Below are 71,376 nucleotides of genomic sequence, written 5' to 3' on the forward strand. Positions count from 1 at the left end.
TAAGGCTGCCTCTGAAATCTGTTCCACCTTCGTCCTTTTGCATAGTACAACAGAGCCCTTCTCTTACTCAGGTCTACGATCAATAGCTCAATATCCCACGCTGAGGATGCTGCTCGAAGGGAATTACCAACCGCATGCAGAAACCTTCTCCTCTCCCAGAAACAGAGGTGATTTTGCTGATAGCTGTGCTGTGCGCTGCACGCTGTGGCTTCTCCTCGCTTAGCACCTTTATTAGAGCGAGTTGTTTGTGCCACCCCCTGCTGCTCCTTTGATTTGCCAGGGAGATGGGAGCCCCAGATTGCAAACCGAGGGGAATATTGAGTTAATTCCCTACTCCTTGAAAGAAAGGACGTGTCTGTTATTCTGCATTCTCTTGTAAACAGCATCAGATGAAGGATGGGACCCCAGCAGCTCTGGATCCATTCTCTTATACCAACATTCCCAAACCTGGCACCCTCCAGAGATATTGGGCTACAACTTCCATCATCCCCATGCTGGCTGGGAATGATGGAAGTTGTAGCCCAATGCCTCAGGAGAGTGTTAGGTGGGGGATGGCTGGGCGGACTAGCGGTGGTGTGGGACACCTGCCCAAGCCCTGCCTGTCTGTTCGTTAGGAAGTTTTAAAATGTGTCTATCCCACCTTTCTTTCCCAAGAACCTCGACAAGGCTAATCATTGAATTGCACACAATTAAAACAATCCAAAATCATGATGAATACCCAAACAGCAGCAGTGAACCTCTGCCCCCCACAACCACCACCAAAGCCACAAATCTAGATGAAATTTGGTCCTACTGGATTTCTGGAAATCTGCAGACTGGAGGAGAGGGAACAGAATTTCACAAGCTCCCCCCCCTCTCTGGGAGTCCTGCACTGGCTTGACAACAGAAGGGAGCATCCAGAGGCTTTTCCCCTTCCAGACTTTAATGATTTTTAAAATACTTCTGAAAAACCTGTAATGGCAACTATGCAGAATGAATTCTGCCATCATTCCAAATCTGGATTTCCAGCTAACATGACAGTGACTGCTTGTGCATTGCCAAAAAAGAAGAGAAAAAGAGGATGAAGTTCTGCATGATTTTTTCATATGCTAACTCACATGGGTGGGTGCAACCTGAGAGGTGACTACTGTCATTGAAATAGTAATACAGCCCATCTCACCATCCTGGGGAAGAGTGTGACCAGGCGACCTGTGTGGCTGCCTGCTCAGTTGGCTGCTCAGGTGCTCACTGAGGAGGGCATCCTCAAGGCCCCTGGGCTCTCCCTCCTGGTGGTTCTTTCTCTTTTTAACAGGACTTGGACAGTCCTTCACATAGAGGATCCATTTCAAACGGGGGATATAGGGCCACCCTAATTGTCATTCAGCTTGGCGCAGAACCAAAGGGACGTCAGAACCTTGTGACTATTATGGAGGAGGGAATCTACTAATCCCTGAAAAAAGCCCACCTCCAGCAGCAGCATATGTGATCAAACACGGCTAGGATCATTCAGGGGTGGCTCAATATTTGGGGCAAACGGGGCAGTGACCCCACTTGTGGCAGAGAGATCCCCCAACAAACAGGTTCATTTGCTCCAGTGTGCAGCTGATGAGTGCCACGCATGATCATCTACTGTATGGCCTTGTAGGCCCCTTCCAACCCTACTATTCTATGATTCTATGTTCTCCACCGGCCCCACTGGCCCAAATGGGCACCAGCTGCTGCTGCAGTCATTGGTCTTTACTCAGCCCCCTGAAATAGCTATATTCTATCCCGAGGTGAAGAAAAACTAACCATGTTAACCCCGTCCCTGGGGTACAACACAGAAGAGCTGTGAAACTGGATCAGACCCAGGCCCACCTAGTCTAGCATTCTGTTTGCACAGTGGCCAACCAGCTGCCCGTGGGAAGCCCACATGAAGGACATGAGTGCAACAGCACCCATGTTCCCTACTAGGGTTGTTGGGAAAATCTGCAATGGAACCAAATGAGTTTGGATTTTATGAATCTGACCTGTGGGTTCTGCAGCGGACTGGCTTTTCCCCTGTCAGGCAGATTCTGCTAAATTGTGGACCATTTTTCTAACTTTCCCGAATTTTGCACAAATTTTGTCATAGAAAAATATGCAAAACAATAACAAAAACCTGGCCAAAAATGCACATTTCCCCCATAGGCTAAGGTGTGAAAATGCGCATTTTGGACAAATTTGTGCACTTTGGGGGAATTTGTGTATTTTTGTGCAAGCGAATTTGTGCAGATTTGGAAACTAACAAAATCCAGTTCTGTTGAAGAGCAGACATTGAAAGAAAGGCTCAGTGCCTCTGATACTGGAGGTAGCACATAACCATCAGGATACCCTCCTCCTCCAGGAATTTGTCTAATCCCCTTTTAAAGCCATCCAAATTGGTGGCCATCACTACATCTCGTGGACGTGAATTCCATTGTTTAACTATGCGCTGAGTGAAGGACTTCCTTTTATCTGTCCTGAATCTCCCACCACTCAGCTTCATGGGAGGACCCCACCGGGTTCTAGCATTATGAGAGAGGGAGAAAAATGTCTCTCTCTCCACGTCACATCATGCATAATTCTGTACTTTATTGTGTCTCTCCTCACTCGCCTTTTCTCTAAGCTAAACAGTCATTGTCAGGAACAGGATTTGGTGCAGGACAGATCACGGATCCCACTCACTCTCTCTGAGATTCTTAAAATCTCACTTTCCCCTTCTTGATCCACTTTGCTCCTTTCATCCTGTCACTGATCACTCAGTCAATTTCCTTTTATACACTCTTCTTTCCATGCTCAAAAGGTTGGTTGGTAGTAACAAAATTAGCTCCGAATCCCCCTTCGTTCTTTCTCTGTGACCACCAACAGGCAGGCACGCCCGTCTTTGCGTTAACTTTCCCAAACTGTCCTTTCCCTTCAGATCTTCAGCTTGACTTGCTTCAAATCCCGGAACTTGGAACGGAGGGTGCATATCTGCTTCGGCTTTTAACTTCCTTTGGTCCAAAATGCTGGTGCATCCCTGGTGTAGTTGACGGGGCTGGCAGAACGGGCTATAAACGGGTAGTATTCTGTGGTGGTGCAGCACTTGAGCAAATTCCCCTTGCTAATGCAAAGGGTAAAAGTGGCGATTTGCTGCTGGAATTCGGTGGCAAATCGCCGTTTTTTCCCTTTGCACCAGCAAGTGCTAATGACATTGCACTTGCACTGGCTGCACCACCATTGGATGCCACCCTGTAACCCCAGGATTGTCTGATCTTCATTGATGGCTTCTTTGTTTCTGAGCTCAGTTCAATGTGCTGATTCGTGCTTTTAAAGCCCCCAACAGCTGTGGATCACCCGGGTGCTTTGAAGGCCACCTTCTCCCATAGAGCCAGCATGGTGTAGCAGTGAGAGTGTTGGACTGGGAGCCGGGAGATCCGGGTTCTAGCCCCCACTCGGCCATGGAAGCTCACTGGGTGACTTTGGGCCAGTCACAGACTCTCAGCCCAGCCTGCCTTACAGGGTTGTTGTTGTGAGGATGAAATGCAGAGAAGGAGGGTTATGTATGCCACCTTGGGTTCCTTGGAGGAAAAAGGAGGGATAGAAATGCAATAAATAAATAAATACCCCCCATATGCTCCATTCAACATTTGAGGCCTTGCTGCATGTTTCCCCGATTGATTGATTGATTGATTGCATTTATATCCCACCTTTTTTCCTCGAAGAAACTCAAAGCAGTGTACATAATCCTCTTCCCCCATTTTATCCTCACAACAACAACCCTGTGAGGTAGGTCAGGCTGAGAGTCTGTGACTGGCCCAAATTCACCCAGTGAGCTTCCATGTCCAAATGGGGACTACAACCCATATCTCCCAAATCCCAGTCCAGCACCCTTGCCACTACACCACACTGGATCTCCAATGGTTGACACTCGGTGAAAGTCAGGGTGGTGCCACTGTTTGGAATGCCCTGCCCGGAGAGGCTTGCTGCACCCCAGGGAGGGGTCATCATGGGTAGGTTTTCTTCACCTGCAGAGAGAAAGTGGTTATTTCGGGAGGCTGACTAAAGACCAATGATCGCAGTGGTGCCCATTCGGGATGGTGGGGCCGGCGGAGAATAGTAGAAGGTCGTGCGTGGCACTCATCAGCTGCACGTCTCACAACATGAGAACTTGGTGTCACCCAGTGAAAGGAAAAGACAAAAGACAGAATGTCTTCACACAGCAGAGAATTCACGTATGGAACTCCCTGCCCCATGATGCGGTGATGGTCACTCATTTAGATGGTTGTAAAAGGGGATTAGACACATTCTTGGAGCAGGAGGAGAAGAAGAGGGGCCCAACTATGGCTATTAGTCATGATGGTTAAATGGAACCTCCATGTCTAGGGCTACTCTGCTGCTGCTGTGTAACAGTTTCGGGGTGGGGTGGGGTTTGCATTGCCCTCATCTCCTGTCAGTGGGCTTCTTGGAATTTATTTATTTATTTATGTATTTATTTATTATTAAATGTATTAATCGCCCATCTGGCTGGTCACCCAGGCACTCTGGGCGATGTACAATACACCATAAAACAATTTAAAACAATAAAATTCTACCATAATTTTTTTTAAAAAATACCCTAACCCACCCCAAATGCCTGCCTGAACAACCACGTTTTTAATGCACGACGGAAGCTCATTAAAGAGGGGGCATGACGGAGTTCCCTAGGGAGGAAGTTCCACAGAGTGGGGGCCACCACAGAAAAGGCCCTCTCCCTCGTCCCCACCAGTCTAGCTGTCCTGGCTGATGGGACAGAGAGAAGGCCATCCGAGGCTGATCTTGTTAAGCGGCCTGTCTGGTGCTGCTGGAGGCGCTCCTTAAGATAGGCTGGGCCGGAACCATATAGGGTTTTAAAGGTCAAAACCAACACCTTGAATTTGGCCCGGAAAACAACTGGTGACCAGTGCAACTCCTTCAGCACTGGAGTGATGTGATCTCGCCGGCGGCTGCCTTTAATCAGGCGAGCCACCGCGTTCTGTACCAGCTGCAGCTTCTGAACCGTCTTCAAGGGTAACCCCACGTAGAGCGCATTACAGTAGTCTAAACGAGAGGAGACCAGGGCATGTACTACCGATGGGAGCAGATGGTCAGGAAGGAAGGGGCGCAGCCGCCGTATCAGATGGAGTTGATACAGCGCTGTCCGGCTCACAGCTGACACCTGAGCCTCCATGGACACTTAGCATCCAGGTGGCCATTCTAAGAAACCTACTGGCCACCTAAATGGACTTTCATTGGATCCAGCGTTTATTTATTAATACAGCCTTTTTATCTTCTGTTTCATGCGAGTTCTGGACAGAGAAAGCACTGCTGCTGGCAACCTGCCCAAACTCTCAGGAAACACATGAGTTCCTCAAGGCCAGCACCAGCACTTCGCATCCCTGGGCAGTTGCTATGGCCCCAGTGCCCCGGGAGGAGTCCATCATGGATGCTGCTTAATTTGGCGGCGGCGGGCAGGCAGTGCTCTGAGCAGCACCAAAGAGATGGGTGAAGCTGCCATCTTAATTTCCCACAATGCCCGCAACCTAGTGTCATTCTGGGGAATTGTGGGAAATTAATAATGGAGCCCTCCTCGGTCACTCGGTGCTGCCAGGGGTGCCGTGGCTGCACAGACTGCCAGATAAGCCCACCAAAGCCTACTACCAGCAAAGGGGGTTCTACCAGCGGGCACTTGCCCAGCGCCCCTCCGAAATCTGGCTGAGGGATGCTGGCAGCTGGAGTCCAACACATCTGGGGAAGGCAGCCTCCTATGATCCAAGCGCGCTTACTCCTGACCCGTCCATGAAGTTCTTCCAGCTGGCAAAGCCACATGCTGGCCATCCATGTTTTAGAGGCAGGAAGCCAGTAAGCGGGAGGAACAACGTGCAAGCATAATCAAGGGGAGGGGAAGATCTGCCCTCCACTCAGCCCTCCGCTGTAGCTGCAGCTTTGCATCCTCCTCAGACAAAATCTGGCCTGTACAGCTGGCCGGTCCTGGCCAGCTGCAACCAGGGAAGGATGCCTGTGACGGAGCGCTGACACGGTGCACTTTGCATCTCAATGGTGCCTTCTGCAGCGGCACAAAAGAACCCCAAATCGGCATTTTATTAGCTCCGGGTTCATTATCTCCCTCCCTATCACATCCGAACACACGCGCGCGCACAGACACCCTGCCTCCTAGGGGTGACCCCTGGTGGCTGGAGGCGACATTGCAACAAAACGTGTTTGAAAATGGCCAGGATTAGAGAGGAGAATGGGAGGGGGATTCCAGTTTCCACCAAATGTAGGGGTGCTTCCAGACAGAGGGGCTTTGTGTGTGTGTGTGTGTGTGAATGATCAGGGACAGTGAAAATCTCTGACTGCAAAATTGGTTTCTCTGTGCCCTAGAATTTGGCCTATGATGGCACACAGTTTTGATTCCATTTGAGCAAAGAATATCCCCTCCCCTTCAGAATTCCAGTGCACTGTTTATATTTCAGGAGCCCTATTCAGCAAAATCTAAAAGCATAGAGTATGTACACACACACACACACACACACACAGAATTGCGCAGAACTCTGCTTCAGGCGGAAGGAGGACCATTTCATTTCAATGGAAGAAAGGCCCTGCTGGATCATAGAAAAGTTCCCCCTAGTCCAGCAGCGCCCCTCTTTCTGACAGCGGTGGTCCGCCAGACCCTTCTGGGAAGGGCATTAAAAACAACAGCTCTCTATTGTTGCTTGCCCTCAACATCCAGGATTCAGAGGTAGGCTGCCCCTGAACATGGAGGCTCTATCATCACAGCTAATAGCCACTCAGGGTCGGAATGTGGAAACAGTGACTCTATACAGATGATACTTAAAAATAAAATAAAATCAGAGCTCAAGAAGTCATCATCCTGACCCTGGGGTTGGACTGAGAAGGTGATGGGCCAGCCAGTTCCTGGCTTCCAGCTTGCCCTGTGCCTGAACTCAGCTGTAAAGATTTAATGGGACCACTTGGGGGTGGGGATGGTGCTCTCTCCACCTGGCAGGTGAAGGGGTTGCGCTTGCCTTCCTGGGGTATTGAGAATGCCGGCAGCTCACTAGGCTGACAAGCTGCCCGGATGGGAAGTGGGTCTCCCGGTCGCTGTTTTTGCCACCCCTGCTGGCTCTTCCTTCCTGATTGATGATCTGGACAGTGGGGGCTGATACCCACTGCCTAATTGTGATTAAATGCAGGAGAGCCCTGCCTCCCCCGGCATCACTGCATGCGTGTGTGTGTGTGTACATATGCGTCTCTGTGTTGTTGTAAGCCTCCTTAGGAGGTTAAAGAACAGCTTTAGTGGAGGGAAAAATTGCTAGCAGCTGCAAAATAGGCATGGGGAGAGGATACAAGCCCCCCGCCCTGCCGAGGCCTCATTCTCCAAGAGGGAACAGGAAGATGCTACTAGTGAACAACAAAAAAGGGAAGGGGATATTAGGACCACTCTCAGATCTGTGAAGATGGAAAAACTATGGTGGCAATTCAAGGGAGGGAAGAAAGAAAGAAAGAAAGAAAGAAAGATGCTAAAATGTGACTGTTCTGGAGATCTTGGTGCTTTATTTTCCAGAGGGACACTACAAACTTCTTTTAGTCTGGAATGCCTCCCTCATGAATGTTATTTCATACAGGGCAGAAAGCAGAAGGGAATCTTTTAAAAATCTCATGCCCACTCCAGCCAAAGTGGGTTTTGAACAGCAGAAGCAGCAAAGCAAAAGTCTTGCTTCTCCGTTCAGTGCTCAAGGTCCCTCACATCAGGCCTGTGCTGTACTAGCCAAGTAGAAGTTCAATTTCCCAGACAGAAAACGGAGGCTGTCTGGTATAGAAACAAGCTAGTATGATCCGGTGCTTCACTCTTTCATCCTTACAACAGCTTGTTTAGGGACTATGCCCATTTTACAGATGGGGAAGTGAAGCCCCTGGGAGCCTGGAGAGAAAGCAGCTTTTCCCATATGTTCATAATATACTTACGTCTGTGAATGTGAACTGAAATGAATGCATTGTGAGCCTTGTTTTTGACATTGCTTTAATCATTTACTGAAGGCTTGTTGTAATGCGTGTGTGCCTTCCTCATTCTGGTGCCCTCTAGATGTGTTGGCCTGCATCTCCCCTTATCCCCAGCCAGCAGGGCCAGGTTGGGGAAGGCTGGAGAATATAGTTCTGGGGACAGAAATGGAGAACTGAAACCTAATGTACATTATCCTTTGGAGCTGAATCACAGTAAACCATGTGTAACCCACTGGTATATTTTCCTCTAAGAATTCTGCGTGGAAATATTCCTGCCACATGCTCAGTAAAGGAGTGAGATAGGGAGTGGCCACCATTTTAGGCAGTTACCAAAATGCAGTGTGGAAGAAGCTTGCTTTCTCCTCCCTGTAAGACCTTGAACCCTTGAGACAGGTTAGTAGGGAGAGCCAGTGTGGCATAGAGGCTAGAGTGCTGGACTGGGAATTGGGAGATCCGGGTTCTAGCCCCCACTCGACCATGGAAGCTCACTGGGTGACTTTGGGCCAGTCACAGACTCTCAGCCCAACCCACCTCACAGGGTTGTTGTGAGGATGCAATGGAGAGCAGGAGTTTTATGTACTCTGCCTTCGGTTCCTTGGAGGAAAAAAGGTGGGATATAAATGTAATTAATAATGATAATAATAATAGGGAGGTTTCCTTTAGGGTTTTTTTTTTTTAGTAATGATTTCTTTTTTTACAAACACTATGAGTTCCTTGTTTGTTTATGTTCTTTTATATTGTATAAAGGGCTGTTTAACAAGTTGTTCCTGTGTTGCGGGATCCTGGTCCCTCTTGAGAAGATTGCTGCAGAGCTGGAGTGAACTGAGTAGAGACTGTTTTCCTTCTTCGGCCAGCAGAAAAATCAAGCTTCAGAGAAGTTTTATTTATATTTTTGTTGTGGACTCAAGCTGAAAAACAGAACTTTGGGAGGGCTGTGCTCTGTTTTATTGTTTTGGTGATAAGTGAATTGTTATGCATGTAGAATTATTATATGTGCATTATTATTGTTTTTAATTAAGAAATTAAAATGATATATGTTAATTGTCCCTGTACAAGGCCTTTGCTGTGAGTCCCTTTAGAGACCCTGAAGAAAACTGTTACACGTCCACAGCGCTAAGTTAAATGTGTTTGCTGTTCCACGCTTCACTCTCCATTTTATATGATCACATAAAGTAGGGGTGCAAAGGTTCAGCCCTGAGGGCACCATCCAGTTCTCCTGGGGTCCCAGTCTGCCTTCTAGCATTCCACAGATGGCTGCAACCCCTTCCTCTGGCTCCAGCCCCATTTCTCCGACAGCTGGTGGCTTACTGGCTTTTGCATTGGTTTCCCCCCATTTTAAAAAGTTGAACTGCATTTTCCCCTAAGAGCTTTAAGCTCAAATCTGTTGGGATTTTTTGTATTTTGGCCCTGCCTACTTTGCCTTTGGCCCCACCCCCTTTGCCTTTGGCCTCACCCACCACTGGAATGCAGCTACTGAGAACTTCTCCAAAATGGAATTGGGGCCTCAGGGACTGGCCAAAGAGATCACATTATGCCAGTACTTTTCCAGCTGCACTGGCTGCCAGTCCATTTCCATTCAAAGTGCTGGTATTAATATTCAAAGCCCTTAACGGCTTGGGGCCAAATTATCTGAAGGATCACCCCCTCGCATATGTGCCTGCCCTGACCCTAAGTTCATCCTCAGCAGCCTTTCTCCATGAGCCCCCACCAAAGGAAGTGAGGTGGGTGGCTACCAGGAAGAGGGCCTTTTCTCCTGTGGCATCCCAGCTGTGGAATGAGCTCCCTAGAGAGGTTTGCCTGGCACCTATGTTGTACTCTTTCTGGCTCCAGATGAAGACCATTTTATTCTCCCAGTATTTGAACATTTTAGCTTCCTAGTCTTTTAGCTTTGGTGTTTTAAATCTGTATTTTAAATGTCTACATTCCTGCTAGGTTTTATTCTGGTTGTACTATTATATTGTGGTTCTATGCTTTCATATTTTATATTGCTTTATGCTGCACATTGTGTTTTTAATTTTTGTGAGCCCAGAGAGCTTTGGCTATTGGGTGGTACAGAAATGAAATCAATCAATCAATCAATCAATATTGAATGAAGTAGCTGGTCAAAATCAGCATTCACAGTTTTGCACAAGATCACCAATAGGGAAGTAGAATAGTGGTGTTCAAAGTGTCAGCTGGGAAAACCCAGTGAGAGAATCAGTAATGGTGGATGAGCTTTCCCTAAAGAACTGGACAACTCGGCTGCATTGCATTTGCTACTGATTGTCCAGTACCAGTTCAGTGACAGACACCCCCTGAAGCTACACAGCTGGAAAAGTCGAGCTGTTAAACTAGAGAAGGAACATGGTTCCCTAAAGCTACACCGCCCTCTGGTGGATCTCAGCTGCATTATATATAAGGAAGTCTTGGATTATTCTCTGATATCTGAAAATCATGTAAAGCAGGGGTGCACAGACCTCAGACTTGTGAGATCTATTTTGTTTTTGTTGTCTTTACTAGAAATCCGGGACCCACCAGCCAAACCTGGTTCAAAAGACCAGGAATTAAAGAATGTGTACCAGTGAATTCTTTAATTCACTGGGAATTAAAGAATTCTGAGCTTAGGAATTTGAGTACCAGAATTAAATGGAGTTTGCAGTCCCTCCATTAAAAAATCCACCATTTCCCCACGCCGCTGCCCCATTTCTGCATTATAATTCAGGGCAGGAGGGGGGGGAGTCATTTTATTGCTGCTATTGTTAAACAATTGGGATTCAGAAATCCTTGCTGGCTGTGGAAGCTGGTGGCTCTGATGTCAGCTGGGTGGTGAGTCCCCTCTGAGTTTCAGTCAGAACCAGTCAGACTCTAAAGGAGCTCTCAAAGGTGCTCTGCACCCTCCTTATATATAATGATCTCCACCTTGGAGAGCTCCTTTACAGTTCTGACTGAAATGCGGAGCGGATTCACCACCCCACTGACATCGGAGCCACCAGCCTCCACTGTTCACTCGTCTACTGCGAATCAACCAGATTCTGGGTTTTGTTTTGTTTATAACAACTGAGCCACATTCACAAATTTCTTCATAAAAAGGACAAAAATAACTTTTGTTTTAAAACATTGAATGTGGGAGAAACTGAAACTGATGGACTCATCCATCCAGGAAGAGGGTTGTGAGTACTTAGGTCTTTAAAGTCTGGCTTTGAATCTCTGTGTACTCAGCTATGTTTGTGGTGCTGAATCGGGTTGCCACCTCTTTTTTCTGACAGTCTTCTCATCTTTAGCAGCTACCCAGCAGGCAGGCACATCGCGGTCCTCTCCATGCCGGGAATACTCACACCTACTGAATTTGGTCAGTGTGAATGGGGGAGAATTTCATTTTGGTTCAGTTTTTATAAGACTTTACCAAAAGCCACATATTTCTTCATCTGCAGAATGGAAAGAACTTGAGATTTAAAAAGCTGAATGCAGGAGAAAGTGAAACTGGCGAATACGTCAATTTCTTATCAATGGGTAAAGTGCCTTTCTTGTAGCTACACAATCTAGATATATGTGTATAAATAGAGAGATACCCAAAGTAACATACATAATGTCCACTCCGTGCTTTATATGTGAGAGTTTTTGTAATTCTTATCTTCTCAGCAAGGCTGAACTATTTTAATCTAGTCAATGTAGTTTCCAAATCTCATTGACATATTCTCTCTTTCTCCATTTCTGTGTCCTATTCTGTGAATAGCAGCCACATTAATAAAATCTGCCTGGTCTTGCCCCAAGAACCTACATCTGAAGCAGAGGCCACTTTTTTAAAAAAGGCCTGAACTAACAAAGGCCCTTATTCTATAGAGACTGGTCAGCAAGACTCGCTCTAGTAAAAAGTTTTCCTTCCTCCTCTGATCCTTTGATCTTGCTGTATTTAAACAAAGGGATAGTTTAAAAAAAGAAAAAGGAAAACTATTGACCTAAGTAACTTCTACTCCACCTTTTCCTTCTTCCATTCCCAGCCCAAAATGTAATGTTACCATGGCTGCTTTCCAGTGCACAGGTTACCTGGGAGGGGGGCAGAGGCAACCAGCTCCTTCCCTTTTGTGGCATCCTCCTTAAGGTACTATTTTGGAATGTTAGTGTGTGTGTGTGTGTGTGTGTGTGTGCAAGCGCATGTGATTTAGCTCACATTGTAAGTAGTCAGGGGATGGAGCTTGGGGATTTCATTAACCCCCCTCAATGGTGGGGGCCCTTAATCCCTCTCAGTTCCAATGGTGGGGGCACTTAAGTGCTCCTCCTTCCTTACGCCATTAAAAACCACAGAAAGCCCCGGTGGTGTTCATGCCCCCAGCCACCGAATTCTCCCCAAACAGGTATGCCTATATGTCATAATTGCACAGCCAGCAGCGTGGACTGAACAAGTTGTGCCATATCAGGAAATAATGAAAAGCAAATTCCCTTTAGAGCTGTGTCAATATACCCCTGCATGCTTCAGTGCATCAAGGCAACTCTCTTCGATCTTGTAATGCTTAATCGTGCCTCGACGTGTCTCCTGTGATTTCCTTATACAGTTTAGGCAGTTCAATCTGTGCAGTGGAGGCTGGTGGTTCTGATGTCAGTGGGATGATAAATCCGCTCCAGGTTTCAGTCAGAACCATTCAGAACTCTAAAGGAGCTATCTAAGGTGCACCTTGGATAGTTCTGACTGGTTCTGACTGAAACCTGGAGCGGATTCACTGTCCCAATGGCATCGGAGCTACCAGCCTCCACTGAGTCTATGCCTCTGGCTTCCCATACTGAAAGACATCAGAAGAGCTGTGCCAGATTGGACCATGGGTACCCTGAGCCCAGCATCCTGTTTCCAACAGTGGACAGCTGGATACCTCCCAGAAGTCCACCACCAGGGTATGAAGGCAACAGCTAAGCCATAGGCCCATCTCAGGTAGCAAAAAGGCAGCACATTCTCAACTGAATACTTTAGTATTAAATAATATTTTTACCCCAAATGCTGGAGCAGGGCGCCATTTGGATTTTCTGCACTAGGCAATGAAATGTTTCTGGGTGGTCTCTCAGCCCAGCAGAAAAGGTCTCATGCTCTTTTCCCTGGGACAGCCTTCCCAAGCTGGTGCCCTCCAGATGTTTTGGGCTACAAGTCCCATCATCCATGATGGGAGTTGTAGTCCAACACAACTGGAGGGCACTAGGTTGGGGAAGGCTGCCCTGGGACAACTCCCATTACTCTATGCTAAGGGCTGCAGCACCCCCACCCCACCCCAGCCCACAGTTAGTCCTTGCTTAAAATGGCTGCGTCATCTGAACTGCACTTCTCATCAGCAGAACCTGCCATTTTGCTTGCCACAGGAAACCTCCTCTGTGTGGGTTAAGAAGCACTGTGTGGACTGCACTATCCATTTTGGGTCTCTGCAATTCCTCCCGCTGCTTCTCCAGTCTGCCATTCATGCTGATGCAGACTCCATGGCTGGTGGGGATTGGAGAATCTGTGTTGTCTGTTGAACCCTTGACTACAGAATGTAGGCTCCACACAGGTGTGTTGGCAACTTAACGGATTTATTTACATGGTTATATACAGCTTCCTCACAAGGTTCTTAACACAGGCCTGCAGCCGGGTTCCCCCTTGTCCAAGGGAAAAGAGCGAGGGGCAGGTGTGTGGAGGCTGCTTTGTTCTTAGGGGGAACAGTGCAAAATGAATTCGCTGTCTCCGAATATGACACACAGTCAAGAGAGCGAACATACCTGTTCCCCTGTGTTCGTTTGCCTTTGAGGCCTTTATCCTGCAGAAACATGCTGTTGGCTTGCAAAATTCACCAACATCTTGTCTTCCTTCTCTTTGGGAGGAGGGAGACATCTTGGCTCCTGCATCTATTAGAGAGAGGGGAGCTTTCGCACAACACCCATGCTCAGCAAGGCCCTGGTGATAGCTCCTGTTTCCTTCTGAAGTCACGCTGGGCACTGGAAGCTGCAGAAGTCAGCTGACTTGAAGAGGCTGTAGATGTTCACCAAGGGAAACATGATCAAGGCTCCCAGCAGCGAGCCCAGCTGCTCCATCGCTCCATACCACACGAGGGCGCTCTGGCTGTGGCTTCGAAGGATCACCCCTGTCATCACCTTGACATAGCTGAGCATCCCAGTGAAGAACACCCAGGAGATCACCTGTGGACACAGAAAGGATGTTGGGTCTGTGTGTGTACATCAGCCTCCACGTTTCTATTCATTTCCCAGCCAAAGGCCGAGAAATGGCAGCTCTTCCCTTTAACAGTTTCATATAAGCAAGCACAGAAAAACTGTGCTTAGCTTAGAAAAGAGGCGACTGAGGGGAGACGTGATAAAGGGGTAGAAAATGATGCCTGGCGTGGAGAATGTGGAGAGGGAGACTTTTTCCTCCCTCTCTCACAATACTAGAACCCAATGGGTCCTCCCATGAAACTGATGGGTGGGAGATTCAGACAGATAAAGGGAAATCCTTCTTCACACAGCGCAGAGTGAAACTGTGGAGTTCACTTCCTCAAGATGTAGTGATGGCCATGGACATGGATGGCTTTTAAAGGAGATTGGACACATTCCTGGAGGAGGAGGCTATCAATGGCTACTAGTCCTGATGGCTCTGTGCTACCTCTGGTATCAGAAGCAGTATGCCTGTATACACCAGTTGCTGGGGAACATGGGTGGGAGGGTGCTGTTGCGCTCATGTCCTGCTTCTGGGCTTCCCATTTGGGGCATCTCATTGGCCACTATGGGAACAAAACGCTGGACTAGGCCCTTGGTCTCACCCAGCATGTTCTTATGTTCTTATCTCTGTAGGGTCAGACCAAAAACCCACCAGGTTCAGTATTTCCCTCAGTGGCCAACAAGATTCTTCCAGGAAGTCCACAAGTAGGATGTGGAGGCTTTGCTCAACTGGCATTCAGCGGTAGAGTGCCCATAAACCTTCAGTTTCCAGTTAGTCCTCATCATGGTTTATATTGTAGCCACTGATAGTGGTCACGTTTCCCTTGGGCCCCCTCGTTCCCGATGCACTCTCACACACAAATAGAGAGGCTTCACTCTCAGGCCTTTAATTCATTATCAACAGGTTCATTACAGATGCAAATCCTCAAAGACTCTCAGGCAACAAAGGAATGCCTCCAGGGGATTCAATTGAAGTGAGGCTGGCTGGCTAGACTAACTTAGGGAGGGATGTCCCACCCTTCCAGTGATGCTTCCCTACGTCACCTCTCACGTTTCCCTCTTAGCTCTGCGCCATAGTCTAGCATCTCTTAGGTCACAGCCCCCACTCTCCTCCTCCTCCTCCTCCTGGCTTCTCACAGAGGGGGGCAGGGGGTGGCTTCAGGCCCTGCCATCTGGGAATTAGTAACCTGAGAAGCATGCCTACCCATATCAGAACTGGCTTGGGAAAATGCCTCCCTTGGTTCTGGCTGTTCCTCTTCTGAATCTGAGCTGCTAACCCTCTTCCTGTGCTCAGAATCAGTCCTGACAATAGCCCGACCCTCCATGCATTTGTCTCCTCTTCTTTTCAAGTCATCTAACACAACTGGCCATCACCCTGCCTTGTGGCAGTAAATCCCATCAGTGAATTAGGTGTTGTGTGGATTGTGCAAAGGCACTCTGCAGCTCATCTTAAAATTCCTCCTAGACAGATTTTTGGTGGAAAAATGCGCGGGAACATCACAAGCTGAAGACGCTGTCTGGAACCCACAGAAAATCTATCAATCAGGCAGGGCGATTGCATGATAAAAGGGGTTCACTGGAAGCACCCTGGGTCTGACTTTGAAGCTACTGTTCCTCAGTTCAATTAGAGGAATCTAGGGATGGGGCAGAAATTTGATTGAATTGCATTTTAATGCAAATTTACCTAATTTTGCACTTCTGAACCTACACATGGGCTGAAATTCAAGTAATCCTTCAAAATTTGCATTTTGCCAGATTTTGTGATGGATTTCTCCAATCAAAAATGCATACAGAAATGCATATATTATATAAACGTCTCTCACCTCCCCCACCTCATCCTGCTGGAAGTTTCCCTAAATCCCCAAACGCTCTGGCCGTTTCTGATAGGAAACTTGCTCCAACGCTGTGATTGTTTTGCTTGCCCTTTTCTGCACCTTTTCCAGCTCTACAGTTTGTAGGGGGTATTTTTCGCATCCAGGGGGAGTCACACAGGGCTTCCTCCTAGGAAACCCTGACAACAAGTGGTGTGGGTGAGTGAGCCAGCTGAGACTTGTCCTCAGTCAATGAGACTCCAGCAGCAAGGCCGGCCTTCTCAGCACAGCTCCTCCAAATGATCCGTCTCATTGGTGCATTAAAATAACTGATTTGCTAATCAGTTCAGTGATTGGACAAAGAAAATGTGTAAAAACACACATGAATCTGAGAAATGGTGGAAGGTAATCCCCGGTCCAAATCACCCATGAATTACTTAGCTGGTTCAGCTGAGAAATAGTGGCCACTTGGCCTGCAGCTCCCCTTGTTGGACACTGTGCCAGACTTGCAAATAACCACTTGGCTGTTTGCCCTATGACAAGGTTGTGGAACACCCCACCTCCAGGTCTAATCTGGCCCACAAAGGTTCTGCATCTGGCCCTTGGAGCCTCTTTGGTGTTCCTCCAGAGGTCTGGGTCTTGGGAAACCACCTGGAGGAATCCCCAGATTGGAGATAACTGCAGGGATTTCCCTGCATGCTGCTCCCCCTCCCAATTGGGTAATCCCCACCGGTATCTCCAGTCCATGGTCAGAGATAACGGTGCGGATGTAGCCCGCAGGGGACCTAGCCTGCACTAGGATGAGCGGCTGAGTCCTTTCCCCATAGGGCTTGTGGCAAGGAAGGATTGCTTCTAGGCAATGAAGGAACACTGGGATTCTGTCAAAATACATTGTGGGCTTGCAACCTTCCTAGACCCATTTGCAAGGCTGCTGCATGACAACACCGCAGTTGTCCAAGTCGGTAGAGCAGAGGATCCCTGAATGTGTTGTTGAGCCATTGAGCTGCTTACGATGAGTGCATCGCCCCAGTCCGAGTGCTGCAGCAGGGGGCACGGGCTCATCACTGCCATGCCCATGTTGTAGATGCCGAATGCTGTTCCCGTGGCTGCCAGCACGCCCAGGAGAGAGAGGGACCTGGGCGAGAGAACAAAGCAAAGTGTCAAGATGTGCAGGGGGTAGTTCCTTGCTGAACTGGGGCTGGGGATTCCAGTGGGAGTAATTAGGCCCCCAAATGGTTCCCAGTTGGAGACTCCCAGTCGGAGAGCGGGGGAGACTTAGAGAGGCTAAGCAGAACTTCAGGGACTGGACGCCCCTGGCCTGATGGAAGGGGCCAGGGGCATGAGCCAAGGCTGACTGCGGAAAACAGAAAGTGCCAGAGCTCTGTATTTCAGGAGGTGGCTGACAGTTCTGCTGTAAGCGGGTAAGGTGTGTACAGACATAAATCAGTCAAGCCATCAAGCACCTGTGGAACTGCACCCCCTCCCGTTTTGGTCAGGCATCACTCTTTCCTATGGGCCCAACTCAGGAGAAAATGCTTTTTGCAAAAGCAGCACTGACTGGCTGGGCTGTAGGATAATTCTATCTATTTATACCACACAGATTAACAAGTTCCCACTACACAAGCTGGGGGTCTGCCTCATTGGGAAGTTGTTATTCCACCTGATCCTGCAGTGCTGCAAACCCCACCCACCATTGGCTCTGCTATGCACACCATTAACTGTGCTCCCTGATTGGCTTTTCCTCAGGGGTAATCACACAGCCCTTTATAAAAAGAAGGTCACCCATCCCTGCCCTAAAGAGTCAAGTTGGCACCTTGGGGGTGTTGATAGTTCCAGAGACCCCAGTGGCATCTGTGGCACTCTGCACTTTCCACTAGCTACGGCTGGTATGTCAGCTGTGACTAGAGCTGTGCGCAAATGGCCACTTGAAATTCTCCACCTTGCTTGTGGGCAGAGAAATTTGGGAGACAATTTCACCGAATTTCTCCAGGGGGGAGGAGAAATTCTCAACAGTTTCTCACAGGCTCCCCATTGGCAAGCCTTGCAGCACAGCTTCTTTCTTTTTTGGTAGGGGCTTGGGGGGGTCTTCGTGCTGCAACAGCATCAACTGCCTTGGCAGGCCGGCCCCCAGTTTGCATCCATCACAATGCAGGCAGGGGCAGTGTTGTGTCCAGCTCCAGGGATGAGGTGGAGTTAGTGTTCTGCCAAAATCTGTCCTCCAATTTCCTGAAGGTTTTCTCCCCCCATGAAAGAGGCTTCCAATGTTCTGCCTCATTCAGGATGTTTCATAATTTATTTCTGTGGTGTTTCTGAGCTCACCTAATCACAGCTAGCCTCCGAGGCTGCCTGAACATCCTGATCTGAAAAAGGCCCATACGAGGAATTCCCTCATGGTGCCTTAAACTGGGCTTTAGTTGAAGTGCAGAAAGCCGAGGATGCTACTGGCAGCCGGAGAGATGATTGTACAATGAAAAACCGGACACTTGCGCTCGCTCCTTGGCCTCCTCCTAAGTAAGGGAAGCCCAAGAAACCCAAACCCAACCCATGAGAATTTCTCCAAAATCTCTTCACCATTGAATTTCTTTCCGACAGCACTTTCTCTCCTATCAAATTGAATGAGAAAGGTACAAAGAACTGTGGGAGGAATTTTTGGCACAGCACTAGCTGTGACCCCCTCCTGGACAGAGATAGCCTGGCCGCAGTCATGCATGCCCTGGCAGCTTCCAGATTGGATGGTTGCATTATGCATGCAACTGTCTTAAAAGGTGGTCCTACTGGTGAAGACGGACACCAAAGATTGAACCTGGGTCCATCTGCGTGCAAAGCATTATAGTCCTTCACCAAAAACACATCAAGCCACTGAACGCTGGTAGTGGTGTTGGAGCATCCTGCAGCAGGATTCGTAAAGGTCCACAACCATTCTGACTTTGCCCTGGCGTGGTCCTTGGTGGCTCAGAATGGCCACCCCTCCCTGGGCATATACATGACCAACTATTGAACTGGGGAAAGCCATGGCAGATCAACCGGTATAAAACCAACACACATTTGTAGAGTAATCATGGTGGTGGAACAGCTCATACATGCGAACTGTTTAGCTTAGAAAAAAGGCGAGTAGTGGGAGACATGACAGAGGTGTACAAAATGATGCCTGGTGTGGAGACATGGGACAGGGAGACATTTCTCTCCCTCACCTATAATACTTGAACCCAAAGGGATCATCCCACGAAGCTGACTGGTGGCAGATTCAGGACAGATAAAAGGAAGGACTTCTCCACACAGTGCATAGCTAAACTATGGAATTCGCTTCCACAGAATTTAGTGATGTCCACCAATTTGGATGGCTTTAAAAGGGGGTTGGACAAATTCCTGGAGGAGAAGGCTCTCAATGGCTACTAGTCCTGATGGCTATGTGCTACCTCCAGTACTAGAGGCAGCATGCCTCTATATACCAGTTGCTGGGGAAGGTATTATTGCAATTACGTGCTACTTGTGGGTTTCCTGCGGGCAGCTGTTTGGCCACTGTATGAACAGAATGCTGGACTAGATGGACCCTTGGTCTGATCCAGCAGGGCTCTACTTATGCTCTTATGTCCTTAGTAGATACAGCCAAAGAACTTTGAAAAGTGACTTTCAGAAACTGTTGATGGGGAGCACATACCTGCCGGGAAGAAATGTGGCAATGGTGCATGCAAGAGGGTTGGCCACAGAGCTCAGAGTGGCGGCAAGATGGTAGGCTGTATTGCTGTAAGGCAAGCAGGAGTAGCTTTGCACCGACGGCAGGACACCATTGGTCAGGGAATTCACCCAAGCGACAAGAAAGTAGATGAAGACAAACTTGGTCCGAGAGCAAGTGGCCTTTCCTGGATCTGCATCGTCACCTCCTTTAGTGGAGCTCGCTACCTTTTCATCCAGAGGGGAGTTTGTGAAGCTCCCTACATCTGTTGGGCCCTGTCCATCCGCAGGAAGCTTCTGGATGGAGCTGAGGGTGATGTCACTGGAGCAGAGGTCCTGCTTTGAAAGCTCCCACACCGTGGGTAGCCGGTTGAGGAAGAAGAAGGCCACAAGACAGGAGAACATCATGGTGGATAGAATGATGAAGAAGACCAGACTGGAGAAGTTGGCAGGGGAGTAATGAGTTTTCCAGATCTCTTCAGTGGTCATGTTGCCAAAGGTTGTGTTGCCGGCAGCAGTTACGTTGCTGCTTGGTGTCCTTACACAACTTGCAATTCCTACACCCTGGGCCAGTGCAAAGAGAGCCGGGATTAACCCACTGAGGCCTTCACCAATGAAAAATGTGGTGATGTACCGAGGGTGGAGGCGTGCCATGAAAGGTAGGAAGGTGACGGAAGAGGTACAGTCTACCAGCGATAGGAAGAAGGCCAAGACAAAGAAAGCAGTGCTGTGCTGCTGTCCAGCCATGGGGGTGGTGTAGTCCCAGACGAAAGCCAAGAGAAAGCAAGCGATGGCTCCCGTGGAGACCATGAGGCAGATGACTGGCACCTCGCGCAGCAGGCCGGGCTTCAGCTTGTGCATGAGAGTGACGAAGAGAGGCCCAATGTTGGCCAGCTGGATGATGATGATGAGGTAGGAAGGAAGGTACCAGCCCTCTGGGAGCTGGTTCACCAGCAGGGGGAGTTCGACCCACACACCATTGATGGCCATCCAAGAACCTGTCCCAAAGAGGCAGGCCAGCAGGTGGGTGAGCCACGCCATGACTCTTCCCAGCAGCCCAGGCGGAGGAGCTGAATTCCTGCGAGAGAAGAGGGACAGATTAGTACGGGGGGGCAGGGGGCACAGTTCTTCTCAGCCTCCCATCTGGAAAGGCTTGAAGCCAAAACCAGGCATGCGCTTGCATGGTGGCAGCAGTGGTGGGGGGATTCTTCCAGCAAAATCAGGGCGGCCACTTATGAATTGCCCAAAACTAGGACAGAAGATGACAGTGATTTGCATACATTTTGCATATGCTAATTCATATGCATGGATGCTGCCTCCCTCCCCCCCCCCTCGCCTCTTCAGAGAGGTGCCCAGGCTTTCCTCAAAGTGCAGGATCATGAGGTGGCCCTGGAAACTGCCTGTACATAGCACGCTTGATCTCTTGTTCAGGGGACTCTTCCAGAGTGGGCGGCCAGGTGTCTGGCTGCTGCAGAAATGCCACCTGCCAGCCCGATCTCCCATTGTGGGGAGTCTCCCTTTGGGAGAGTCCCCCGAATGAGAGGTCGGGCAGGCAGCCTTTCTGGAAAGGCCACTCACCCACCTGATCTCTTGTTTGGGGGATGCTCTGAGAGATTGGTTGGGCAGGTAGGTGGCTAGATGGCCTCTCCAGGGAGCCCACCAGTCTGATGGCTCACTCCAAGTCCCCTCCCAAAGCAAGAGGCCAGACAGGCCGCCTCTCTGGAGACACCCACACACCCGATCACTTGCTTTGTGAGAGGGCTCAGAGGATGCGATGGTGTGTGTGGTGAGGGGAGGCAGCTGCTCGTCCAGGAGTATGGAGGAGGGTCAACATGGATAGAAGTGTCTTGGCTTCCTTTTCTGCCTCAAGGCATCCTCTACTCAGAGCATGCATAAGAGCTGCCAAGCTCAAAGTAGTGCCAAAGAAGCTGAGGAGGTGCTTCTGGGCTTGCTGGACCTGGTCAGAAGACAACTAGGAATGTCACGAGCATCTGTGCATGGGGTGGAGTCTGATGGACTCCCCCCTACTCGAGCCCTGGATGTGGCTTGCCAAGCCCCACCCACCGAGCTGTGCAAGCCGCTGGGACTTACCAGTCCCGCCCGTGAGCGCCCGCAGCCATCTGTCCTCTGTGCGAATAGCCATTACATGTAAAAATTCCATTTTGCTATTTTCCAGAAATGAAATCTTGCACACAATGGCCAGCACGTTCCGGCCAGCCATCGTGCGCAAGATTTAATTCACAAAAAATAGCAAGTCGCCATTTCTATGTATGATGGCAACTTGCACAGAGGATGGATGACTGCGGGTGCTCACAGGCGGCTTGCAAGCATGGAGGCTCAATCAGTGGGTCCAGGCCACGCAAGTGGGGGCAGTGGCTCGTCGAGCCCCCAGCAACCCAGAGCAAGGGGAGTTCGGGCATCCCTAATGACAGCATGTTTCTGTCCTTGTGTCAACCTGCCTTACGCTTGAATAGGGATGTCGGAGGAACCCGTCAGCAGGGGGGGAGTCAAGTCCACTGAGCTTTTGGGGGCTCGCCCCCCCCAGACTCCGACTGGCTTCTCCATGAGCTGGCCCGACTTGACCTGTTTCAAGTCGGGCCAGCTCGCGTATTTCGGTTGCCACCATCACCGTTGCTGGCCACTCTCCACAACTCTCTCACTCGAGAGAGTTGTGCAGAGCCGCTGCAAGCAATGGCAGCGTCGGCAGGGAGGGAAGGAGCCATAGTGCTGCCCTCCCTGCCACACCGGCCAATCTGCCCCAGTGCCTCCTTCTGCCTGCTGAGACCCGGCAAGGAGGAGGAGTCATTTGCTCACAGTGGCTGCCGGTTGCTGTGAGCATCTCTCCTTCTCCCTGCCGTGGCTCCCTGCTGGGCTGGGAGTCTGCGAGTTCTGACGGCTCGGCTCGTGAATGCAAAGCAGGCTGGGGGCTCTGGGGAAATCTGTCGAGGGCAAGAGGGCTGGATTTCCCTGTGCTGGACATCCCTGCGCTTGAAGCTTGGCAATGACATTATGGCTGTGGGTGGTTTGGCCCATGGCCAGGTTGGCCACGAAAGGCAGGGACTTAGCTCAGTGGCAGAGCTCACACTCTGCATGCAGAAGGTTTATTTATTTGTTTATTTTACCTAAGGTATTTCTTAGCCACTTTCTGAGATTGAGGTCTGCCCATGGTGGCTTACAATATAACACAATATACAGTACAAATATAATATATGACTATAGTATAATATTGAATATAAAATACAATGTACAGTTAGGAAATCGTGCCTGAAAATGTAAGCAGTTTTAAAATAAGCTAGTTAAAATAAAATCCCATTTCAAATATTTAAACAGCAGTGAATTCCATAAATTCCTTTTCAATTAAAAACTGCAGTGAATTCCATAAATCCCTTTTCAATTAAAAACTGAGGTGGGGGTGGGGTGGGGAAACAGATTGTTTTTTAAAGCCCTCTTAAAAGCAGGGAGGGAATTGCACAGGGTAGGGGCCAGCACTGACAAGGCTGGTGCCTGTCAACCCCAATGATCTTGGTGGTGGGCCAGTAAGGAGGCCTCCAAAGAATCGCAAAGCAAGGACAGGTTCATAAACAGTAGGTGTAGCAAAGTAGGTGTCAGGAAAATTTGGAGAATAAAAACATAGAACAACAGTATTACAATTTTAATATAATAGCTAATATATTCTAGGTAATTGATATTACATATTAGTATAGCCTTTTTTGGAAACCAGCCTTGTTACTATGAATGTATACAAACCATTGGATTGATAATTCATTGGGTTTTTTTCAAATTAAATTTTGTATGATATATTAGCCATTGTATTAAAAATTGTAATATTGTTGTTATATATTTTTATTCTCCAAATTTTCCCGACACCTGTTTTGCTTCACTTATTTGAGTGTGGTTAAGGATAGAAGCATTTCTGGAAATTATTCATATAGGTGCGGGTAGTCCTTCAAGTTACTTGGATTCGAACCGTGCAGGGCTTTAAAGATCCACACCAACACTTTGCATTGGGCCCAGAAACTTTATCTGGTGCAGAATGGCATCAGGAACCAATGGAGCTGGTACAAAACTGGTGTAATAGGAGCTGACTGTTTAGCCCCAACCACTGGCCAACCAGCTGGCCGTGGGACAGCAGGACATGAGAGCAATAGCGCCCTCCCACCCATGTTCCCAGCAACTGGTATACATAGGCATGCTGCCTCTAATACTTGAGGTAGCATACAGCCATCAGGACTAGTAGCCATCGATAGCCTTCTCCTCCAGGAACTGGTCCAATCCAGTTTCAAAGCCCCCCAAGTTGGTGGCCATCTCTACATCAAGTGGTGGCAAATCCCATAGTTGATGTAGCTGGATGTAGATATAGCTGGATGGAGGAGACCTTTCTTGGATCCTACATACCTTCAGTTCTGAAAGCAGCTCTCCTCCTTCACCTGCCCTGAAGAACAGCATCCCTCACACCATGGAAAGGGACCCCCTTTCATCCTGCATCCAGCCCTTTCTTCGCTTATCTCCAAGCAAACAGTGAGTGCCGAGTGTCGCTGTGCATGAAACACAGGCCGCGACCGACTGAGGACAGGCTCTGTTCAGGCCAGATTTTTGTTCTAAATACTTGGGTGTGTGCTAACAGCTCCACCTTAAAACCGGAGCAGCAGACGGAAGCTCAGAAGCTGCCCTTTGCAAAGGGCCTCCTCACAGGGAAGAGGCGCTCCGCAGAGAAGTTGCAGAGCAAGCTCCGTGGGATGTTTCGATAGCTTCTGCTGCCCCATGGCCATTGAAGCAGCCTTGCAATGCATCTGTTTCTCAGGGCCCCAGGCCAGTTTGATTACCCTGCAGGGGCTGATTCTCAAGGGGAATTGTAGCTGGGAAGGGGTAATTATCCCCTTCCCACATGATGCAACATCTCCTACTCACCCCCCAAATCTTCCTCTGCATGGCAGTTAAGCTGAGAATCTTTTCCCCATTGCTTTGGGATGATCTGGGTCATGGTGCAAATTAATTGAAGCATTTTTAAATAAATGAGGTGATTTGTATGAGAAATCCATCGGCTGACCGTGTCTTCTGTGAAATGGAAATACATCCGGCTCTGGAATGAGCTCCCTAGTGAGGTTCGCCTGGCATCTACATTGTATTCCTTTCGGCGCCAGGTGAAAACCCTTTTATTTTCCCAGGCATTTTAGCATTTTAGCTTTCTAAATTTTTATCTTTGCTGTTTTAAATCTGTATTTTAAACTCCTGCACTGCTGCTAGGTTTTATTGTGGTTGTATTGTTATATTATGGTTTTAATGTTCTATATATTTTAAATTGTTTTATTGTGTGTTGTTTGGTTTTAATTTTTGTGAACTGCCCAGAGAGCTTCGGCTATTGGGCGGTATAGAAATAAATAAATAAATAAATAAATCCTAGTCATTCTTTCTAAATGTGCCTGTGTAGTGGATTAGTTCATTCTTCTGACTGGCAGGGGTGAGACGTGCTCCTCAGAACTGGCCCTGTTTTACTCTACCAGCCCTAACATGCCCTCCTTGGCCAGCATGTTGGCCGTTGATAGGTTCCCATGTTAACGCTGCTTACGCTACATTTCCACGCAGAGGACGCTTGCAGCTGAGGAAGTGCTTGTGAGTCAGGGTGCATCTGGCTGGGAGGGAGACGGAAGCAGAGGAAAAGGTCGCCCCTATCATGGTGGTCTCAGATAGGGGGTGAGCCAGAATGATTGGGAGAGGATCTGTTCAGAGTGGTGGAAGAGCTAGATGGCTATGTGACATTCCTTTTATAGATCTCTCTCCTATCCCACAGGTTCCTGGTGGCCTGCAACAGTACCTGCTGGCCTGGCTGGGCTGCTCAGGGATGAGTTCAGGCCCAGTTTCAGGACAAAATCAATCCTAGTCCCTCTGATGGATGACCTCCTTTGGGAGAGGGACAGGGGGAGTGTGACCCTGTTCATTCTTCTCAATCTCTCAGTGGCTTTTGATGCTGTTGGCCACAGTGTCTTCCTGGACCGGCTCCAGGAGTTGGGGGCACCATTTCACCGTAGTTCAGTTCTTACTTACGGGGTCAGTTCCAGAGAATTACATGGGGTGACTGCACCTCGCCCCCCGCCCCCAGCAGTTAAACTGTGTGTTGCCACAGGCACTATTCCGTCCCCAATGTTGTCTAACATTTATATGAAGCCTTTGGGAGAAGTCATTAGGAGAACTGGGAGTAATCACTAATATGCTGATGATACTCTGAATTGGGAGAGGCCGTGCATGCACTGTAGTGATGAGCTGGATGAGGGCCAATATATTGAAGCTGAATCCTAATAAGACAGAGATTCTGTGGGCAGGGGGTTCCCAGGTCCAAGAATTTGGTAGTTCCCCTGTTCTGGATGGGGTTGCACTCCCTCTGAAGGAGCTGGTGCATAGTTTGGGAGTGCTCCTGAATCCATCTTTGTCAGTGGAGGCCCTCGAGACCTCAGTGGTTCAGAACACCCATGACCAACTTTGGTTGGTGTGACAACTACGCCCGTTCCTGGATAGGGATAGCCCAGCCAGTTTATGCATTGGTAACCTTGCAACTAGACTACTAGATTACTGCAACGTGGAGCTTCCCTCGTACCTTGTTTGGAAGACCCAGCTAGTGCAGAATGCAGCATCCAGGGTGCTCAGTGGAACATGAACACACACACACACGAGGGGGGGGGGGGCAATCCTATGTATGTTTAGACAGAAAAAAGGCCTACAACTCCCAGCATACCCGAGCCAGCTTTGCTAAACATGCATAGTGCACCCTTAAAAGAACTGCACTGGCTGTTTATTAGCTACTGAGCCACGTTCAAGGTTTTGTTGTCAACATATAACACCCTAAACGACTCGGAGCTGGGATACCTAGCTAATCATCTTCTCTTATATATATCCAGTTGAGCCCTGAGGTCTTCTGAGGAGGCATTACTCATCATTCCGCCAATTAGTGGTACATAAGTGGATCTTCTCGGTGGGAAAAGACTTTCCTATGTGTAGTTCAAGATGCAGAAAAGGTAGCAAGTTTTAAACACCTTCTGAAAACATACCTGTCCAAATTACGCTTGGTGTGGAGAAAGTGGATAGGGAGACATTTTTCTCCCTTTCACATAATACTGGTACCCAAAGGGGTCCTCCCACGAAACTGATTGGTGGGAGATTCAGGACAGTTAAAAGGAAGGGCTTCTCCACACAGCGCAGAGTCAAACTGTGGAATTCACTTCCACAGGGCATACTGATGGCCACCAATTTGGATGTCTTTAAAAGTGGACTAGACAAATATCTGGAACAGAATGGCTACTAGTCCTGATGGCTATGTGCCACCTCCAGTCCCAGAGGCAGTGAGCCTTTCAATACCAATTGCTAGGGAACCTGGGTGGGAGGGTGCTGTTGCACTCTTGTCCTGCTTGTGGGCTTCCTGTGGGCAGCTGGTTGGCCACTGTGTGAACAGAATGCCGGACTAGATGGGCCCTTGGCCTGATCCAGCAGGGCTCTTCTTATGTTCTTATGCTCTTACTCCATGGCTGCCCCTCACAGACTCTGTTGAGCCAAAGGGTGGAGAGTAACAGAAGGGCAGAAGACAACCGAGGAGGCAGCAGTGCGAAGGGAACGGCTTGCACGCTCATTTCTCTGCCCAGCTCTTTTGTCCCATGACAGGTTCAAGGCCAGGCCCACTGTGCCTCCCAGATGTTACCCCCTTTCTGGAGGGCTCCTCTTTGGAGGATGGCCTGGAGCTCCCAAAACCAAGCATCACAGAGCAGCTGCCTGTGTCTGGGCAGCTTGAGGTGCGTAGGGGCAGGGCGGGGGGTGGTGTTGGAATCCTGGGTCCCAGCTAGCAACAGGGTGTGCAAGCATCTAAAGATCAAGGCTCAATCAGCTGCCAGGTGTGCCCTTCTGAGGAATGGAGACTCCTTGTGAGTAAAAGTATACTCATGAGCAAGGCCTTGCTTGCAAGTCACCTTTCCTTAGGTGGCACTAAAGGCTGCAGCTGTGCCTCAGGTGGGGCTTGAAGGCTTCACTTCCAGACACCAGGTGCTGGAATGACATGCGAGTATCAGCTCCCTGACTCCTGCCTTGTATTTCCCTGCTATCCCAGCTCTTCTCTGGATCTTCCTTTGGCTGACTTTGGACTGCCTGCTGACCTTGATTTTAGAATTGATCCAGACTGGATCCCTGGAACTCTGTCCCAAGACCATTGTAAGCAGGACACACATCAGCACCAGGCTGACCTAACAAGGAACTTTTACTATTGACTCCGCTTCTTAACCTGCCACACTTCACCACTGGCACAAGTATATCTGCAATCCTCTTTTGAGTCTGCCAAATAGTTTGCCTTTTGTTTGTCCCAGTCAGTTACATCTGTGAGGTGTTTATTTGGTCAGTTACATCTATGAAGTCTTTGCTTATTTCCTAACTTATCTGCAATACAACCAGGTTACTGTTGCATGAGGTCAGCTGCATAAGTCAGTTAAGGTAAGAAGAATGAGTGTTGGAAGAAGTTAAGGATGAGTCCATTAAGCTAGAACTTTAAAACGTAAGGCCAAAAACAGAATAACTTCAACTTACACATCTACCTTTCACTGTCAATGCAGAGCAGAGTTACATCTCTGTCCAAGCCTCCATCACAGCGACTTCCTGGTTCATTTGAGTGAGCAAAGGTTGTCCACAGTCATGAAGGAGGAAATGCTGAGAGAGAAATGCCTGACCACAGGGAATGAGTTACATTATTCTAACAATTGTCTTTGAAAAACAAGGAAATGGAAATGAAGTTAAGTGAAGACAACAGAATAATGCAGTGGTAAGTGATTAAGGCCATAATCCTATGAACTTTTAGACAGAAAGAAAGTCCTACAACTCCCAGTAATCCCCAGCCAGCTGGTTAAAAAGTGTTTAAAGACTTTTTAACAGTCTAAATGTGCAAAGGATTGTGCCCTTATTCAGATTTTTGTTGAGAGTGCAGCATGGGGTGGTGGGAAACAGTTAACCCCATCCCTGTATGAAATGGTCCCAATCCTGCTCACACAGCCTATGGCAGCTTTTTTTTTTTTTTTAAATTAACCTGTGCATTTCAATTGCTTACATGCAATTAACACAATGTGTAATTGGATCCAGAGTGGGGATTTGAACCTGGCTCTCCCTGGTCCCACTAGACTACACTGGTTCATTAGAATTATTATACATGTCTTGGTAAATTTAATCCTTGCTACACTTACAACTTGTTTGCTGAGTTATTTACTTTAAAAAAATATGAAGAAAAAGCAAACAAATACTTGAAAAGTTGGCTAGCTTATTTAAAAGTTTAGCTTTTCATGGTACAGAATGTGAACCCTCTTGCCTACAGGGTAGGTCTCTACTATTATAGATCAGTATCTAAGCCCTGGCTGCCCAACCTAGGAGGAAAAAAAAATCTAGTGGTGTCTTCTTCAGCTGTGAAAAAGTAATAAAAGTCAGAGAGGGAGAGAAAGAGAGATTTTCTTCGTACTCTTTCCATGTTTACTCAGAAGTCCCACTATATTCTGTGAGCCTCACCCCTGTATAAGCCTGCATACGATTGCAGCCCAGGCTTTTCTGTGCTTCTAGGTGAAATGGCTTTAAATCAACAAGTGGAACCCATGCAATTTCAGCTGGGAAAGGCAGAGAAGAATGAGACTGGGGTCCCCACTTCATTATATATTTGTTTATTGAATATTTATTTATTTATTTCTATACCGCCCAATAGCCGAAGCTCTCTGGGTGGTTCACAAAAATTAAAACCAAACACACAATAAAACAATTTAAAATATATAGAACATTAAAACCACAATATTTAATTGTACAATGTACAATACACATGTACACCACCTTTTTATGGGGACCATATCAAAAGCAGCTAGTGAAAATTTCTAAATAAATAAATAAATAAATAAATAAAGACACAATCCTATGCATGGTTAGACAGAAAAAAAAGTCCTACATGCCTGCTGGGGCAGGCAGGGAGTTGTAGGACTTTTTTTCTGTCTAACTGTGTATAGGATTGCACCCTAAAAGTCTTTAGCATTAACATAGCCAGGATCTGAATTAAGAACATAATCAGAGCAGTCTTCACAGTTAAAAGCCTGGCAGAAAAAATGTGTTCTAAAGTACCTGCCTAAATCCGGGAACAGAAGGAACATGATGGATCTCTCAGGGCAATGATGGAGTGGATTAATGAGGCATTTCTTTATTCAGTGCAGAGGCTGAGTGCCAAAAGGAGCGCACCTTTGGCTAGCAAGCGTACATTGTGTGCATATCCATGTTTTCAAATCACCTGGGACACACTATCCCATTTAGGCAACCTGGTGCTCGCCAGATGTTTTGGACTACAACTCCTGTAAGCCCCAGCAGGCATGGCCAGTGGTAAGATATTATGAGAATTGCAGTTCAAAACAGCTGGGTTGCCTATCCCTGGATGGTGCAGGTAAAATTCACTGGGGTCAATGGGTCTCCTCATCAGCACTGAGTATGACATCTCCTTCATATGCAAGTACAACCTTGTGGAAAACCATATCCTAGGGGAGATTTAGGGGAGATGCTGCAGATGCTTCTAAATTCAGCTTCAGTGAAGAGGGGGACCCCATGAAAAACATCCGCATATTTTCATGTGGAGCCATTTGGCCAGGGGGCTGCACATGGACAGGTCTATCATGCCATATGTGATGCTGGTGAAAGTTCATTATGCCATTGGTGATGGGAAGTGTCGACTCGTACCCCAAAGATGTTTGGAAAAGGATGTTTGATGAATAACCCAGTTTGATGGGGTTTTCTTACCATAATGCCACAATCAAGCAGATTTACTTGCAAGTAGTCCCATTGATCTCAGTGCATCTTACAGGAAAGATTTGTCCCCTGGGTGATTGGCAAGAGTTGACATGCATATTGACCCTTGCCATGAGCAACCGATAGACAGTGCATTATTGATTCGGGGAGCCTTCCTCAAGCTAGGGCCCTCCAAATTTATCAGACTACTATCATCCCCAGCCAGCAGGGCCATTGGCCACGCTGGCTGGGGATGATAGGAATTGTAGTCCACCACATCTGGAGGGCCGCAGCTCGGGGAAGGCTGGATTAGAGTATCAGATTGGGAAGGCTCAGATTCAAGTCCCCATAGAGCCATGAAGTTCACTGGGTGACTTAGACCAGGAACTATCTCTCAGTCTAACTTGTCTCACAAGTTTGTTATGAGCAGGGGAAGCTGGTGGGTCCCATCTCAGTGGGGCAGTGAATCTGCTCCGGGTTTCAGTCAGAACTCTAAAGGAGCTCCTTTAGAGTTCTGACTGAAACCCGGAGCGGATTCACTGCCCCACTGACATGAGAGCCACCAGCCTCCACTGGTTATGAGGATAAAATGGGGGTGGGGGAAGCTCCTTGGAGGGAAGTTAGGATGTCAATTAAACTATATCAGTAAATATTTTAACCCTTCCTGGAACTAAAGCTCCTGCACTAATTTTAATGTGCCTTTGCAATCTGATGGCCATTCCTTGAACTTTGCTCCCCCTGCCACTGCCACAGAATTGCATAGATCAGCCTTTGCCAAGCTAGTTTCCTGGAGATATATGGGATACAACTCCCATTATCCCCAGTCAGGGCCAACAAAGACCAAGAAGAGGATTTAAGGCTGCAATCCCATGCACTCTTACCTGGGAGCAAGACCCTTTGAACTTAGTGGGGCTTACTTTTGAGTAAACAGGCTTAAGATTGCACCGCGTGTGTGTTTTTGACATGGTAGTGATAAGGGCAGGGAGGGCAGGTGATCCGTAAACTATGCAGGGGTGACATCTAGTGGCCATCAATAATACAAGCTACAGCTTCAAAGAAACGCAGGAAGCTGCTTTATATGGAGTCAGATCAGCCGTCCATCTCACAGAATCATAGAATAGTAGGGTTGGAAGGGGCCTACAAGACCATCGAGTCCAGCCCCCTGCTCAGTGCAGGAATCCAAGTCAGAGCATCCCTGCCAGGTGGCTGTCCAGCCTCGTCTTGAATGCCTCCATTGTGGGGAGCCCACCACCTCCCCAGGTAATGGGTTCCATTGTCGTATTGCTCTAACAGTCGGGAAGTTTTTCCTGATGCTCAGCTGGAACCTGGCTTCCTGTCACTTGAGCCCATGATTCCGTGTCCTGCACTCTGGGAGGATCGAGAAGAGATCCTGGCCTTCCTCTCTGTGACAACCTTTCAAGGACTTGAGGAGCGCTATCCTACCTCCCCTCAGTCTTCTCTTCTCAAGGCTAAACATGCCCAGTTCTTTCAGTCTCTCCTCACAGGGCTTTGTTTCCAGTCCCCTGATCATCCTTGTTGCCCTCCTCTGAACCCTCTCCAGTTTGTCTGCATCCTTCTTAAAGTGTGGCGCCCAGAACTGGACACAGTACTCAAGATGAGGCCTAACCAGTGCTGAGTAGAGGGGAACTAGTACTTCACTTGATTTGGAAGCTATGCTTCTATTAATGCAGCCCAAAAGAGCATTTGTCTTTTTTTGCAGCCACATCACATTGTTGGCTAATATTCAGCTTGTAATCTACATCTAGCCCAGTATTGTTGACACTGACTGGCAGCAGCGGTTCTCCAAGGTTTCAGACAGGAATCTTTCCTAGCCCTACCTGGAGATGTCGGGGATCCATCCAAGAAGCTTCTGCACACAAAGCAGGGCCTCCTCTTCTCCCCACACATCCTGGACCAGATTCTTTGAAAATTTTTGATGTGTCAGGTGTAATTTGGTGTAGAGATGCAGTTAGACAGTTCCGTTGGTAGAGTTAGGAATAGGGAAAGGGAGAAGAGGAGTAAGAGTCGTCACCATTGTTTATAGTCTCACTTGGTGTATCTATAGTTAGTTGGAATGGTAGAGAATTTTGTTTAGTTTGCATTTTGACAGGAAATTACTAGTGCTGCTCCGAAAATTTCTCCCACATTTCTTTCGACCCTTCTCATTCAATTTGATAGAAGAGAAATTGCTGTCGAAAAGAAATTCAGAGGTGAAGAAATTTCGGAGAAATTCTCCTGGGTTGGGTTTGGGTTTCTTGGGCTTCCCTTGCCTAGGAGATGACCAAGGAGTGAGCACAAGTGTCCAGTTTTTCATTGTACAATCATCTCTCTGGCCTCCTGTAACCTCCTCAGCTTCCTACACTTCAACTAAAGCCCAGTTTAAGGCTCCATGAGGCAATTAGGTTGTCTGGGTTGGGAGCTGGAGGCACTGCACTGCTCTGGTTCCGCTCCTACTTGGATGGCCGATTCCAGAAGGTGGTGCTGGGGGATTATTGCTCTGAGCCGTGGCAATTGTGCCATGGGGTTCCACAGGGCTCTGTTTTATCCCCCATGCTGTTTAACATCTACATGAAACCGCTGGGGGAGGTTATCCAGTGCCATCAATATGCGGATGACACCCAGCTCTACCTCTCTTTTCATCAAACCCAGGTGAGGCAATGGCTGTTCTGAACCAGTGCCTGGGCATGGTAATGGACTGGATGAGGGCCAATAAACTGAAATGCAATCCAGACAAGATGGAGGTACTGTTAGTGGGTGGTTCGTCTGCCCAGCTAGGTGATATTCAACCTGTTCTGGAGGGGGTTGCACTCCCCCTAAAGGATCAGGTTCATAGTTTGGGGTGCTCTTGGACCCAGAACTGTCACTTGAGGCACAGGTGAACTCAGTGGCACGGAGCACTTCTTATCAGCTTAGGCTGATATACCAACTATACCCTTATCTGGACAGAGAGAGGCTAGCTACAGTTATATGTGGGGCTGCCTTTGAAAATGGTCCGGAAACTTCAGCTAGTCCAAAATAGGGCAGCAAGATTGTTGACAGGGACTGGCCAACAAGGTCACATTATGCCAGTACTTTTCCAGCTGCACTGGCTGCCAGTCCGTGTCCGGGACTGATTCAAAGTGCTGGTATTAACATTCAATGCCCTGAACGGCTTGGGGCCAGGTTATCTGAAGGACTGCCTCCTCCCATATGTGCCTGCCCAGACCTTAACATCATCCTCAGCGGTCCTTCTCTGTGAGCCGCTGCCAAAGGAAGTGAGGTGGGTGGCTACCAGGAAGAGGGCCTTTTCTGAGCTTCAGCTATTGGGCAGTATAGAAACAAACAAACAAACAATTCTGCTGTGGCACCCCAGCTATGGAATGAACTCCCCAGTGAGGTTCGTCTGGAACCTACATTGTATACCTTCTGGCGCCAGGAGAGGGCCTTTTTATTTTCCCAGGCCTTTTAGCATTTTAGCTTTCTAGTCTTTTAGCTTTGCTGTTGTAAATCTGTATTTTAAATATCTGCATTGCCACTAGGTTTTATTCCAGTTTTATTCTGGTTGTATTGTTACACTGTGGTTTTAATGCTTTTACATTTTATATTGTTTTACTGTGAGCTTTTTGGTTTTAATTTTTGTGAACTGCCCAGAGAGCTTCGGCTATTGGGTGGTATACAAAAATTAAATTAATTAAATAAATAAATTCCTCCGTGGGGCTTTTCAGATCATGACGGGCAGGCAGTCTCAGAGGCTGGCTGTGATTAGGTGAGTTCAAAACACCACAGAAATTATTTTTAAAAAAAAAATCCTGAAAGAGGCAGGACAATGGAAGCCTCTTTCATGGGGGGAGAAAACTTTCAGGACATTGAAGGACAGATTTTGACTCAGCACTACTCCACCTCATCCCTGGAGCTGGACGCAACACTGCCCCCGCCTGCATTGTGGTGGATGCAAACTGGGGGCCGGCCTGCCAAGGCAGCTGATGCTGCTGCAGCATGAAAACCCCGGAAACCTTTAGGGAAAAAAAAAGACAGAAGCTGTGCTACAAGCCCTGCCAACAGGGAGCCTTAGCTGGAGAAACTGTTGGGAATTTCTCCTCTCCCTGGAGAAATTTGATGAAATTGTCTCCCAAATTTCTCTGCCCACAAGTGGAGAATTTCAAGTGGCCATTTGTACACAGCTCTAGAAATTACTAAATGTGTACTTCCTCAATCAATATGCGAACTGGAGCACAGCTATTCTTCTGTATTCACACTCCTCAGAATTTTGTGATACAGCTCTCCAACTTTTTTTTTAAAAAGTACTTACAAGAATGTGTATATTGGGGAAAAAACACAGAAACAAGGGAAAACTGCTTGCAAAGCATGAAATGCACATACTAGGAGAAATGTGTAAAAAATGTGTTTGAAATTTTGTGCAGGGTCTTAAAAATGAAAAATAGCACACTGATGCAGAAAGGGAATGGAATGAACTTGAAAAAATGAGAAGGTGAGAGAAACTGAAATTGACATTTTTGTTCAACTCTGATATTATTTATCAGTTTGTTTCTTTCGTATAAAAGAAGACACTGTTAGGACAGTAGAGAGAAGTTATCTTGTCTCCACAGCAACTCACCCCAGACCTAAGAATCATCGTCCTTGCAAAAGTTGCAGGGCTCTGAGAAGAAGCCGGGGGTGGTGGTCCAGTAAAAGTTTAGTTGATAATGAGCAGACATGCGTGCTGGGCTTGGCTGATGTCACTTATTTAGCCACATTATGATTATAAATGTGACTGGTGAGTGTTGATCTGGGCTGCCTCTGGGTTGACAGAGCTGCCTTCGTTGTACACGAATAAACTCGAGTTGGATCTTGCTCGCGTGTCCAGAGCTTAATTGGAGGGCAGCTGGGCATGGACCTCCAAGTCCAGTTTGGACTTTTACCACAATCTGGCGAGTCAGGAAGGAGGGCCCAGCTTTGCAGTGCAATCACGCCCCGCCTGGATGCCTGAACAACCCAGCCGGCACTAGGTGAGTTCACCTTGGCGTCTTCTTGAACGGGCGGGAGAGGTGTGCTTCAAAACCAAGGCCAACTCCAAGTAGGGTAAGATTCACTGGTAAAAAAAGGTAAGGCCCCCTGGTTGGTTTCCTTTGTTTAAGGTGATGTCCATTAAGTATTGAAAGGTATATACAGGACAGCCTTAACTGGCTAAAGGAGACAATATGGGTGGGGGTCGGAGTGTCCCGACAGGGTCATCTCTAGATGTTATGCTTAAGCAATGGAATACTCTGCCAGGCGTGGCTGGTTTGAGTAAAAACCGCTTGGTTCTGTTGTGCACAAAAAAAATGGCCAGTTTTTAGTCACTCATGGCCACCCAAAGGATCCTTCAACCAAAACATCTTAAGAGATCTCCACCTTGTTCTAGAGGACAGGGTACCCAAAAACATGGATTATTGGTTTCTCTGGGCTGACGTGGCTGAGAAAAGGCAGGCAAGAAGTAAAGCAGTGTCCTTCGTGAGCATACCATCCGTGCTGCCTCCGCCGCCTTGTCCACAGCCCCCCTACCCAGAGAACCAAGATCTGGTGCCATCCCAAGGGATATATCCAGCTATAAACCAAATTCAAAGTGTCTGCACACAAATGGGTCAGATAGGGGCTTTAAACGCGTACCCCGCCCCCTGTCCCCTGTTAAATCTGAATGATGCAGCCGATTGGACAGTCATAACTCAGTACCAAGAATGGATGCGCACTGTTCTACAACAAATGGGTCAGAAAACTATAAACTGGTCTAAGGTGCGGGCTGTGAGTCAAGAAAAATCAGAATCCCCCGCTGATTTCCTAGTTTGTTTGACTCGCACTCTGCGCATCTATGGGGGCACTGACCCTGAACAAGCAAGGCATGCTGCCCTGATAGCAGGTATGTTTGTGGAGCAAGCTGTTCCTGATATTCAAAAATATTTCAGGGAACACCAGCCAGGATGGCACGAAAATAGTATGGAGATGTTGATAATAGCAAAGTATGTGTTTGATGGAAGGAAGAAAGAAGGCGCAGAAGCAATGTAAGGAGAAAGAGTTAGAGGCAAAGTTGTTGTTGGCAGCCATTATGGGAACAAGGTTCCCGGGGCATGGCTGAAGGAGAGGACAAAAGTTTTGTCATGGACGTGGTCAGAGGGGACGTGGTAGAAGAGCAAGTGCAGGGACAAATGAGGGAGGACAGAGAAGTGGTTATGACCGGGATGTGTGCCATTATTGCAAGCAACCTGGTCACTGGAAAAATGAGTGTCCCCAGAAGGGGAATCAAAGGCAAGAAAGTCAGTGGACTAGGCAGTGGCAGGGGCAAGGGCCCGCCACTTACCAGGGAGCAGAAAGTGTTGGAATGTCCGAATGATGGGTAGAAGGAGGTCTAGAGTTGGTTGGTAGCGAGAACGAGAGTCAAACCCCAAACAGCTGGAAATTGAAATTGGCAAAACCTTTTCTGACCCTTAACATAAATGGGAAACCTTATCACTGTCTTCTTGACACTGGCGCTGCAAAAAGCATGCTGAATAAAATCACCTTACTCCTTTCTGGTTCCAGAAAAAGTGTCATAGGAATTAATAGAAAATTATCCACTGTTCCCTTGAGTCAACCAGTTACAGTTAAAATTGGCCCTTTTGCAGCAGATCATTCCTTCCTGATGATGTCAAAAAGCCCAGTAAACCTCTTGGGAAGAGACCTGCTAGCAAAGTTAAATGCTTCTATCAGTTGCAGCCGAAATGGGCTCTATGTCACCCTGCCTCCCTCCAATGTTATGGCTTTTTTAGAGGAGGCCAGTCCCCCGACAGACACAGATCTGTCAGAAGAGCTCAGAGGGCTGCCATCTGAGTACTGGGCGGAAGATTCAGGTGAAATTGGGCTGCTAAAATCTGCAGCTCCAATAAAAATTACCGTCCGTACTGACATGGCCCCCCCACCGGTGAAGCAATATCCCATGTCATTGAAAGCCAGAAAATGCATTGGGAAACTAATTGAAAAACTCTTAAAACAAGGTGTCTTAGTACAATGTTCTTCGCCATGTAACACCCCAATTCTGGATGTCAAAAAGAGGGTAGAACCAGGACAGCCCCCCAGTTACTGCATGGTGCAAGACCTCAGGCTAACCAGTAAATTTGTGATCCCAAGACATATTGTTGACCCAAATCCCGCCACCATAATATGCAGCATCCCTGCAAGTGCATGTGTATATACAGTATTAGGCCTGATATTTTACTCTGTGCATGCTCAGAGGAAGATTGCAAAATTGATTCGGTCATATTGGTTAATGGTGCCTTAGGTGAAAGAGGACATAAAATTGCAAAGAGGAAGTTGCAGTAGTGAAAGTCTGAAGTTGAATATCTGGGACACATTCTGTCTTGTGGAACTAGAAAGTTATCTTGTAAATGTGTGCGTGCCATTACGAAAATGAATGCCCCCTCTACTAATTATTATTATTATTATTATTATTAAATTTATTAATTGCCCATCTGGCTGGTCACCCAGCCACTCTGGGCGATGTACGAAGTATATAATAAAACAGTTTCAAACAATAAAATTCTACAGTAAAAACATTTTCTAAAATACCCTAACTTACCCCAAGTGCCTGCCTGAACAACCACGTTTTTAATGCACTAAAACCCAGGTCAGAGCCCTGCTGGGCATGTTGGGGTATTGCAGAGCTTGGATCCCTAGCTTCTCTGAAATTGTGAAGCCATTGATAGAAAAACAAAGGCTGCAGCCCGAGAAGAGTGTGAATGGACAAAACTTGACTCCCAGGTTTGGGAACAAGTAAAGACTCTCATTGTATCAGCTCCAGCTTTAGGTCTCCCAGATTATACTAAACCTTTTATTCTATTTGTACATAAGAAACGTGGTGTAGCTTCTGAGATTCTCTGTCAAAATTTTAGACCTCATAGGAGGCCAGTAGGGTATTACTCTGGGCAATTAGGCAGCGCTGGGAAAGGCTATGCCTCTTGTTTGTGCAGTGTTGCAGCCACGGCACTCATTGTTGAAAAAGTCCAAGACATTGTACTTGGTCACCCTTTGCAACTCTGGGTACCCCATGCAGTATCTGCCTTGTTAACCCAGCGAAATGCCCAGCATTTTTCCAACGCCCGTTATACCAAACACAAGACTTTGTTGCTCCAAACTCTGGAATTAACTGTTTCACGGTGTAATGTGATAAACCCCGCAACTCTTATGCCTGAACAAGATCCAGATCTCCCACATGACTGTAAAGCAGTTAGTCGTGAAGTGCAAATGCCTAGAGATGATCTGAAGGACGCACCTTTGCAAAGTTCTGAGTTCATCTGGTTTGTTGATGGGTCTTTCAGGCTGGTGGATAGAATCCATAAGACAGGCTGTGCAGTAGTGTCCAACACAGAAGTAATTGACTCTGAGTCTGGACCCCTGCCAGGAAATAAAAGTGCACAAGCCGCGGAACTGACTGCTTTAGCCAGAGCTTGTGAAAAAGCAGGAGAGAGATCTCTGGCTGTCTACACCGATTCTAAATACGCCTTTGGAGTTTGTCATGCTACAGGTGCCCTAGGGAAAGAGCGAGGATTCATCACAGCAGCGGGGAAACCAATTTCCAGTGGTCCTGAAATCGGCAGGCTGCTGAACGCAATCCATTTGCCTCCATTGCAAAGCTCATGGGACTGGTAATGACCCTGTCACCCGAGGGAATGCCAGGGCAGATAAGGAGGCAAAAGCATCCACTGCCTCCTGAAGACCTGTGATACCAACCCCACCCTTACTGACATGGTGGGAACTTGCCAGTGCAGAGGAGAAGGAAGTGTGGCAAGCGGCTAGAGCTACACAAGATAGCACTGGAGCCGGGGTGCCCCAGATGGCAGGCTTGTTTTACCAAAAGCAGGTCTACGGCCGGTATTACAACAGCACCACAGCCAGGGGCATGTGGGTAGCGCTGGGCTGGCAAAGGGAATTTGCAGAGAATGGTTTGCCCCGGGTGCACATCAAATGGCTAAGCGGGCGGATTCTGCCTGCCCGCAGTGTGTGAAGGAGAATGCAAAAGTCATACCGCCTGGGCCCCAAGGTGGAAGACCATGGATGTAATTGCCATTCAAATCCATTCAGATTGATTGCGCTCATTTGCCCAAAACACAAGGATTCCAGTGGCTGTTATCGTAGATAAATTATCGGGACGGGTGGAGGCTTTCCCCTGCAGCAAAGCCACAGCCCTAGAGGTGGGGAAACCTTTGATGAAGGACATTGCCCCAAGATTCAGCCCGCCTCGGTGTGTGTTCTCAGATTTATGATCACATTTCACTGCTGCACTAACACAGGCCCTGTCAATTGTTTAGGGGTCACCTGGCATCTCCACCCCCCCTACCACCCCCAAAGTGCTGGGCAAATAGAAAGAATGAACGCCACTCTTAAAAGGAGGCTGGCTAAGATCTGCAAAACGTCCCACCTCACCTGGCCTACTGCACTTCTTCTAGCATTACTGTCAGTAAGGACCACCCCACGACAGCCCATCGGTCTGTCTCCTTATGAGATGTTATTTGGAAGGCCTCCACCAATTGGCCAAGAATGAACGCCACTCTTAAAAGGAGGCTGGCTAAGATCTGCAAAACGTCCCACCTCACCTGGCCTACTGCACTTCTTCTAGCATTACTGTCAGTAAGGACCACCCCACGACAGCCCATCGGTCTGTCTCCTTATGAGATGTTATTTGGAAGGCCTCCACCAATTGGCCAAGAATGAACGCCACTCTTAAAAGGAGGCTGGCTAAGATCTGCAAAACTTCCCACCTCACCTGGCCTACTGCACTTCTTCTAGCATTACTGTCAGTAAGGACCACCCCACGACAGCCCATCGGTCTGTCTCCTTATGAGATGTTATTTGGAAGGCCTCCACCAATTGGCCAAGAATGAACGCCACTCTTAAAAGGAGGCTGGCTAAGATCTGCAAAACGTCCCACCTCACCTGGCCTACTGCACTTCTTCTAGCATTACTGTCAGTAAGGACCACCCCACGACAGCCCATCGGTCTGTCTCCTTATGAGATGTTATTTGGAAGGCCTCCACCAATTGGCCAAGAATGAACGCCACTCTTAAAAGGAGGCTGGCTAAGATCTGCAAAACGTCCCACCTCACCTGGCCTACTGCACTTCTTCTAGCATTACTGTCAGTAAGGACCACCCCACGACAGCCCATCGGTCTGTCTCCTTATGAGATGTTATTTGGAAGGCCTCCACCAATTGGCCAAGAATGAACGCCACTCTTAAAAGGAGGCTGGCTAAGATCTGCAAAACGTCCCACCTCACCTGGCCTACTGCACTTCTTCTAGCATTACTGTCAGTAAGGACCACCCCACGACAGCCCATCGGTCTGTCTCCTTATGAGATGTTATTTGGAAGGCCTCCACCAATTGGCCAAGAATGGGCTGTTCCTCATGTTACACTGCCAGGAGGGGATGAAGACTTAACTGCTTATATTATTCAGCTCCAGGGCCAGTTCCACCGTATCCACAGACACATGGGCAATGCGCAACCACTGCCCCTTGATGTGCCAACTCATCCATTCCTACCCGGAGATGAGGTCTACATATGCGCATGGACAGCTGAAGGCCTCCAAGAACGCTAGACCAGTCCCCATCTTGTGTTGCTGACCACTCACACAGCAGTAAAGGTGAAAGGAAAGTCCGCTTGGATCCACTAAACCTATTGCTCAAAGGGTCCGCTGAAAGGCTCTTTTGATCCTGCACTTGCAGGAGGGAGCGAAGGTGAGGACCACGCGCAGCAGGGGAACAGCACCGCTAGCCTTTCTCCAGACCCTGTGGACGAAGCAAGGCCAGAAGTAGAAGCAGAGGAGGAACAGGCTCATCATGCAAGTACTGACCTGTCTGACTTTTCACAACTCACACATGCAGTGAACCACTGGGAAGCTGCACACGCCCCACCATCTGACAGGGCTTGGTCAGCTCTGCCAGACTATCTGAGGGTCCACCCACAACCTCAGTGGGTGACTGAACATTATAACCAGCAGGATCAACCTTTAAAATTGAAAATCATAAGAAAGTAATAAAAATTGATCCTATGTGGTGATACTAGGTAATAGTTGGGTTGCTAGCAAGGTTAAGCGTTATAGTGTGCATGTTAGAGAAGAGCTTGTATTGGCAGAATGTTTGGACGTTTTAATCTACCTTCTGTCTTCTTGTATAGGTAGCCCTCGTGAGCCAGTATTACGGACTGATCCTTCCCCAAGTAGTGTTCTGGGTATAACTCAGAGCATCCAACAAACCTTTGCACTTTCAGACTGTTGGATCTGTTTGGCGGCCTCTAAGGCTACCTCAGCTCCAATGCCCTGAGAGGCCAAACCTTTAAGTGCAGCTAACTTGGCAAGCCCCCCAGTTCCTTTAAAGTCAGATAACAGCACTTGACAGGACTTGGGGTTTCCAAAATGCTCACACATGGTGGTCTGTCATTCCTACATTGGGAACATTCTGTTTTAATAGCACCTGTAAAGATGGACCGTTTTGGGGTAAGTCCAGCTGTCTTTGAACCCAATATAGTAGCACGAGATTTGACATATATCACCAGTGGACTTATCAGGCTACATGCAGTAGTTGAAGTATTTGCCAGTCATTCTGCAGATGCCTTGGGCCTGGTTGCTACTCAGATGACTCAAATGCAGGAAGACATCATCCAGAACAGAATGAGTTTAGGTGGCCTGTGTGGAAAATTTAATTGGTCTGACTGTTGTCTAAACACTGATGACAATGAGAAAATTGTAAAACAACTGACAGCAGACATTAGGGAAGTAGTGCATGTACCTGTACAAGCCTGGAAAGGATGGGATCGTATAGACTGGCTAACCGGATGGCTCCCAAACCTCGCCTGGTTGAGGCAAGGTTTTCTCGTTGAGTTGGGTATTCTGTTTGTAGTACTGTTTTTACCCTGTATCTTTGCATGTTTCACATCTTGTATAAGAAGACAAGTTAGCCAGCAATTTCTTGCTATATATCAAGGCTTGCCACAAGAAAAAGTAGAAAATCGGAAAGAGCTGCTGAAGCAGTGGGCTGGCAGCACTCTCTAGGTGATCCAATATGAAGAATTCAGCTCCTATTGGATCAAATGAAGGAATGTGGAAAATAACTAAGGCAAGGCCGTGTTGTCTTGGCTTTTTCGTGCCTATGTGGCAGATTGCTCAAAAGCCTAAAACTGTTGTCTTTGTTTCTTTCGTACAAAAGAAGAAAAAGTTAGGACAGTAGAGATAAGTTGTCTCCACAGCAACTCACCCCAGACCTAAGAATCATCGTCCTTGCAAAAGTTGCGGGGCTCTGAGAAGAAGCTGGGGGTGGTGGTCCAGTAAAAGTTTAGTTGATAATGAGCAGACATGCGTGCTGGGCTTGGCTGATGTCACGCCTTTAGCCACATTATGATTATTAATGTAAGTGGTGAGTGTTGATCTGGGCTGCCTCTGGGTTGACAGAGCTGCCTTCGCTGTACACGAATAAAGTTGACTTGGATCTTGCCCACGTGTCTGGAGCTTAATTGGAGGGCAGCTGGGCACGGACCCCCAAGTCCAGTTTGGACTTTTACCACAGAGGAGTGCTCCTGTGCAGGGTTTCCGTGCGCTTGGACCAGGAGCTTTGTGGGAGGTAGGGAGGATTGCGGGGGGCGGGAGGACACTTGTTTCTCCATCGGGTGGTCAGGTGAAGAAGAGGACTGGCTCCTGCCGCTTAAATGGTGGTGCAGAGGAGGGAATTTCCACAGGTGTTGCTTCTCATGCCTGCTGAAATGTCCTCTTCTGCATAACTGTTCAAGGGCAGAAGCCCAGTCCTCTTTTGCATGTGGTCACTCTACTCCCACCCACATGCCCTAGGCACACACCCCCGCCACCCCAAGGTCATCCCCTGATGTGCCAGAAAGTTGTCAGCCTGGAACCTGAATGTTTCCTAGCTATACAGTGCCAGAGGATGGGGAGCATGGAAGGGAGAGAAAGATGAAAGGTGTCCTCCTTTCCCCTTCTCCTTGCTGTTGAAACATCCCTTTATACAGGGCATGCAAACACAGTGGTGGATTTAGGACATTTTAGATTCGGGTCTTCATGGCCTTTTCCCCCAGCCCCTCTTTAGATGGAAGGTGTATTACTTCTAGGCTGGCCACTTACACTGCCAAAAAAGAGGAAATGCACCCCCACACACACACACATACACAGAAGGAGGATAAATGAGGTTCTATCTTTAAAGGTGGCCTAAAAATAATTCTAAGTAAACTCAAATATGAACAAAAGTTGCATATACAAATATATGCCTATAGATGCAAATTTAGATTTAATTTTTTTAAAATAGAATTTAAATAGATGTACCATTCTCTCCCCATAGGAGGGAAGAGTGTGACCAAGTGATCTGTGTCTACTGTCCAGGTGCTACGTGTATGTGTAGGGGGGAGGCAACTTCAAGCCCTCCCCCCCACTCTCCCTTCTAAGGGGGCTTTATCTTTAAGGTGGACTAGGACTGAACAGCCCTTCAACAGTCCACTGCATCTTCAGTATGGTGAGCAATAGCACTTGTCTGTTTATATGGCATTCATAAGGCCTGATGAAGTAATGCCCATGGATATGTGAAATGCACTCTGTAAATGCAAATCTATAATATAAAACTCAATGGTAGAAGAAGATAATGGCCAGTAACTTGGCCAGTGGAAGATGGCCAGTAACCTCGATGGCTTAGGACTTTCTTTAACAGTTATTAGTGGTAGGGTGGCCACTCACACATCGCCAAAAAAAGAGGATGCCAATTTGCATAACCTTTGCTTATGCTAATTTATATGTATAGACACAAATTAGACATACTATCTATAGTTTACATGGAAATGCAATGCATCTCCCATAGTGGGGAAGGCTGACCAGGTGACTCGTGTCCCTGTTGAACATCTGTGTTCAGAGGAACTGTACCTTTAGATGGCAGAAACAAAAAGCAGGCCTGCGGCCCTCACACCCCCTGCCCTCTTGCTTCCTGGAGGCATTTATCTGGCTGGCTGAAAAGAGAATGCTGGACTGGGTAGACCTCAGTCTGACCTAGCACGATTGATGTCCTTAAGTCTTGCTATTATGACGGCTCAGGGAATTTTCCCCATCAAGAGCGGAGGCTCACGCTTTGCACGGTCGCCTCCACCTCCTCTGTCCATTGCTGCTGCCGCCATTCTGCTGGTAACTCCAGGGTCCCTGTCTTTGTCCTCCCGGCTCTTGGGGATAATGAAATATGTTCCAGAGAAGCAGTCTATTTTGATCCCTGAAAGCTGAGAGACCTCTGGAGACTTGAGGCCTGGATGGTGGATGGAGAAGGGGAGGTGGCGCTCAGAGAGGCCGGCTCTGTCTCCAATTTAATTTCCAAGCCCGGCAAGGAGCACAGAAGGGGAGGCTGGCTGGCGGGGCTGCTGTGTGGTCAGTCAGCAGGAAGGCTATTTCCAAATCAATTTGGCTGCCGGGCAAGGGGGACAAGGGGCAGACAGACAAAAGGGGAAACCAATCCATGCAGAAAGGCCCCGCAGCCCTCGGCGCAGCCCCCCGCCTGACACGTGCCGCCTGCCGTGTCTGTGCGAAGCAGCGTGAAATGGATGTCTGCGCCTCCCCCTCCTCCCCGCTGTCCATACAAAATTATCTGCAGCAGCTGAGATGTCAGCCGACAGATCAGGGGTGGGCTGTCCTGGGACAAGGGGCGGAAGGAGGATGGGGCCTGCCAAATCCCAGTTGCCCCCGCCGAACCCGGAACAGATGTGAGGCCAGTCCCCTGACGCAGGAGACCGACATTTGGCAGCTGAGGGGTAACTGGAAGCATGACCCTTCCCTGGCTTCAGGCTGAGTGAAGTGTGGACCCCAGCCTGACCAGGCGGTGGTAGGGCTGAGGGAATCAACACCCTAGAACGTATTTATTTCCTGCCTTTTTTCCTCTTGCAAGGCACCCAAGGTGGTTTACATGGTGGTCCTCCTCTCCATTTTATCCTCACAACAACCCTGTGAGGTAGGTCAGGCTGACCAGCCCAAAGTCACCCATTGAGCTTCATGGCTGAGTGGGGACTAGAACCCAGATCTCCCAAGTCCCGGTCCAATGCTCTAACCACTGGTACATGCACCCTTAGGATAGGGATGTACGAATCCCACTTACCGGTCCGCTGCCTGGGTCCGCTGGGGGGGAGGAGGCGATCCGTCCCTCCCCCCCGGAATCCTCCCCAGCTGGCTCCGCTCTGCGGCAAGGCCACGGAGCCACCAGCCGGGGCCAGTCACTGCAGGGCTGCTGCAGCCGCAAATTTGCATCCTTGCATTAGGCCGTGATAGGCTACGTAAGTATTTACGTATTTACGTAGCCTATCACAGCCTAAAGCAGGGACGCAAATGGCGGCTGCTACGACGACCGCCATTTGTGGCCGCAGCAGCCTGGTAGCAGCCAGAAGACGACCTGGAGCCGCCGGTGGAGCCACCGCCGGAGCCAGGTAGGTCCATTCTGGGGGGGATTTCGGGGGGTGGCGGGGGTAGTCCGTTCTGCCACGGACTCCGGGGGAATTTTCCAACATCCCTACCTTAGGATGCACACCCTTCAGCATCACTGGGTGATGAACTGGCACTCTTGTTTGACATCCTATGAAGCTGGTCATCAAATTGAAGTTAAAAAAGCACACAGCAGCATGAGAATGATTCAACAGCTGAGTGAAGCCACTAGTCCATTTTAGGCCAGTACTGCCACCTCCAGCTTTCCCACAGCTGCTGCCCTGCAGATGTGTTGGACTATAATGTCAATCATCCCCAGCCAGTGTGGGAGTTGTAGTTCAACACACCTACAGGGCACCAGCTTGGGGAAGGCTGGAATCTGTCTAGAAGCATCACTCTTCCGAGGTCTTAGAGCAGAATTGGTTAGACTGACAAATGCATGTTTGGTGGGAGATTCAGGACAGGTAAAAGGAACACAGCGCAGAGTTAAACTATGGAATTTGCTACCACAGGATGTAGTGATGGCCACCAATTTGGATGGCTTTAAAAGGAGGTTGGACAAATTCTTGGAGGAGAAGGTGTCAGTGGCTACTAGTCCTGATGGCTCTGTGCTACCTCCAGTATCAGAGGCAGTATGCCTATGTACACCAGTGGCTGGGGAACATGGGCAGGATGATGCTGTAGCAGTCATGTCCTGCTTGTGGGTTTCCCGTGGGCAGCTGGTTGGCCACTGTAGGAACAGAATGGTGGATTAGATAGAGCCTTGGTCTGATCCAGCAGGGCTGTTCTTTTGTTCTCTAGCCACATGTCTCTGGTTAATGTAGATGTAGCGGTAAGGGGTATTTGCAGGAGAAGGGGGTACTTAACCCTTCCTGCACCCTGTCATTCCCTCTTGCAAATTTTCCCCTGCAGCCAGACTTTTTCTGGTCTCTGAGTCTGGCTAGGGGGAATCCAGTAATGCAGGGGTGGGGTGGGGGAATGTTGGCAGAGTTGAAAGAGTAGGAGAGGGTGGAGAGAAGCAGCCTGATCCTTAGGGTTTCTGCTTCTGAAATGCCCCCAAAGAGGAAGTGCATCGCCCAAAAAGTGGACAAGAGAGAATGGTGATTTGCATAACATCTGCATAAGCTAATTTATACAGAGATATGCAAATTTAGAAATAATTATTATACTTTGAGTAGAAATACAGTACATCTCACCATACTGGGGAAAACTGACCGAGGGATCTGTGTGCTGCTGGCTTGCTCAACCTGTGCTATCCGGGAGCAAACTGTGGATGGGCCACAGTTTCTAGGGTTCTCTATGTTTAAACTGGAATTGGACAGGGCAGCCCTTCAAACAGAGGACTATCCTCTGTAAAAGAGGACACATGGTCACCCTACCTGCCAGTTCTTCTCTGCAAATGCCAACAAGCCCCCTTGTTAGTGTCAGAAGGAAAACATGGCCGTCGCGTGTTGTTCTGCCCTACTTTTCCGGGCAGGCTTTTGCTCTCCACACCTGGCATTTAAGAAATGATTATGCCTGGCTGATGTATGCTGGCAGAGCTGTTAAATCTCATTCTGAATCTGAGCGTCAAACAGATGCTCCTGTGAGTTGTCTTCTGTTTGGAAGACAAGGCTTCCAGTGTGAAGTCTGAAGTGCAAAGTGGGGACACCACAGTTCATCATGCTGGCCACGTAACAAAGGAAGAGCTCCTTCCTAGAGGAGAAGCATTCCCAGGTTTGCAATTTTGAAAGGCTTACTCAAAAGAAGAACATCAGAAGAGTCAGACTGTATCAGACCACAGACCTACCAAGTCCAGTGTTCTGTTCCCACAGTGGCCAACCAGACGCCCAAATGGGAAGCCCCAAAGCAGGATATGAGTGCAATAGCCCCCTCCTGCTCATGTTCCCCAGTAACTGGTATACAAAAGCATACTGCCTCTGAATCTGGAGGTAATAGACAGCCATCGTGTCATCATGACTAGCAGCCACTGAGAGCTTTATTCTCCTCCATGAATTTCCTTTATTCCCTTTGAAAGCCATCTGAGGGGTTTCCCTCTGCCCACTTGGGGGCAGAAATCCGCACCAAATACCTGGGCTTCCTCCATCCAGTTTCATCACGGGTTTAGATCAGGCCCCTTTACACAGTTGTTTCTATCCCATTATATTCCATTCCTTACCTTTTCACGGGGTGCGTACTTTTCTGCAAGAAGCCATTACGCGCACGAGGGGTATCGCAAAATTTCCTCCCTGGTTCCTGCCCCTCTCCCTCCCCTCGCAGATTACTGGTGGTTTGGTTGTGATTGACACGCAATGTGGGTGGGCAGCAACCTCCACAGAACTGCCTGAGGCCCCCCCCCCGGCACCATTTTCCCAGCAAAATGCTGAAATCCTGGCATGCCGGCATGCCAGCCATTCTGTGTTGTGGCATAAGCAGCCAAAGTTGGGAGCAAAAGTTGGTGCATCGCATTTAGTCATGGCGTGGAGGCAAGCTAGCAGGTCAGTGCACTAACATGCCCACCACCCCAACGTCACCGCCATCATCATCACCCCAACAACCCCAAACAAAGCAGGTTTTTCGTGCTATGGGAGAAGTACATGGCAGGCCATGGTGTGGCGTATGCCCTGGTTCAGAGATTCTCTCAAACTATATTGTCAGTATGTTGGCAACCACTGATCATTTGTCTACTGTGTGTGTATACAGTCAGATTTCTCTTACAACCAGATACCATCTACAGCCAGTTCAATACTTCACTCTGATATGGGTAACACAGAATTCTAGTTTTTAAGAAACACTCTTTCAGACAAGATTTTGTCTTTTTGTCTTTTACTACAAAGTATTAGCATAACAGTACTATATACAAGAGAGCGGAGGCCTGGCGTGCTATGGTCCATGGGGTCACGAAGAGTCAGACACGACTGAACGACTGAACAACAACAACTATATACAAGAGCTTATGCCTGCATAAATTCAAGCACACAAAAACATCTAACATCATTCTTAAACAAGGCTTCTCAGCAGAGTCAAGTACATTTGCTAGTTCTCAGTGATAAACAATATCAAGCTTACCAGGTTGATTCTACAGGCAACACGTTGGGGAAAGCTGAACCTAACGGATAGCTTCAGTTCCACTCTTGTGTGTTCTGAATCTCCTTTATATAATTTTTTTGATACTATAAAATATGTCCAAATTATTTTACTACAGTTGATATTTCTTATCCAACAATTCCAAAGATAACCTTTCTACTCGAAATCGTCACATGTCTAAATAAGAGTATCAATTTTGAAGTTTCTTATCGAGATTAATGTGCATAGCAATATACTTATCTACACATTTTAGCTTTCTTGGACATGTTACATGTATGTTTTTGACACAAACATATTTACTTGACCTCATCCTGTCTTGTGAGCTTGCTTTTCTTACATATTTACGGTCTCCAGTGATGCCTCTTGGTCACTTATCTGATGGCCCATCTGACCGAATAACTTTACGAGGCTTTACTAAGTGAAAGTCGTAAACCTAAATTTAACATTGACACCTCCTTATCTGGATTCCTTTCTAAACAGTAAAAGGATCTAATGATCTATTTCTAATTGCTGGGTACAATTGTCTCTCATCTGGCAAATCTCAAAGCTAAGACATTTTAATCACTTTTTGGTGAGAAGCCCATACTGGATGATATTAGACACTGGAATCCCATTTTTAATTCCAGAATTCTCTTGGAGGCATTTAATTACAGAATTTCCTAATCACGCAGCAGGGGTAAGATCATGCAGATATGAAAGCTTTGCTTGATCTGCCACAATGGCACTCCTTTTGCACAGGCTGAAAAAAATACTGCTTTTTTCTGTTTGGGGATAACATGGGATAGACAAGGGGAAGTGGCAGAAAAATCACTGGAGGATTGCAACATTGCGTAATGGACCTGCAAACTTCCATGAGTGGCCAGTCATGAATGTGTGATAAATTGCAGGTGTAGAGATGCCCCAAGTTGGTGGCCATTGCTACATCTCATGGAAGCACATTCTGTAGATTGTGCACTCTGTGTAGAGATGACGTACTCCACTTAGTAGCATGTTTAGCTATCCTCCTGCCTCCCAGTTTTGGACTGACAGTCTTAAGTGCCTATGGGATTTCCCCCCTAGTGTTTATAAAATTAATCAAACATTACAAAGCTGAGAGAGGGTGTTAGGGATAGGGAGATGGCCAGTGGTTAAAGAGGTTTGGATCTTGGAGATAAGGAATCAGTTCACCGACACCCCTGGTGTGCCATTCTCTCTCTCTCTCTCTCTCTCTTTCTCACACTCACTCATTTCCCTCTCTCTCTCATTTCCCTCTCTAAAATGGAACAATAGTCCATGCCTGCCAGGTGTCTTATAAGGGAAAACACAATGAAAGACTGCAAAGTCTTTTGCAAATGGAGCGGGAAAAATCATCCAAACAAAAGCATGGGAGATAAATCATAGGAAGGCAAAGAAGATGTAACAAACATGATTTCTGAAATCCTGCTTGCTGACATGCCCCAGAAGAAACTTGGAACCTTGAACGTCAACGTGTATGCTTTCATCTTGCTCAAAAGACTCATTCCTTTAAATCTCAAAACTTCTGTCTATGTATGTTCCATAGGAAGCTGCCTTATATCAGGAAAACGATTTGCCCATCCAGCCCAGTCCTGTGTACACTGGCTAGCAGCATCTCTCTGGGCTCTCAAGCAGAGCAGGGTTTTCCCATCTCCTGCTACCACATCCTTCCTTAAAACTGGAGATGAACCTCAGGCTGTTAGCATGCAAAACCACTGCTCTGCCACTGAGCAACCATCCCTCTGCACCATGTCTATATAGCTATGTTGCATGCCTGTATGATTTATGCCAGCTTTCCCCAGCCTGGTGCCCTCCTGATGGGTCAGACTACAGCTCCCATCATCCCCAGCCAGCACATGTGTGGGAGTTGTGGTTCGACCCATTGGGAGAGCACCAGCCGGGGGAGAATACGTAATAGATTTCGATACCAATCCATCTTCCAAATGTTGTCTTTTTCCATTTGTTTGTTTTAACCCTTTCAGTATGTTTTAGCAAGGTTTCTTAGACATAGACATAGACTCATATGGTTGGAAGGGGCCTACAAGACCATCGAGTCCAACCCCCTGCCCAGTTCAGGAAGCCTGATTCCCGGGCGATCTCCCATCCAAGGACTAACCAGGGCTGACCCTGCTTAGCGTCTGAGATCAGCCGAGATTGGGCACATTTTATGGGACCTTGGATGAAAGTAAGGATGTACGAAAGTCACTTACCTTTTCAAAGGGTGACATTTGCGGTGGGGGGGAGGCGCTCCATCCCTCCCCCCGAAATTCTCTCTGGCTGGCTCCACTCCACGGCAATTCCACGGAGCTGCCGGCCAGGGCCGCCCGCAGCTGGACATCCGGCAGCTGGGCAGCCTGCAGGGACACAAATGGCGGCTGCCGTAGTCGCCGCCATTTGCGTTCCTGTATTTTGCCGTGATAGGCTACGTAAATATTTACGTAGCCTATCATGGCCAAAAAAAAAGGGAATGCAAATGGCGGCCGCTGTAGCCGCCGCCATTTGCGTTCCCTTTTTTTTTTGCCGTGATAGGCTACGTAAATACTGCCTACAGTAAATACTGTAAATACCTGCGTTAGCCGTGATAGGCTACATAAGTATTTACGTAGCCTATAACAGCTATAGTGAAGAAATGAATGGCGGCCGTGGCTGCGGCCACCATTTGCAAAGCAGCGTGAACGGCAGCAGGTAGGTGTCCCATTTTGCACGCCTTTCGCGGGGCAGGGGGCGGGAGGGCTTCGTTCTGCCACGGATTTCGGGGGGCCGAATGCACTGGCATTCGGCCTCACCGAGATCCGTGGCGGAATTCTCTGATATCCCTAGATGAAAGCAAGAATACTGATATTCTTCAGGCCCAACAGGCCCATTCAGTATGCGTCAAGAACACCTGAACAACCATGGTCTGATAATGAACAACTGTTTCTATTATCCAAAATATTAGAAGCCCTCCTCAAACATCCCGTCTCACCTGGACCACAGGTATGTCACCTTTTCCACACTGCCGCAACTGTTGAGCTTCTCCTAGCCCATCCAATCCACTTGTTTACCTAACTTTATATACTCCCTTTGCCTGCTCTTTCTTTGGCCCTGCCCAGTTTCTTTTTTCAGCTCTCCACCCCCTGCCCCGTTTCACTTTTTGTGCAAAAATCACAGACAGAAGGAAAATTCCTTTGAAACACCAAGGGCAATGAGAACCCCCCCCCCCCCGCCGCCGCCTGTCCTTCTTGTTTCCATGTCAGCTGAATGTGACAACTCCTCAAGAGTGAATTGGCCTGCAGTGTGGAAAAGGCCATAGTGATATGGGTGCTATAGAACACTACCAGCTCTATCTGATCATACAGACATGCCAAATTTTTGTTTTTCCCATTCGTGATTTCAGTGCCACAAATGTGGGGATGGCCTTTGGCTTAGATGGCTTTAAAAGGTGCAGGAGGAGAGGCTGATGAATGGCAGTTAACCATGCTAGCTCAATGGAACCTCTTGGACACAGAATGCAGGACTAGATGGAGCTAGGTCTGGGAGGGGCAGTCCACCAGATCTGGAGAACCCAGGGCAGGGCAGCCTGCTTTATTTATGTATTTATTTATGTATTTATTACATTTCTATACCGCCCAATAGCTGAAGCTCTCTGTGTGGTTTACAAAGATTAAAAACAGTAAAAATACAGTATACAGAGATTAAAAGCCATTTACATAAAAAACACACGAACAGACAATATACACAAAATAACATATATTGAAAACAGCTTCAAACAAGCAATCTCAAAGCAAACAACCATAACCATAAGACATTCCAGGATCGAATAAAACTCATCATACGTTGCCAAATGCCTGGGAGAAGAGAAAGGTCTTAACCCGGTGCCAAAAAGATAACAATGTTGGCACCAAGTGGGCCTCGTCGGGGAGATTCTTCCATAATTTGGGGGCCACTACCGAGAACGTCTTGTTCCCTTGTTGTCGTCTTCCGCGCTTCCCTCGGAGTAGGCAGCCAGAAGAGGGCCTTAGATGTTGAGCGTAGTATACGGGTAGGTTCATGTCAGGAGAGACACTCTGTCAGGTATCATGGTCCCAAGCCGTGTAAGGCTTTATAGGTTAAAACCAGCACCTAGAATTGGGCTCAGAAACATACAGGCAGCCAGTGCAAGTGGGCCAGAGCTGGTCTTATACGTTCAGACCTGCAGCTTCCGAACCGTCTTCAAAGGCAGCCCCACGTAGAGCACATTGCAGTAATCTAACTTGGAGGTTACCAGATCATAGACAACTGAAGCCAGGCTATCCCTGTCCAGATAGGGGTGTAGCTGGGCCACCAACTGAAGTTGGAAGAAGGCAGTCCATGCCACTGAGGCCATCTGAGCCTCCAGTGACAAAGATGGCTCTACAGCAAATGGTGGCAACGTAGTCCTCCAATCACAGCTTTTGTCACTTTTCCTAATTTGAATCCCTTCAAAACAGAGCAATTTCATTTTACATGGACTCTTGGCAAGCACTCGTGCTTTAGAGCTGATTTGCAGAAGGATAGGCATCACTCTGTAATTCTCATCACTTGATTACTCAATGCTGGAGGACTTCACAGCTGAATCTGTGAACTGGACTCATTAAAAAGCATCAGACACAAAGACATTCCCCTTTTAAGACTCTGAGAGCCCTGGAAGGATGTGTGTGTGTGTGTTTATTTGAACCCCTTTCCTTCACACTGCGCAACTCTTGCATTGATGCTCAGTTGGGGTGTGCTGCTGTTGGTCAGTGTTGCTGTGCCCCCCTTCATGTGTGAGAACAGGAGCCATTGCGGCCGTTGTCTCCACACGCACCCCCTGCCTAAGACCAGAGTCTGCCTGAAATGGCGTGGCAGACAGGGTGGCCACTGATGAATTGCCAAAAGAAGCAAATGCATCACCCAAGGAGAGAATGAAAGAGGGCACCAATTTGCATAACGTTCACATATGCTAATGTATGTGTGTAGATGCAAATTCAGAAATAATTATTATAATTTAAATAGAAATATAGTCCATCGCACCATAGTGTGAAAGACTGTAACTAGGTGAAATGTCTGGCCTGGTTCATATGACACAAGGGTGGTTAATAAGCCATGGTGGCTTGTTAACCACCCTCAAACGTACCTGCTGCATGACGCCCAATTTCCCCGAGGAGGGGAACAAGCGTGAACCCAGCGAGGGTGAGTGGCTAACAAACTGCTCAGCAACTCGACAACCAAGCGCGGGCCCTGGTTGGTTTCTCAACCACCCCGGCCACCTATCCTTGCTGGGTTTGCACGTGATGACAAGCCATCCCTGTCGAAGGTAATTAGATAAATCAGGCGGCACGTGCTCGGCACACGCAGGGGTGGTTAACGGGCCACTGTGGCTTATCCGCCACCCTTGTGTCATGTGAACCAAGTCAGGCAGTTCACCTAGTTCTTTCACGCTATGGTGAGGTGGCAGGTACCCGGCACACAAGGGAGTGGTTAACAAGGCACGGTGGCTTCTTAACCACCCACGCACACGTGAACCCAGTCTGTGTCTTTCTCAGCCTGCTGTCCAGATGATAACTGTTCTTATGGTGATGGGCAACTATTCTTACGGTTCTTTATTTTTAAACCAGAACTGGACACAACAGCCCAGCAAAGAGAGGATAAAGGACTGTCCAGAGGACACATGGCCACCCTACATCCGGAAGTCGTGACTGTGGTGTTTGATCAGGGAAGGGTTGTCCAGTGATACATCTGCATGTGTGAACTCAGCCACCACTCTTAGCCCTTTGGGTGGCATTTTCCAATTAGGCTTTTCTGTAGCTTTAAGATCTTTTCTTAAATAATGGATCTGTTGCTGTTGTCAATCTGGGAGACAGGATGCTGTCAGTGGAGGCTGGTGGCTCTGATGTCAGTGGGGTGGTGAATCTGGGTTTCAGTCAGAACCAGTTGGAACTGCAAAGGAACTCAAAGAGTTTGGATAGCTCCAGTGGTGAGTGTTCTGGCCAGCAAGCAAACCAGCAGCAGCAGCTGGTGGCTCCAGTACCAGTGGGTCGGAGAATCCGCTCTGGGTTTCATCAGAACCAGTCAGAACTCTAAAGGAGCTATCCCAGGTGCAGAGCAAAGCACCTTGGATAGCTCTTTTAGTGTTCTGACTAGTTCTGACTGGAGCCCGGAGCGGATTCTCCGACCCACTGACATCGGAGCCACCAGCCTCCGCTGGATGCGGTACCCTTGGACTGATCTAGGGGGGCCCTCCTGTTCCTTTTAGCCAAGTGCAGAGGGGATCTGCCCCTGAGTGCCAGATGGCGGAGGCACAGAGAGTGGGGGAGGGCTGGAGCCCCCTGCGCTGCTCGGGGGCTTCCCAGAGGCGCCTGGTGGCTGGCTGCTGCTGGAAACAGAATGCTGAGCTAGGCGGCTCCTTGGCCTGCTTGGGCAGAGCTCTGACGAAGCTGGATGACATCTGGTATGGATCACAGCAGAGCGGTTGATCATGGCACCCTCCCCTCTCCGCCCCACCTAAACAGACCCCCCCCCCCGCTTGAACCGCTACAGTTGGAGGGTGGCACAGGCCCTCGTGCATCATTTGTGTGGGCCCTGATGCATCACTGCACACCCAGTTATTTCCACATGTACACCCCCACATTATGCTGAGTCCTCTGCCAGAGGTTGTTATGACATGAGGCACCTTCCAGGATGCAGGAAAGCATCATCCCAAAGCAGGTTGAGCTTATTATCTGAAGGCAAAGATCGATCCCCCGCCCGCCCCCACCCGCATGCACACACACTGCCCTGCCTCAGCACTACATGACCGGAATTAGGGATTTGTGGTTCAGTAAACACAGTTTTCAAAACTGCCTTCTTGGAATCCGGCTTCTGCAGACAGTGACGAGCTTTGGGAAATTCCAAAGGGGCAAACTGAGATTCCTTTCCTTGGTGGCTGAAATCTCACAGCGCTTCTCCTGGCTAGTTGACAAATCATGCAAGACAAGAAAACCAGGAGGAAGAGGCTTCATGGCACCAGGTTTGAAGGCTGATGGGCAGACTGAGGCCTGAATCTCCTCTGAGCCTTCTGATCTAGGCGCCTCCTTGATAAGGAGTGAGTCACAGAGGTGTAATGGCCAGGATCTTGGGCTTGACTGTGAGATGCTCAGGTTCAGGTTCTGGCTTGGCCAGGGTCACAGAGTGACCTTCGGAAAATCACTACTTCTTTCACCCAAGCCCACCTCACAGGGCTGTTGTGAAGCTAAAATCCTCTTCTGTGCTCCTGGGAGAAAAGACAGACTACGCATATAGTTAAATAATTTGTTTGTTTCATTTATGGGTTGCCCTACAACTGAAGTTCTTAGGGTGACATGCATACATAATAAAAACAAGCATAATCAAACCAATAACATCACTTCAGAACAAAACGAAACAAAACAATTAAAGCAGCAGCAGCAGCAGCAGCAACACCATTTAAAAAGCAGAAAACAAATATCAAGGAAGGTCTTTGGGGAAGGACAATTTGATAGGGATGTCGGAGAATTTCTCCACGACTCTCTGGGAGGCCGAATGCCAACACATTCGGCCCCCCGAAATTGGTGGGGAAATTCTCCGACATCCCCCGGGTTGGGACTTACCTAGTGTGAATGTCCCTCACGGCGGCGGGTCCCAGCGGCGGTTCGGTGGCGGTTCGGCGGCGGCAGCCAATCTTCCGACCGGCTGCCGCCGCCGCCATTACAAAGTTAAAAAAAAAAAACATGATAGGCACATAGGCTACGTAAAGATTTATGTAGCCTATCATGGCTAGATTTTCAAAGTCAGCCATGACAGGCTACGTAAATCTTTACGTAGCCTATCACGTTGTTTTTTTTTTTTAACTTTACTTTTTTCTTTCGCGGCCGGAGAGGCGGGGCACTCCCCCCCGGCCAGAATTTCGGCGGGGAGGGACGGGGCGCCTCCCCACCCGCCAAGAATTTCGGGGGGAGAAACGGAGTGCCTCCCCCCCCCGAAAAAAGCTGCGGGACCAGGTAAGGGACTTTCATCCATCCCTAGTCAGAGACATGCCATTAGGGATATTGGAGAAATCCGCCACGGACTCCAGTGAGGCTGGATTCTTTGGAATCCAGCCCCCCGGAGTCCGTGGCGGAACGGACTACCCCCCACCCGCTGCCACCCCTGAAATCCCCCTGGGACGGACCCTACCTGGCAGTGGATGCTCCGGGTCAGGTCGTCCTCTTTCCGCAGCCAGCCTGCGGAATGAAATGGCGGCCGTAGTAGCGGGCGCCATTTCCGTCCCTGCCCGTGGCCGTGATTGTCTACGTAAGTATTTACGTAGCCTACCACAGCAAAGAGCAGGGACGCAAATGGCGCCTGTTACACCATTTGCATCCCTGCCTTAGGCTGTAATAGGCTACGTAAATACTTACGTAGCCTATCACACCCTAAGGCAGGGACGCAAATGGCGGCCGGTGTAGTGGCCACCATTTGAGTCCGCAGCATGGCAGCAGCTGCTGGAAGTCTGGCTGCGGCCGGCAGAGCCGGCTGGGGAGGATTCCGGGGGGGAGGGCCGGATCGCCTCACCCCCTCAGCAGATGCCCCAACCAGAATCAGGTAAGGGATTCGTACATCCCTATGTGCCATCGTTGTCAGTCTTTCTCTAAACAAGCTTGTAAAAATCACTTGGACAGATTAAAGGTGAGATTTTGTGGAAAAGGGCATTGGAGACAGTGGATAACCAAAAAGGTCAACTTCAGTCAGATGCCTCTATACAAGCCGAGGTGATGCAGACTACCACAGCTTCACTCCTTCAGTCAACATCTGAGGTGGGACGGACAGACCCTCCTACCCCAGGTCAATTGTTGGCTTTCTCGGTGGCCAAAAAGATTGCAAAAAAGGCTAAACACTCCAAGCCTGTGCCAGAAGCTGTCCCAAAGAAAAAGACGAGAAAGGAGCTTAAAAATACCCTACCAAGAGTTTTGGAGTTGGAGATCCCTTCTCCTCCCCTTCTTCTAAACTTACTGATTCAAAGGCTCCAACAGTACCAATGGCTGTGGTGCAGTTAGAGCCTCTTTCTATGGCCTCTGAAGGCAATATCAAAGATTTTTCTCCCGTTCAACACTGAGCTGATCCCACTCCTCGGGATTGTCGATTGCGATCCCCATCCGTGCAATGGGATCGTGACTCACAGTCACCTTGGTATGGAAGGTCTCAATCATCTGCCATTGGGATGTTGGCCCTCGATACCGATCGCCACTATGATACCATGACAGTGAATATTCTAGGGATGGCGGAGAATTTCTCCATGAATCTCTGGGAGATCCCCCGAAATTGGTGGAGAAACGCCCCCCCCCAGAATGGGACTTACCTTTGGCGAATGTCCCTGGTGCTGGCGGCTCCCGGCGGCGGTTCGGCGGCGGCCAGTCTTCTGACTGGCTGCTGCTGCCACCATTTCCAAGTAAAAAAGCAACAACAACAACAAACGTGATAGGCTACGTAAAGATTTACGTAGCCTTTCATGGCTAGATTTTCAAAAAACACCGTGACAGGCTATGTAAATCCTTACGTAGCCTATCACGGCTGACTTTGGGGGGGGGGAAAAAAAGCGCGTACGCAAATGGCGGCGCCCATGGGTGCCGCCATTTGCATTCCTTATTTGGGCACGTGTAGTCTACGTAAACATTTACGTAGACTATGGCGAAAATAAGGGCAACGCAAATAGGAGACGAGAAAATAAGGGCAACGCAAATAGAATCTCGGCAGGAGACGAGATTTGCGGCCAGAGGGACAGGGCACCTCCCCCCTGGCCAGAATTTCGGTGGGGAGGGATGGGGGGGCCTCCCCCCACCCAGAATTTCAGGGGGAGGGATGGAGCGCCTCCCCCCCACCGCAAAGCAAGCTGCCGGATAAGGTAAGGGACTTTCGTCCATCCTTACAATTTGAAAAAGCAACTGTAAAACATAATTAGGAGCAAAAGTAGCAAGCTAAATATTTTCAAGGCCAGAGAGAATAAAAAGGCCTTTGTCAGCACTGTAAAGTCAAGGAAGTTGGGACCAGGTAGTCCTCTCTAGGGCAAGGACCATTGGCTATGCTGGCTAGGGCTGATGGGGGTTGTAGTCCAACAACATCTGGAGGGCTATACATTCCCCACCTTTGTTCCAGGGAGAGCATTCCACAATTTGGGGGCCACCACAGAAAAGGCCTGCTCACAAGTAGCCACCCACCAAATTTTCAGTATGCAGGGGCACTTGAAGGAGCACCTCAGATGATGATCTCAGGGCATGGGCAGGAATAGATGGGGAGAGGCAGCCAGCTTGTGATAGGGCGATACGTACACTTTGATAAACCAAAGCATCCAAATAGCTCATCTCTTAGGATCTTTCTAGACTTTTGATAGGCGCTATCTAGCAGTTCCGATGTAATCGTTTTCTTAGTGAGCTCATCTAGCAAACAAGCACAACCTTCAAGGCTGAAGTGAGATTCATGTTAAAATCAGGTGCCCCTAACTTCAGTAGACAACATGAGCACGTATGGAGATGGTGAAACCAAATTATCGATGCCGTCCCTTCCGAAATCATTCCTTGTTCTGTGTGACAGTCCTGTCAATGAGTGCTACGACTGATGCTCTCTGATTTGTTTGTTTTTCCAGGGGTAATATGGATTTTAAAATTACTTGCAGCTCACAAGCATGGGCAGAAATCAGAAGAGCCCCCTTCCATCCTTTGTTTCTCCCTCTGCCTACGCTATTTGCATCTGATTTCCATGCCAAAAGAACAGGTCAAGTTGAAAGTTGAACGGCTTGTGTCTGCTGATCCCTATGGGGAAAGGGGCTTTTGCTGAGCAGGGTTAGAAGGGGACAAAGGGAGCCGGTCCCCAGGGTGCTGGCCTGCCCCTGCCAAGTTGAGCGCCTCATCTCGCTTCTAAAGAGAGGTTCTTTCCAGCTCCGACTGTCAGCAGGCCAATCAGATGTGTGTGGGGTGGGGTGTGGGGTGTGTGAAATGAGGTTGTGGTGGGCAGGGGGCTGAAGCGTGTGTTCCTAATGAATGCAGCCAGTGCGACAGTCGTTGGCTGGAGACAAAAGAGCCCTGCCCACGGGGGAAGCAAGGACCCCACCTTCCAGCCTGATGGTAAATCTTTCCATCTGTCATCAAGACAGCGTGCTGGGGTCAGCTGACGGCATGGCCTGGACCTTGACCTTTGACCCTACAAGCGTGCCTTACATCTGCAGGGCCTAGGGACGGGAGTGGGCCAGGGCTGGGAGAAGAAGCCTCCCCTGGGCCAAAGACAGCCAAATCTGCCCGGGGAAACAGTTGCCTATTTCAGCACCCTTTGGTGCTGGTGTGCAGATTTTGTGCCTTGGTTTGGTGCGCATGTCCGCGCGTGAGAGAGAGAAATTGAGAGAGAGAGACAGAGACAGAGAAGGGTTATATTCTCTGAATTCAGTGGTAGTCCAGAGTTCAGAGAAAGAGACCAGCATCAGATGTGGGGGCCTGAGCAACACCCAAAGTGGCGGGTGGAGGAGGAGGAGAAGAAAGCAAATTAAGGAGAAAGTGGGATTCCTTTGATTTCTTCATTGGGTAACTGTCAGTGGAAGCTGGGGCCTCCGATGCCAGTGAGATGGAGAATCCGCCCTGGGTTTCAGTCAGAACCTGCACCTTGGAGGGCTGCTTTAGAGTTCTGACTGGTTCTGACTGAAACTCGGAGCGGATTCTCCGACCCACTGACATCGGAGACACCAGCCTCACTAGTAACTGTAATAGTTAGTTGTATTTTATATTTTATTGTTTTGAAATGTTATCTTGTAAACCAGAGGGAGGCAACCTTTCCCATTTGGCCATTTGAGAAGCTGTCGTGGGCACTACCACAATGGCTGCCATGGGCGGGGTGGCTAGTGACAAAGGGCAATTGATAGGCCTAAACAACTTTGCAGGAGGCGGAGATGGAGTCTGAGCCACAACCCACTAAACGACTCCTTCGAATCCACAGTTTCGGCACCTTTTTTACTTGTTCTTTCCCCCCGTTTTCTTGGTGGCTGGGCATGTTGCAGAGGAAAGCACTGGTCTGAACCATCTCCATTTTATAGAAACATAGGAGCCTATCTTATCCTGAGTCAGACTTGCCTTGGCCCATCTAGCCCAGTACTGTTGACACTGACTGGCAGTAAGGGCTCTCCAGAGTTCCAGGCAGGAGTCCCCCGCACCCACAAATGTGGGGTGGTGGCTCAGTGGTAGAGCATATGCTTTTCCTGTAAAAGGTCCAGTCTGATCCCTTGTAGGCCTGCTTTCTTGATATAAGATTGATGATATGATATTGAAATGTAAGGTTGATTATTAAATTGTAATATTGCTAGTGATATAAGTATAGTTTTTAAAATAGAATGGCATCTGAAGCCCGTGTGTATTGGAGTTTAAATTTAACCCGTTGAAAGAGGAGAGGGAAGAGGAGAGAGGAAAGAGGAAGATTGCTTTTTTTCTTTTCCTTTTTTTTCTTTTTGTTACTGTTGTGTCCTCATAAGAATATTGCATTGTTGGGAAACTAGTTATTGATCAGGTTGTTGGTATTGTTTATTTCATTTATAAAGACAAAATAAATAAAAGGTATTTAAAAAAGAAAAGAAAAGAGAAATTCATTTCAGTTCAGTTTTGATTAGGATTTGCCCAGTTTGCACCTTCCGGACTGAATATGGACTTGGATGCAATCTGTAGTTGATGAAGTCTGTACATTTCTGAGCTTCAGTGTGATTCGCAGACTCCCCAAAATGTGTTGGGCGGCATGCATATATTTGAAAAATGTGCATGAAAAAATATGCTCTTTTGAAAAATGTGTGCAAATGCATTTTAATCAATTGGAGAAGAATATGTACATTTCAAAGATGAGCACAACTGATGTGTACATTTGGAAAAATACACAGGATTTTCATGCAAAAAGAAAAAAAAAGCTCGCCATCTGATACGGACTCAAGTCAGAACAAGTGTCAAGAGGGAACTTGGAGAACTCCAACGAACTCAAGTTTTGCTAATTCACACATCCTTACTATTAGCTACAGGACACAACCCACCTACCTGAGCGAGGACTGAAGGACACAATTCGCCATGTGAATACAGCCTGGGAAGGAGAAAGCTCTTTGCATTTTTCAGCTGGTTGGAGAGAAGGAGCTTTTTGGAGGTGGGCTCTACCAGCACGCTGTTTGCGTTTGGGAAAACTGATGCTTCCTTAGAAGCCATCGCCATCGGTCTGGGTGCTTTTTTGCCTGCTCCTCCGCCACTCGACTTGTCTATTTGTTAACAAGCCTGCATTCCAAGGCTGCAATCACATATGGGAACAATGTGGGAGTAATCCTCATTCTCTGTAGGACTTACTTCTGAGTAAGCACGCATAGCGATTGCATTGCAACTTAGCAGCATTCCCCTCACCAGGAAACTGGCCTTTTTAGAGGCTGCCTGTAGAATGTTCTGCTGCTTGGGGAAGTGGGGAGGGAGAAACAATTCCAATATTCAGGGCCGGCCCTGCCATTAGGCAGAGTGAAGCAGTTGCCTCTGGTGGCAGATGCAGGGAGGCAGCAGCAAGTTGTTGGAGGAAAGACCTGTGTGCCATGCGACCTGCTTTGTGCATCCAAAGTTAGCCAGGTGCCTTCAGGTGGAGTGGAGGGTGCTGTCCCATCACCAATGTTGAGGGAACATTTAACTGCAAGTCCAGTTGGCTTCTGTACATGGAATGGGACAGGGCGCCATCTTCACCTCAGGCAGCAACAAGTCTTGAGCGGCCCCTGCATATATACTCAAAGTGAACCCACTCTCCGAGTGTGAATCCTTATGCAGACAGAGCAGCAGCATCGACACACAGAAGAGGGGCAGCAGGAGGCTTGTGGGAATGTGAAGGTTTGTACAACAAACCTTTAGGGAGAAGAAAGAGCCCAATGAGGACGGAGCATGCTCAGTGGCCACGGAATGCTGACTGACTATTGAGGGGGAGGCGAGGAAATGGAATGGAGGATCCTGGAAAAGGGCATGGCTGGCTGGCTGGCTGGCACCCTGAAAAGGAGCATTCCACACTGCAACGTTTTGTTGCAGATCCCATTTGTATTGTTCCATTTAGTACTGATCATCTTATCTTGGATTCTGGTGGCAGCTTCCTCAATCGGATGCTGTAGCAAAGCCTGCCCCAACCTGGAATCCTCCAGATGCATTGGACTACAACTCTCATAGCCGGCACGGCCGTTGACTGGGGATTATGGGGATTGTAGACCAACCCATCTGGAAAGCACCAGGTTGGGGAAGGCTGCTCTAGTGCAGCGTCCTCCAAAATGTCTGGCAGCCGAGCCATGCTCCTTTGAGAATTAAAATTGGAGACAGATGTCTCACTGTGACACTTCTAGAAAATACATGCATGAGTTGCTGTTCTGGGCATGCTGTGACTCATGCAGAGATTCAAGAGGCAGCTTCTTCTGAGGTGTGTAATTCTGTAAGGTGGCTGCACTGGGACTAACTGAATGATCCAATCACACGTAAAAGGGATACTAGAAGAATGGCCCACCCACAGCAGAGGGTGATGGGAAGGAGAAAGGCCAGAGCAATGAATCATACAGAGATGTAGGGGATACCCTCCGTGAGTGGGCATTTTGTCTCACATGAGTTGCACAATACACAAGGCCGCCAAACAGCTGCTATAAGGTCCTGCAAGATGCCATGGTTTTCTGTCTCCACACAGTGTGGGAAGGGTTGGTCTAGTGGTTGTGCTTTTCCCTGCTCACGGGCATAAATGTGTTCTTACAGAGACAAACAACTGATGTCTGACCGCAGTCTTTGCCATAAGACACATTGTGTTCAGGCTGTTCAGGAGGTAGGCCTCTCCTGCATGAGAAAATGCTGGGAATTCAAAGTGCACCTAAAGCATTAACATTTGAACAGGCATAATGCAAGTGGGTGTGACTGACAGATCGTGCAGGTTGTCATGGAGTCGAGAGAATGCAGAGCCCAACTTAAGGCTGCAAGTAACCTGTGCACACTTCCTTGGGGGTGCACCCCACTGAACTCAGTGGGCCCTCCTTCCACAAGTGAGGCAGGACAACGCACGAGAAAAGCCTTATCTGAAAGCTCATTCAGCGAGCTCAGTTAGAGAGGTACCCACTGTGCGGGTTGTCACTTTGCACATGCTCAAAGGTCCCCTCCCCTGTCCAGGTAGCCTGCAGGCATCGCCAAAAACAGTCAAAAGAAATGTCGGGAATGATGCTCTTGGGTCTTCTGACATAAGCTCAGAGACCTGGCACCAGTCAATCTCAGCCCGAGAGAGCGCTGCTTTGCTGATCCATGTAGAAATCTGTTCCAAGAGTTATGGACAGTTCACATTTTTTAAGGTTGCTTCACCAGCTCTAAGAACTTTACTGTGTTATTTCAAAGCAGCTACATTCCTGGAGGCCGGATAACATCTGCGGTGATGATGTCCTTCCAGGCTGCGTGGACCCTACGCTGGTTGTTCATAATTTCACGTATAAGACAAAGGAAAGGTAAAGCTGGCTTCAGCTCACTGGGGCGAGCAGGTAGGTAAGTAGGTTACTCCATGACTTCTGAGTCAGATGGAAAATTGATCCTGGATTCGATTCTACAGGAAGTCAGGAACAAGCTCAAATTATAGCAAAGAGAGACTCTTCCCCACAGAGATTATCTCAGTTTGCATAAGGCTTTTATCCAAGGTTTCCACTGGCCCTGAGGAGGCAATCCATGGAAAATCCATTTGCCTAATTGCATTTCAGATGGTTCTGTTTATATAGTAAATGCATCCTATTTACTTTCAGAGTTTCCTTCTTGCAGGCCTATTTCAATTGACCACTTCGATTAAAGGCCCTGGATGTTTTTGTGCATACACGTTTCACTCACAGATATGCTGCATCGTGGGTTTTGTAGTCTTAAAGCTGCAAAAATGCACCATGGTTCTTGTGTACTTAAGATACCATGAGAAGATATATGGAGTGGGGGAAATGTGTACTGTATTATACAGGTGTTTCTTCTTCTTTTAAGTATTGCCAGATTATACAACATTGCAGAAGATGGTTTGGTGTGGGAATCATTGAAACACTGAGCGAACCAAGATGTGGTGAGAATGCTAATTGCCAGGGCACTCAAAACACGACCGGAGGTTTTCTTGCAGTGAATTTGAATGAAACGACTGAGACGTTGGTCAGTCGTCACCCTGCAGTTTCAGAGCACTGTTCCTCTTTGACGAGACAGCAAATTCCAAACCGAAAACCACATTTACTGTTTATCGCTGTCAATCCTACTTCCAGCCTACTTCTAATCCTGTGGAGTTTACATGTCTCTGGTGTCAAAAGTGGGTGTGAACACACCAGAATCCCAGCTGCTTGCTGTTTTGGTATTACGAGGAGCAAACCAAACATGAAAAGGATAGCCTGAGCATTTTACTTAGGAATGTGGACGAGTCTGGCTTTCTAATTAAGTGCCTAGCCTTTCATTTCCTCTCTGTTTGTGTCCTATTTCTGGGAGCAGAGGGTCCCACAGAACAAAGTATGGGGAATGTTTTCTCTTGTTCTTCAGGGAGACCTGCCATCTTTCTTTTCCAACGGGCAGAATTGCAACAGGTTCTGATTTCCCCAGCACAGAGGTATCATGATGCAGAATATATTCACCAAGGTCTGTGACCTCAGGCAGCTCTGAACAGCAGAGAGTTCAGGCCTGCTAAGAAAGAAAAGTGGCAATCGTAATTTTTAAATGATTGTTTAAATTTTACTAACGTTTTCACAATTACACATCATGTCCAAAGAAATTGTCCTGTTGATTGCAAGCAAGTAAGCCTTTATTCCTTAATTTTATGAACTGGAATACTAAGTCTGAATGGAGGGTCCCAATCCCCATCTATTCCATCATGATATTTTTCTCCTCCTGAGCTCTTGAGTTCCCTGTTGCCTGAGGTAAGATATATTCTGAATCTTCGATTTAAAAGCATGAATGAAATTAAAAGGTAGAAGTACATAAAGGGGGGCAGAGAAGGGAATGTTAGTCGTGAGCAGCAGACAGAAATTCAACAGGTGCTTCTCTTTTCCTATTACAGCATCTCCAAGTTGTGCCTGTTGAATAGCTGTCTGTTAAAAAGCTATTAAAAGCCCAGTGCTGCTATCAGAGGTAAAAGGATGACAACTCTATATGGTTCTCCCTGAAGTGGTGAACCCATCCATGTCTGGGCTGTACCATTTCAGATGGCATGTGGGGGTTCATCTGACAGAACCCTCCTCTGTACACAAAACACCTCCACCAAATAGAAAACGAGTGCATCAAGGTGAAAGGTTCTAACCTAGATTTTCCCCCCTGACATGCTTAAGAACATAAGAGAGCCCTGCCCGATCAGACCGAGGGTCCATCTAGTCCAGCATTCTGTTCACACAGTGGCCAACCAGCTGTCGATGGGAGACCCACAAGCAGGACATGAGCACCACAGCACCCTCCGCTTGTTTTGTAGGTGAAGGAAATGTCTTTCTTTTTTCTAAATGGTGGAGAATTCATTTCATGTGAGCCTCCCCCTCTGTAATAATGCCAGTCACAAATAATGAGCTGGCTTTTGAGTTTCATAACAGTCCTCCTTTGGCTGGAAGTTAAACAAAAAGGGGGTGGAGGAGAGAAAGGGATGTTGTTTGCTACCACAGGGTAGGGTGGAGATCATACCTGTAATATGTGACACACTCAAGATGCTTATTCTCCCATCCTCTGCCTCTTATACCTAGCCTGATGAAGCAGTCTGGAGAGCTTGAAAGCATGCACAGTTTTGGTGGCATTTTCCCCAGCCTAATAAAGGTCTAACTGCAGATTTTGGATTTTGTTCTTGAATTTTGGATTTTTTCACTCATGGCCCAGCACTTTTTCTTAAATGAATCTTAAGATGGAAGCTCTTGGCAGACTAGCAGTGCAATCCTACACATGTCTACTCAGAAGTAAGCCCCATTGAGTTCAATGGGGCCTGCTCCCAGGAAAAGTGTGCATAAGCTTGCAATCTAAGGGTAGTATCCAATGTTAGTTAGTCCTACATAGAGAAGACCCATTGAAATGAATGTTACTTTGACCTTATTCTTTTGCACGTAGCACACAGACCAACTTTCTTGGTTTGCGACAAGCATCCTGAATCCCCTTCTTAGGAATGTCACATATTGCAGGCAACTGGTCTTCATCATAACCTCTGTCCACAGCACCCTTTTTTCTCCATCCTGCTTTTAAAAACGTTTGTCTTTATAATTTTTTCCCCTGCTACACATGACTACTTTTCTGGAAGCTAGTGGAAGAGTTCAGTGAAACTTTGAGTCTTGCTTGCTATTTTGCATCTTTTAAGGTTTATGTGACTGCTTGTGCTTGGATTTACCTATGCAGAATGTGCATTTATCTCATTGGGAAAGGGCTCAGAAGCCCCAATACTACTCAGTCTTTCCCAGCCTGGTGCCCTCCAGATGTTTTGACTACAGCTCTCAGGATTCCTGACCCCTGGCCATGCTGGCTCAGAGTGATGGGAGTTGAAGTCAACAACATTTGGAAGGCACAAGGTTGAGAAAGGCTGCAGTCAGTGGAGGCTGGTGGCTCTGATGTCAGTGGGGCATAGATCCGCTCCGGGTTTCATTCAGAACCAGCCAGAACTCTAAAGGAGCTCTAGTCCATGGGTGGTATCTGACTCCAAGGCATCTCTCATTTATGACACACTCAAAGTCTCCTCAGTGTTGGAAGGGGTGCCAGGAGTCAGGAACGTACTGGCATGTGTGCTGGGATTGTGCAGAAGCTCAACCATTCTGGCGGTCAGTGGCCGCAGAGGTCGGCCATATCACAAACCATAATATCCCACATAGGCCAAGTCTAGCAGTATTAAATTTGTTTATAGGGGAGGCCAGAGATTTAAACAGTAAGGAGCTGATTACTCATTTACTTGTGGCTGCCAGAGCCATGATAGCTAGGTTTTGGAAGGGATTCACCCTCCAGGGATTAGATTATTGGTTTGCCATGGTCTGGCAAATTGCCATAATGGAAAAAAATATCGCGCAAGTTGAAGGTGGCCAGGGGTCAAAGCAAACACAGTTCATTCCATGCAATATGGTTTGACTTTACCGCACATACAAACAGAACAGAACATCAATATTTGATTCCCTCACACTATAAAACCCTATGGCTTTTATAAGGAAGAAAATAGATGAAGAATAATCCTGAGTCCGTCTGATAAAATATGTAGTGGCACTGACAAGAATTACCTGTGACCTCTTACACCCATTAAGATATAACTGTATGGTAAGAAGATGTAATCCTGATGGAATTTGTTTTATTTTAATTTCTATTTTGGTTTAGTTTGGTATTATTTTGCTCTGTTAATATTACCGAAATTCAATAAAAAATTTGTATTAAAAAAAGAAAAAAAGAACCAGTCAGAACTCTAAAGGAGCTCTCCAAGGTGCTTTGCTTTGCACCTTGGATGGCGCCTTTAGAGTTCTGACTGAAATCTGGAGCAGACACTGACATCGGCACCGCCAGCCCCCCATTGGCAGCAGTACTGCATAAAAGAGATACAGGGAAAGGGTTCACTCTCTGGTTCTGCCCATAGAAACTGGCCTGCCTGCAATTTGGTGTCACCCAAATAAGGTGTCACAGTAACACCCAAATAAGGTGAATGGAAGGGGGGAGCGGTGAAGTTCAGCCTGCCAAGATGATGCTGGTTCAGGCAGGCCTTAAACAGGGCAATAAATCCCCCCCTCCCCGCAACTCTTTCCCTCATGGCCCATTTTAAAACACACAAGACACGCAATTGGCAGTTTCTATAGCCCTGCTGATAATTCTGAGTGACCTTCCTTTATGGCCTCAGTTCTGAGAAGAAAAAGGAGCGGGTCTTAAAATCAGGGGAAGGGAGACCTTCAAAGGGCTGAACGGGATAAAGTGAGCAAACAGAATGTCCCGGGTATCCGAGAAAGGACAGAGGGTTTAGATCCTCACCAATCGCAGACTCTGGTCCAAGGAGAGACCCAGCCAGAAACAGAAGGCTTGGACAGAGAGGGCAAATGTGGTGGCAACTGTGACTCGTGGCCACTTGAGGAAATGCCCCCACCCTCCCCCTAGTCCACACCTGTTTTCCATAAGCAGAAATGTACCTAAGACGGAGCCAGCTATACCTGGCAGGCCAGAAAACGTTGTTTTCAAGGCTCCTTTGTGCCATTAATGCAGGAGTGGGCCACTTGTAGCCCTCCAGATGTTTGGGCCTACAACTCCCATCAGCCTTAGCCAGCTTAGCCAATGGCAAGGGATCATGGGAGCTCTAGGCCAAAACATCTGGAGGGCCACAAGTTGCCCACCACTATGCCTACGGCTGAGCCAGTCCATCCATCCCACTGCACTGACTGGCACCAACTCTCAGAGGTTCCAGAGCCAACAGCCTTTCTCAGCCTTTCTCAGCCTTCCCCAACCAGGTGCCCCTGAGATGTGTTGGACTACAGATCCCATCATCCCCAGCCAGCATGGCATGGGAGCTGTAGTCCAACACATCTGTAGGGTGCTGGGTGAGGGAAGGCTGGTCCTCATTTCAAACCTCATCCCGTCCCTGTCTCAACAACAGATCCTCCCTGTGTTCTCTCCCTCCTCGGGGCTTCATACGAGTCGTCCGGACTCACTGGGACTGAACTGCCGGATTCTGACTCTCAATCCATTTTCAGGCTGAGCCTGAGCAACGCAACCATCCTGAGAGAAAGGGAAGCACCTCTCAGCATCTGCGGCACACGTGGGCCACTCGAGGGCCGCGCATGCCTCACCCCCCCACTCCCCAGCTGATTCACCTCCTGCCCAGTTGACTGGAGCTGCGGAGTGCACGGCTGGGCAGCGGGGGGAGGGGGAGGGGGAGATGTGGGATGGGACTGCTGCAGCCCCATCATGTGCCTCCGCAGAGGAGCACACCGACCGGCGTGCGCCTTGGCAGTTCCCAGCCCCAGTCAGGTGGGCAACTGAGGCAGGGGGAAGCATGTGATGGGATGAAGCTGCAATGGTGAAGAGGAAGTGCAAGACCAGGGGACTCTTGTCTTTGGACCCCCTTCTGGGGTGTGGGCCCTCGGCAAGTGTCCAACTATGCCTACCCCTGACGCCAGCCCTAGGAAAGAGTGAGAGGGAGTGGGGAGACCGTGCTGTATGTGTTTGCATGTGTTTGTCTGTGTATGGGAGGAGGGGGAGCCCAGGCCCTACCGAGCACTGCACGTGGCCCTGGGGAGCTAACAGGTTGCCCACTTGCAATGAACAGAGAGTTTTCCTTACCGCAGCCTGCCCTGCATGCACATTTACACCTGGGATAGGGAGTCAGGGCAACCAAGAATGCTTGAGACCCAGGACGTCTCTTGGAAGGACCTGGGGTGGCTACCTCTGCACTGCCCCCAAAGAGGACACATTTGCATGAGCTAATTGATATGTCTAGACCAGTGGAGGCTGGTGGCTCCAATGTCAGTGGGGCAGTGAAACCTCTTCGGGTTTCAGCCAGAACCAGCCAGAACTCTAAAGGAGCTCTCCAAGGTGCAGCACCTTGGAGAGCTCCTTTAGAGTTCTGGCTGGTTCTGGCTGAAACTAGAAAAGGATTCACTGCCCCACTGACATCGGAGCCACCAGCCTCCACTGGTCTAGATTCATAGTTGGAAAGAATTGCCATAATTGAAATATAATATACATTCACCCTGTAGTGGAGGAAAACCGACCCGATGTGTCTGCTCTGTCTGCTAAGTGTTGATGGGCAACTTCAAGGGCCCTGCTGCTCTCCTTTCTTAGGGTTCTTTACCTTTAAACCTGACAAGGAATGGGTGGCCTTTCCAATAGAGGATGCTGTCAAGAGGACTGTTCTCTGACAGCCATTCAAATAGAGGACGGCCTTCTGTAAAATAGGGATGTACGAAAGGTACTTACCTTTCGCGGATTATGCTGATGGTGGGGGGGGAGGTGTTCCGTCCCTCCCCCCGGAATCCTGGCCAGGGGGGAGGCGCTCCGTCCCTCCCCCCTGAAATTCTGGCCGGGGGGGGAGGCGCTCCGTCCCTCCACCCCCGAATCCTGGCCGGCTGGGCCGCAAATGGCAGCGGCCGTAGCCACCGCCGTTTGCGTCCCTGCAGTCAGCCGTGATAGGCTACGTAAATGTTTACGTAGCCTATCACAGCTGAGTAAAAAAACAAAACAAAAAACCGCACGTACGCAAATGGCGGCGCCCATGGGCGCCGCCATTTGTGTTCCTTATTTTGGCACGTCTAGTCTACATAAACATTTACGTAGACTACAGCGAAAATAAGGGCAAAGCAAATAGCGTAGACGCTATGCAATTTGCGTTCCCCTTATTTTCGCCGTAGTCTACGTAAATGTTTACGTAGACTAGACGTGCCAAAATAAGGAACGCAAATGGCGGCGCCCATGGGCACCATCATTTGCGTACGCGCGGGGTTTTTTTGTTTTTGTTTTACTCAGCCGTGATAGGCTACGTAAACATTTATGTAGCCTATCACGGTATTTTTTAAAAATCTAGCCGTGATAGGCTATGTAAATCTTTACATAGCCTATCACGTGTTGTTGTTGTTGTTGTTGTTGTTGTTGTACTGGAAA

General features: G+C 48.2%; 1 protein-coding gene and 1 long non-coding RNA gene across 3 annotated transcripts; one reads left to right on the forward strand and one right to left on the reverse strand.

Moving 5' to 3' along the window:
* Window positions 1-13,486: 13,486 nt before the first annotated feature.
* On the reverse strand, window positions 13,487-39,009 carry SLC52A3 (solute carrier family 52 member 3). 2 transcript variants are annotated; one of them, XM_084854509.1, is made up of 4 exons: window positions 38,629-39,009; window positions 19,594-20,685; window positions 16,947-17,070; window positions 13,487-14,109 (listed from the first exon to the last, which is right to left on the reverse strand). In XM_084854509.1, exons 1-4 carry the CDS (start codon window positions 38,691-38,693, stop codon window positions 13,897-13,899), a joined length of 1,494 nt encoding a protein of 497 aa, XP_084710635.1. In that variant the 5' UTR covers window positions 38,694-39,009; the 3' UTR covers window positions 13,487-13,896. The 2 variants fall into 2 exon arrangements, with proteins under 2 accessions (XP_084710635.1, XP_084710636.1); XM_084854510.1 differs by lacking the exon at window positions 38,629-39,009 and adding an exon at window positions 24,003-24,254.
* On the forward strand, window positions 28,248-42,838 carry LOC146349019 (uncharacterized). The gene is made up of 3 exons (XR_014790787.1): window positions 28,248-28,395; window positions 34,772-35,356; window positions 40,808-42,838. It is a non-coding gene; the product is annotated as an uncharacterized LOC146349019 (long non-coding RNA).
* The last annotated feature ends 28,538 nt before the right edge of the window (window positions 42,839-71,376 follow it).

Source organism: Heloderma suspectum, chromosome 4, assembly GCF_057233095.1.
Source record: "Heloderma suspectum isolate Gila_16-S chromosome 4, 16-S_ref, whole genome shotgun sequence".
Lineage (NCBI taxonomy): Eukaryota > Metazoa > Chordata > Lepidosauria > Squamata > Helodermatidae > Heloderma > Heloderma suspectum.

Excerpts from the sequence above, each read along its gene's own strand:
- SLC52A3 (XM_084854509.1), bottom strand. The coding sequence starts at position 38,693 with ATGGATTCTATCCACCAGCCTGAAAGACCCATCAACAAACCAGATGAA. Across the intron at positions 20,686-38,628 it reads GAACTCAGAACTTTGCAAAG|GAATTCAGCTCCTCCGCCTG; the intron begins GTGCGTCCTTCA and ends CTTCTCTCGCAG. Across the intron at positions 17,071-19,593 it reads GCCACATTTCTTCCCGGCAG|GTCCCTCTCTCTCCTGGGCG; the intron begins GTATGTGCTCCC and ends TCTCTCGCCCAG.